The 72,089-nt window shown below is 44.6% G+C and overlaps 1 protein-coding gene across 1 annotated transcript; it reads left to right on the top strand.

The window, feature by feature from the left end:
• Positions 1-22,551: 22,551 nt before the first annotated feature.
• Positions 22,552-58,343, top strand: RUFY4 (RUN and FYVE domain containing 4). Its single transcript, XM_060262443.1, has 11 exons — positions 22,552-22,620; positions 28,320-28,426; positions 28,960-29,088; positions 32,729-32,835; positions 36,178-36,321; positions 44,339-44,354; positions 44,486-46,507; positions 50,090-50,196; positions 51,911-52,057; positions 52,588-52,719; positions 57,202-58,343. Exons 1-11 carry the CDS (start codon positions 22,575-22,577, stop codon positions 57,302-57,304), a joined length of 3,060 nt encoding a protein of 1,019 aa, XP_060118426.1. The 5' UTR covers positions 22,552-22,574; the 3' UTR covers positions 57,305-58,343.
• The last annotated feature ends 13,746 nt before the right edge of the window (positions 58,344-72,089 follow it).

Raw genomic sequence — 72,089 nt, 5'->3', positions numbered from 1 at the left:
ATCAGGCCAATGGCCCCTCCAGTCCAACACTCTGTGTCACAGAAGAACATAAGAGAAGCCATGCTGGATCAGGCCAATGGCCCCTCCAGTCCAACACTCTGTGTCACAGAAGAACATAAGAGAAGCCATGCTGGATCAGGCCAATGGCCCATCCAGTCCGTGTCACAGAAGAACATAAGAGAAGCCATGTTGGATCAGGCCAATGGCCCCTCCAGTCCAACACTCTGTGTCATATAAGAACATAAGAGAAGCCATGCTGGATCAGGCCAATGGCCCATCCAGTCCGGCTCTCTGTGTCACAGAAGAACATAAGAGAAGCCATGTTGGATCAGGCCAATGGCCCCTCCAGTCCAACACTCTGTGTCACAGAAGAACATAAGAGAAGCCATGCTGGATCAGGCCAATGGCCCATCCAGTCCAACACTCTGTGTCACATAAGAACATAAGAGAAGCCATGCTGGATCAGGCCAGTGGCCCATCCAGTCCGGCTCTCTGTGTCACAGAAGAACATAAGAGAAGCCATGTTGGATCAGGCCAATGGCCCCTCCAGTCCAACACTCTGTGTCACAGAAGAACATAAGAGAAGCCATGCTGGATCAGGCCAATGGCCCCTCCAGTCCAACACTCTGTGTCACAGAAGAACATAAGAGAAGCCATGCTGGATCAGGCCAATGGCCCATCCAGTCCAACACTCTGTGTCACAGAAGAACATAAGAGAAGCCATGTTGGATCAGGCCAATGGCCCATCCAGTCCAACACTCTGTGTCACATAAGAACATAAGAGAAGCCATGCTGGATCAGGCCAGTGGCCCATCCAGTCCGGCTCTCTGTGTCACAGAAGAACATAAGAGAAGCCATGTTGGATCAGGCCAATGGCCCCTCCAGTCCAACACTCTGTGTCACAGAAGAACATAAGAGAAGCCATGCCTGATCAGGCCAATGGCCCATCCAGTCCAACACTCTGTGTCACATAAGAACAGAAGAGAAGCCATGTTGGATCAGGCCAGTGGCCCCTCCAGTCTAACACTCTGTGTCACATAAGAACATAAGAGAAGCCATGTTGGATCAGGCCAATGGCCCATGCAGTCCAACACTCTGTGTCACACAGTGGCAAAAAATTTTTTATATACACACACACACACACACACACACACACTGTGGCTAATAGCCACTGATGTACCTCTGCTCCATATTTTTATCTAAACCCCTCTTGAAGGTGGCTGTCCAGAGATGTTTGTGTGGCTGTCCAGAGCTGTCCAGAGATGTTTGTGTCAGGTTCTTGGGAAGGCAGCATTAAAAAAAAATTCTAAACAAAGCAAACAAATAAATAATATAAAAGTGCATACTTTTTTTTACTTAAAAGATTTCCCAATACATAAAAATTAACACCAAAGGAACATAATTCAAGCACTAATCGTGAACTGATATAGGAAGCTGCAAATGTTTCAAACACAGGTTATTTTAACACTTATTAGAACACAGGAAATGGCAAAATATATATGACTCATAATACTAACAATAAAATGAAACCCGTAATGAAGCCAGAGCCCAGACCTGAATGGCCCAAGCTAGGCTGATCTTGTCAGATCTCAGAAGCTAAGTAAAGTTGGCCCTGGCTAGTGTTTGGATGGGAGACTTCCAAGGAATACCAGGGACTGTTTGCAGAGGCAGGCAATGGCAACACACTGCTGAAGCCCCGTGGAGCCACCCAAAGTCAGCTGTGACTTGATGGCACTTTCCACCACCACCACTGAAGCCACAAAGCCAAATAGACAAAAGGCAGTGTTATATTTGTGTTTTCTGTTTTTCCCTATAGCTTTTATAAATGATCCCCCAAAGAGCAATATTTTAAAATATGAAGTAGTGCTCAGAAATTTTACAACTCTGAATGCCTGGACCATTGTGTACTATTTTATCAATTTTCAAAAAGGTTTATTAGTTTCAGGGGGAAAAAGACAGGGATAGAGGATTGGGAAACAGAAACACAATACATTCCGGTATTATTTTGCATAAGAATACCTTCAAAGATCATAATTCTACAATAACTTCTTAATATAAATTGTCCCCTACTATTTTTGTCTCAACTACACCAAATCCATTTCAAGTTTGATAGTATACTCCTTTTGTTAAAATTATCCAATAATTCTGACAGTTCCAATAGGGACAGATTTTGTACGATAAAATACAGAGAAAAAAGGGAAAATAAGTTCACATCAGAGAATCTTAAGAGGCTTGGTTATCTAACCAGGCATAGAATTTAATCCAGTATTTTCTTGCTTCTTCTTTAGATTTCCCAGTCAACAACTGGGATAAGAAGTCCAGTTCTGCTGTTTCCAAAACTTTTCCCACTAAATCCATTTTCATGGGAATTTCCTGAGACTTCCATCTTTGCGCCAAAAGGATCCTAGCTGCTGTGTTAAAGTGCACTAACAAGTGTCTCATCTCTTTGGAACAGTGCTCAGGGAATATGTTCAATAAAAATAGTTCTGGTTTAAAATAAACCTGTGTCTTGGTGATCTTCTGTAGCATTTCATGAACCATTTTTCAATAGTCTTTCACAGTCTCGCATGTCCACCACATATGAAAAAAGGAACCAATTTGTTTGTTAAATTTCCAACACTTGTTGGACATATTAGTATAAATCTTGCACAATTTCTGTGGGGTCACCATCTATAAAACATCTCATATAGATTTTCTTTAAAGGTTACTGACCTAGTTAATTTGACATTACATTTCCACAGTTTCTCCCAGTCTTCTAATGCAATATTATATCCAAAGGTTTTTGCCCATTGCCCCATACAGTCCTTTACAACTTCATCTTGTGTCTTCATTTGAAGTAGATATGCATATAATTTAGAGGTTAACCTGTGGGCCCAACAAAATTTTATCAAATACATGTTGTTCTGTATTAAAACCTATCATCTTGTCCTTGGCATATCTCGATTCAACTTGCATTCTCAACCACCAGTTCATTTTGATATCCACGCCTTCCAATTCTTCTTTGGTTTTCAATTGATTGTCTTTTCCCAACAGGTCATCATACTTATAGTTCTGGTTTGTTTTTAAAAGGTTTGGTTGGGTAAATGCTTTTACTGGCGAGACCCATCTTGGAATTTTTTGATAAGTTCTCGTCTTCAACCATGACCAGGTATGATACAGAGATTTTCTAAACCAATGGTTTTTAAAATAGGAGTGGCCTTCAAGTCTTTGATACCACAAATATGCATGCCATCCCATAGTCAAATCATGTCCTTCTAGTAACAATTGCCTCTTGTCATTCAGGAGTATCCAGTGTCTTACCCATAACACTGCTGATGCTTTATAGTATAACTGCCAATCTGGTAGGCCCAAGGCTGCTCTTAGTTTAGAATCCTGCAATGCTTTGAGTTTAATTCTAGGTTTTTTTGCCTTGCCAGACATATTTAGCAATCATCCTGTTCAATTCTCGAAAAAATCCACTATTTAAAAATATTGGAATAGTTTGAAATAGAAACAATAATCTTGGTAAAATATTCATCTTTATTAAAGCTATTCTTCCCATTAAAGATAAGCTTAAATCATACCATTTTCCCAAGTCTTTTTTAATTTCTTTAAGTAGATTATCATAATTGCCTGCTTTTAAACTGCTGCATTTGTTTGAAATAACGATGCTTAAATATTTAATTTTTTTTTCCATACAAAAATCCTGATTTCTGCTGGAAGGATTGAATTTGTTCCGTCGTCATATTCTTTGTCAAAAAATTTGTTTTGTGGTAGTTAATCTTTAATCCTTCATATTGGCCAAATTGTTTGATCTTATTTATAAGGCAATCAATTGAGTCCATCGGTTGTTTTAATATAAAGACTAGATCATCTGCAAAAGCTCTGAGTCTGTATTGTTCATCTTTTATGACAGCTCCCTTTATATTTGAATCTTTCCTTATTTGGTTATTCAACATCTCTAGAGATAAGATGAAAAGTAAAGGTGACAATGGACAGCCTTGTCTTGTATCTTTTTGAATTTTAATAACGTCTGTTAGTTCGCCATTCACTGTCACCCTTGCATTTTGTGAGGAATATATTGCTTTTGCTACTCTCAGGAAATTTTCACCACACTCTATGCCTTTCAACTGTTGTGACATAAAATACCAACAGACGTTGTCAAAAGCTGTGTATGTGTGATTGCATTCTAAGTGTAGGATGATAGGGGTAGATTGCAGCAGAGTCTTACGTCAAGAGTGCCAGTTAAGGGGTTGGAGAGGAGTTCTTCCTCTCTGATTTACAGGCCTTGGGTACTTATTCCACAGAAGCTGTTATGAAATAGAAAATTAGTCACAAGTACTTTGCCATTTCATCTTGAATATACCCAGAAACAAGCCTTTGTTCCTATCGGTGAATCTTGTCCCACCTATGGAAATCTTTTGTTGTCTTTCTCTTCCTTTTTCTGCCTACATAGGGCTGCCAACTCTAGACTAGGAAATTCCTGGAGATTTGGAGTATGGAGACTGGGGGGGAATGGGGTTTGAAGAGGGGGAGAGAGCTTAGCAGAGATGTAATTCCACATAATGTGTTCTCTGTGTCTGCCATTTTCTTCAAAGAAACTGATACCTGCAGCCTGGGGATCAGTTGTCATTTTGGAAGATCTCCAGACCTCACCTAGAGACTGGCAGCCCAACTACTGAAATCCAAAATAATGCCCCTGCCTGGGCAATGACATTATGTTCTCCCTCACTGCAATTGGGGTGCCGATAAGCTCATACCATGCCCTTGCTTGGAAAACAGTCCCATTCTTCTGCTCAATGTCATGCAGCATTTTTAAAATCTTGACTACTAGCCAGCTGCGTTGGATTGTGGACTCCTAACCCAGAGTGCATTTGTTTCTGGATGGATTGCCCTTTTTTTGGCTTCACAGGTGATCAGCACAGCCAAGCTGCCTTTTACTGCTCAGCCTATATGTACAGAATAGCTGGTGGTAGTGCCTTAAACACTCCTGTCAACCAACCAACAAACAAATGGGCATCCGTGCAAAGTTTCTGTTCTTTTATCTTCCTCCCTCTCTCCCCACTACGCAGCCAACAAGAGGTTACTTGGCAAAGAGTGCCTGTCAGACTGGAAATATTTGCCTGAAAGAGTATCTGCACAAAAAAACTCCGTCTAAGCCTGTCAATTATTAATAAGTGTTCCTGGCCATAGCCAGATTGGGCCGGAAGCATGTGTATCAGGGGTGGACTTGAGCACAGTAGGGGGTACTGGTGGTGTCAGACTCAGTGTTGCCACCTTGGGCACAGTCTAATCACTGCTGTCCTGGCGGACAATTCCCTCCTAAGGGAGGAGTGCTGAATGAAGCCTTTGTCTTGGTGAAATATCTCTGGCTTTGCAGCAACTGGGCATTGTCCCATTTCTGATATTTCCTGGCAGCCTCCACGGTGCGACACGTTTTCACTTGTCAAGCAACAAGGGGCTGTGCTACAAAACCTGAGCCCCCTCCAGGAGGAGAGCAGTGTTTAAGGCACTACCACCCGCTATTCTGTACATATTGGCTGAGCAGTAAAAGGCAGCTTGGCTGCGCTGATCATCTGTGAAGCCAAGAAAAGGGCAATCCATCCAGAAACAAATGCATTCTGGGTTAGGAGTCCACAATACAACACAGCTGGCTAGTAGCCAAGATTTTAAAAAAATGCTGCATGCTAGTTTCATATGGACTCAATGCTGCGTAGCTAATTGATATTTCCAGAAGAGCCCCGTGATTCAATGCCCTGCTCTGCATGAGTCATATAGTAAGGTCCAGATCTCATTGAGCAAATAAGTCTATGCCTCAGCAGGACCCAGAGCCAGTGGAATTAGAATGGCATGTATTTTCACATAGCCTTGTGAGGGGTGTAGATTCCCACTCATATCATTTAATTTTCTGACTCAACTGTCCATGAACCTGAGTAGAATCATCTCACCAAAGTCCCTGCAAGGCAAGGAAATGAAACTGCATCGCCAAAGCTATTGCAGTGACAGAACTGCCTTTGATGTGACCCTGGACATGTGAACAGATTGGAGGTTCAGTTTATGGGCCATGCCTATCAGACATTCTCACTATGAAGTTAGCAGCATCCCTGATGAGAATAGAAGTGGGAGGTGGCATATAGTCTGGTTTGAACTAGTGATGGATGAACTCTCCTCAGCTCTGAGTCCATATTGACAAATATTTACAAAATTGGCAAGTGTTTGGGTTGGGGTGTGGGTGGGGACGTCTCTTACTGAGACGTCTCTCTTGGCCCGCAATGCATGCATGTCAGTGCATCCATGTTGATAGAGCTGTAAACATGTATTATTTTGTTGCTGCCTGAAAATTGTAACTCTCAGCACTAGTCACAAGCCTCTTAGAAGTTCAACTGGGGGAAAGAGCAGGTTTTAACTGGAGTGAGAGTCAATAACCACACAAAGCATCTCTCAAAACAATTGACTCAGAGTCCTGCCCACATTTTTTTGAAGCCCACTTTTGGTCCACCTAATTTATTAGATGAGTGCAGATGCACACATTCAGCCTGAGTTGTGAGAAACAAATAAATACAAAACTTGCTGTTTTGAGTAGGGAACATTTGTGAACATAAAATATAGAAAAGAGAAATACTGAGACTGCAAGGGATAGAGTCAAAAGAAATTTCCCACAGGCTGTCTCCACGCTATGATCATATCAGCCGTGTAGCAGAAAAAGTGGGGGCAGCATTTTCCAACACTGCCAATGCCATCTTAAACAGAGTTGTGTTGGAAGTGAAGGACTGTGCTGTCGCCTAGCCTCAGACTTTAGATGAGGACTGTAAAAAGTCAGAGAGACAGACACGTCATGTCCCTGAACATTCTTCGTTTCTACTGCTGCTGATGCTATCCTTTTAATGTGTAGATTACAACTCCCTGGGAATCTTCTTTTCAACTGACACTTTTCCTCCACATCTCCTTCTTGGCCCCATGAGGGCAAGACGTGCCTCCTGCATCTCTGTCCATCCTAGCTAGCGAGATTAGATTAGAATCCTGTGTCTGTCTTGTCTAGAATGGAGTTTCTTACAATAAAGGACTCATATTCATTTTTGAAAGATGAAGAGGCTCCATGTTAACTTTGTGTCTCAGCAGCGCGCGCGCGCACACACACATACAAGGTAGGTTCTGCTGTGCTGCGTACTTCGAGCACTCTGCTAACCTGATGATTTCTTCAAGTTGCACCTTTCTAAGTCCATTAACTGCAACTGACTTAGAAGAATGTATTGGACTGCTCTGTAACTCTCCAGAGAACAACAGCAAGTGCTAAATTGCTGCCTGTCATGCAGCTGTTCAGTTCTGCATGTGGTCCAACTTCAGTGAGGCTACCTGTAGTGGCTTCATAGACACCCCAAGACCCAGAGCATTGCTTCGTATGTTATATTTTTAAAGGCACAGGGGACGGTGGGGAGGGATGGTGGCTCAGTGGTAGAGCATCTGCTCGGGAAGCAGAAGGTCCCAGGTTCAATCCCCGGCATCTCCAAAAAAAGGGTCCAGGCAAATACGTGTGAGAAACCTCAGCTTGAGACCCTGGAGAGCCGCTGCCAGTCTGAGAAGACAATACTGACTTTGATGGACTGAGGGTCTGATTCAGTATAAGGCAGCTTCATATGTTCACACAATTTAAGATGTTTTAAGTGTTTACAAATTTGTGTCTCTGAGGATGCAAGAGATCCAAGTAATTTTGATCCGGATAATAGCACAGTGGGGAAAGGATTAAACCACCTTCTTTCATTGCCATGGTACTGATCCAATTTGGGGCTGCCTAGGGCTCCTGTTAAATGAAATCAAATATGTCTCAAGATTTGATCAAGATTAAAAAGAGCCCCATGGCGCAGAGTGTTAAAGCTGCAGTACTGCAGACCTAAACTCTGCTCACGACCTGAGTTCGATCCCCAGTGGAAGCTGGGTTTTCAGGTAGCCGGCTCGAGGTTGACTCAGCCTTCCATCCTTCTGAGGTCGGCAAAATGAGTACCCAGCTTCCTGGGGGGAAAGTATAGATGACTGGGGAAGGCAATGGCAAACCACCCCATAAAAAGTCTGCCGTAAAAACATGAAAGCAGCATCACCCCAGAGTCGGAAACGACTGGTGCTTGAACAGGGGACCTTTCCTTTTTCCTTTTTAAGATTTGAACACAGAGAGTTTCATCTAGTTATACCCTTTACAGATATACTTGACAGGGAGTTGGGACTGGTGAAGCACAGGGTAGCATTTGCATAATTCCTGTGCAATGGCCTTTAAGAGGCCAGGGTTGAACCAAGTTGGATTATCCCTTCTCTTTTTCACTGGTTCGACTATGAGCATAGAATCAAAAGTCTCTTTTGGAAAGATATGCTGCTATTCCAATCCATGCCAGCAGATGGTGTGCATGCATCACAAACGTCTCATGGGGGGTGGGAGTGCAAACTCATTTTTACTTCTCTACTTTTCAAATTGCCTTTCCTTGTGTGCGTTGGGGAGGCTAATTTGTCAAATGTAAGGCAATCCAACTTTCTTATATCTCATTTTAACACACCCAGATGTAATGTTATCCTTAGACAAGAAGCTGGTCTGCCCAAAGTTGAATTAAAAAAACTGGCAATGTGCAACACACTACTGGCTAAGAATTCATTCTGAACCGAAGAATTCATTCTGAACCTAATTCCCTTGTTGTTAACTTCCGATCCTTGTCCTATATGGCAGGGGTGTCAAACATCTGGTCGAGGTGCAAAATCAGGCCCTCGGAGGGCTTCTATCAGGCCACCTAAGCAACTGGCTGTCATCTGCTTCCTTCTCCCTCTCTCTTGCTTCCTTCTGCTTTGCAAGGCTTGCTCAATCACACAGGAACTACAGAGCAAAGCCTCTATATTCTCCATTGGCTGAGGCTCCTCCCTTGGGGAGGAAGGGGAAGAGGGAGAGCTTGCTTTGCCAAGCTCTCTCAAGCGCACAGCAGAGCTACTGAGCCAAACCTCTCTTCCTTCTGTTGGCTGAAGCTCCTCCCCCTCCTGGTCCCTGGGAAAGGAAGGAAAGAGCTTCCTTTGCCCAGTTCCCTGGATCTCATGGGAGAGATACAAAGAAAGCATCTTTAAGATCAATGCTAATGTTTAAAACATGTTTTAAGGGGTTTTTTAAAACCTTTTAATTGTGTTTTTCTGTGTCTTTTATAAAGTCTATATCTCTGCTATCTAATCTTAAGTAGGTACACATATGGCCCGGCCTAACATGGCCCAACAAAGTCTCATTTTTGTCAGATCTGGCCCTCATAACAAATGAGTTTGACACCCCTGCCATATGGCCTTCAAAGATAATCAACGCAATTAAACTGATTGGCTTGGGACCAGAAGTCTCGTTTGATATGGGACTGAACAAAGGGAAAGCTCTAATTTCTCAAAGATTAACTGATATAAAGTCCCAAAATGATGAGGCAATACTTCCTTTAAGTTATAGGAGTTAAAAAAAGGACCAAGTTATGTAGTACCCTCATACCTTTCAGATGTCACTTACGCGAGGTATAGATGGGCCTTTTCAAGAGCATACTTTGATGCATTTCCTGCCACAGGTCTATGCAGTAGATTTTCTCATCTGCCTATGCAGCAGCACAGTTGTACTTGTTTGAGTAATGTGGTTGAATCTATTACACTGTGAATATTATCAAGAAGGCAGGCTCCAGATACTTACCCCATTACTCTCCAGATTTAAGCCATTACAATATTATATTGACTTCAACTCTTTTTCTTCGGATATACCTTTTAGAAGACAGTACAAAAATTGTATCTTACGTGGTAGCAACGTTTTGTGTATTAGCTCTCAGAAAGTGAAATTGTCTAAGGAAAATGTTAAATGCTGAAATATGGATTTCCTTTTATCTGTGATCCTACATTTATGTATCAATTTTAAAAAACTTTTTTTTAAAAAAAAAATCTGTTTTTAACCTTGCTGGTCTTTTGACCGCAATAAACCTGATTTGAAGATAATGATTTGTAAGTATTCTGAAGGAAATCAATGGAAAAAGAGGCAAGGTGTATATTAAGAACAGAACCTTTGCAGAAAAGGCATCCTGCTAAATGGAAATATTAGGGAGGTTCTGCAAAAGAAACTGAGGGTTCGAAATGAGGCCTCAAGTACAGCTTAGGGTCTCTTCCAATTTTAAATGATTTTTCCCCCCCATTTGCAAATGCAGCCTCCAAGATTGCTTTATCAAGGCGGAGAATGGTCCCCTCCTCTGTGATTTTCTCACTGGAAAAGGCCCCCACTGCTCTATCTCTTTTTGCTCCCACTGTGGGGAAAAGTAGTATTTTGTTTGATCTATTTATTTCGTATGCCGTCAGAAATGACAGTGAATGGCTACTAGAATGCAAAGATTTGTTCAGAATGACTATAAGACTTGTTTTCCAAAGGATCACAGAAAGCATTAAAGACAGGGTGACTGTTTGCTCACAAGGTGATCTTTAGGGATTGTCTCCAAATTGCAAATTGGAATGCCCCTCCAGGGGTGGGGGGGCGGGGGAGAGGGAGCAAGAAAGCCAAAGGTTTCCAGCTGTCATTTTTCTTAGTATGCTAGAAGATCTGTGATCTGGTATTGCCAGCATTCATAAATAGCAATAGCCAGAGGGGTGGGAGCATCACACTTATTTTCAGTTTGGACAGGCAAAACCACACAGATTGGAAGGTTAAACCGTAGTTCTCTCTGCACTGTGTCTCTTATACGAACTTGGACCCCGTCCAGATGCTGTTTAGGGTTTTTTTTTGAAATGCTAAGAATATCATATGTTCATGGATTCCCCAACATCTCATCTAGTTTGACCATACAGAACTTAAATTTCCACAGCTTTGCAACATACACCGAGCAAACATGAAACTTTAGGCCAGAGTCAATGAACACATGAAGCTGATTCATCTGGAGTTACACTGTGTGTTTATCAAGGAATGCGCTGTTAGTTCTGACACATCTCCCACATGCTGCTTTAAGAACATAAGAGAAGCTATGTTGGATCAGGCCAACGGCCCATCCTGTCCAACACTCTGTGTCACACAATGACAAAAATTTTTATATATACACACACACTGTGGCTAATAGCCACTGATGGACCTCTGCTCCATATTTTTATCTAAACCCCTCTAGAAGGTGGCTATACTTGTGGCCGCCACCACCTCCTGTGGCAGTGAATTCCACATGTCAATCACCCTTTGGGTGAAGAAGTACTTCCTTTTATCCGTTTTAACCTGTCTGCTCAGCAATTTCATCGAATGCCCACGAGTTCTTGTATTGTGAGAAAGGGAGAAAAGTACTACTTCTTTCTCTACTTTCTCCATCCCATGCATAATCTTGTAAACCTCTATCATGTCGCCCAGCAGGCGACGTTTCTCCAAGCTAAAGAGCCCCAAGCATTTTAACCTTTCTTCACAGGGAAAGTGTTCCAACCCTTTAATCATTCTAGTTGCCCTTTTCTGGACTTTCTCCAATGCTATAATATCCTTTTTGAGGTGCGGCGACCAGAACTGCACACAGTATTCCAAATGAGATCGCACCATCGATTTATACAGGGGCATTATGATACTGGCTGATTTGTTTTCAATTCCCTTCCTAATAATTCCCAGCATGGGGTAGAACCTCTTCATGCTTTGAAGAGGTTCTACCCGCTCAGCCATGGCCCTGCCCTGCTAGCGATGAGAATGCAAGCTTATTTTGCAGAGCTCAGCTGAGTACATTTTAGTTCCTTGTTCAAGCTTCCGGTAAAGCTCGGTGTTGCCTAAGGAACCAGAAACCAACTTGTGCCTCATCAAAAACCAAATGTGTCTGAACTCACAGGAAGGGACGAAACGGGGGGAGAGGGGGGGGGCTCCTTGCTACATCCTGCAGAAGACAGGCCCTCACCCCCGAGTGCATTGCTGGCATTTTCTTACACTCTCTTAAGAGAAAGAAGGCTGTCCAGCCCCTCAACCTTATGAGGGAAAATATATTGAGCCAAGCAAGGGGTTTCCCACAGAGATGCTTCCTGCTTTCGGTTTGCAGGAGTCACTCAGGATGCTGCTTGTCGTTCTCCTACCGCCAGGATTGAAAACATGCAGGTGAGTCCGTAAGCAAAGTGAATGCAGCTTTCCCTCTTTACCCCCCTGTGCAGATATCCTTGGTAACTAGGGTGAAAGGGTGTGGTGCTAAATGCTACCATGTTATGTGATTCTTAACCTGCACTTGGCCTGCCTAGAGGAGGCTGGAAGGAAAGTTTTGAGCATGAATTCCCATCTGCCGTGGATCTTTACCATGCCGTTCAGTGAAACGGACAAGAAGCTTCTCCCTGGCTTTGCCTTGAAACTGCTAATCTGTTAGAGTTTTGCAGGCTGAATGATTTCCCCCACCACTCCCCATGCCCCTTTGTTTATTAGCATAAAAACAAAGCACAGCTTTTTATTTAAAAGGAGGGGGGGAGTAGCGGAAGAGAGAAGCAGCTTGGCTGCTTCCTCCTCCCTGCCAGGCTGCCTGGGAACTGGATTTCATGCCATTGCTTAAGAACCATGGCTAACTTTGCCACAGAAAGGTCGCCGTTTGAACTTAGCTTTGATAAGGTGTCCTTAGTTTCTGGCAGAGATGATATCAGGACATTTTAAAAACTGCCATATTCTGGTCACGAAGGTATATGATTTTGGGGGTGGCCTGAAGCTATTTTGGGGTCCTTAGGGGGTGGATTTTCCCATGTGCCTGAACATCATCCTTTGTCTCTTGGAAGCAATGACTCCCAGAGGAAAGAGGAAACAGCTTGTGTGTGCCTCAGTCTCAGCCCAAACTAGAAAACCAGTGGTCCAAGCAGCATAAGGGCCAGCATCTAACAGCCAGCCTCTTGCATCAGGTACGTGCTACAGTTCTAGGTAATATAACAAGACCCCTAAGCAAAACTCGGTGCTGTGGTCTTGTTCAAGGTGCGCAGAGAAACTGAGGAAACAGTGCAAGGGAAATCAGGAGCCCTAAGCGCCCGTAAGACGGAGCTGTTCTGCCGGGCTTTTGGTTGAGGCAGTGGTGACCTATTCCACCAACTATTCCATCAATCAGCCTCCCTTGTTGTGACATCATGCTTTATAGCCTTGTGGCGGTGCTGAATCTGGTTATGAACACCATCGCGTCTTCTTGGGCCAAAAACTGTTGCATTTTGTGAAATGTGCCCTTTCCCCCGTGATACGCCTTATTTTGTTTTATCGTTCTACTGTGTTGGTTTTATTGTATTGTTTTTAAATTTGAATTGTAGGTTTTTATTGTCTGATTTATGTTGTGATCCGCCCGGAGCCCGTTATGGGAAAGGGTGGGATATAAGCCTACTAAATAAAATAAATAAGCCACACGAAAGCAGGTCTTCTTCACCTGAGCCCACCCAAACTGCCCAATGTATGCCAGCAGAACTATGCAACTCTCTTCATGTTGCTTATTCTTGAACATTAAACTTCTCCGTAAGGAAACAGTCCATAAAGTTGCTGTGTGGCATGGATTCTCGCTCTGCATCGTGGAGCTTGCAGACTCATGGAAACCGTGAAGACAGGGAAAAGGAGAACCTGCCTGATATAGGGTTAAGATACATCTCCCATTCATCCAGATCTTGTTTCTTCTCAAAATTGTATTTAAGGGATGTCTTTTAAATTTTCTTTATGTTCTATTTATTATATGCTGGAGCCCAATCTGAGCCCCGCATTAGTAGGGGAGAGTGGGATATAAAATAAACAAGTAATGTGTGTGCGAGAATCAAGAACCTCTTGAACGTACAAGGCGTGGGATGGATAAATTCTACATTTGACTTCTGTACGCAAATCAATGAGAGATCAGGCTCGTTCAATGCTGCACTGATGTTCATGCTAAGTGATTTTGAGAGGATAACTCATCGCTAGGGTTGCCAATCCCCAGGTGGGGCAGGGGATCCCCCCGTTTGGAGGCCCTCCCCCCACTTCAGGGTCATCAGAAAGCGGGGGGAGGGGAGGGAAATGTCTGCTGGAACTCTGTTATTCCCTATGGAGATTTATTCCCATAGAAAATAATGGAGAATTGATCCGCAGGTATCTGGGGCTCTGGGGGGGGGCTGTTTTTTGAGGTAGAGGCACCAAATTTTCAGTACAGCATCTAGTGCCTCTCCCCAAAATATCCTTCAAGTTTCAAAACGATTGGACCAGGGGGTCCAATTCTATGAGCCCCAAAAGAAGGTGCCCCTATCCTTCATTACTTCCTATGGAAGGAAGGCATTGGAAAGGTGTGCCGTCCCTTTAAATGTGATGGCCAGAACTCCCTTTGGAGTTCAATGATGCTTGTCACAGCCTTGATCTTGGCTCCACCCCAATGTCTCCTGGCTCCACCCCCAAAGTCTCCTGGCTCCACCCCCAAAGTCCCCAGATATTTTTTAAATTGGACTTGGAAACCCTACTCATCGCAGTTACTAGCATGGCTATGGAGTCAAAAGCAAAAGTGCAAGTGGGACATAATGCTGGATTGCTGGAGAGGCGGCTGTTCTCTACATTTCTGGGTCACTTCCACACCAGCTATTTGGCCTGCCTCCTACGCTCATGTGTAGCAGGTCCCTTCCCCCCCACACTTCTCCACAGCATTGTGGGACTCTCGTGCAACTTCCACCTTACAGGACTTTTCTATGACCTTTCCTAAACCTTCTTTATGATAATATCTTTGGGGAAATGGCTGCTTTGTGGATGGATCTTTCCCAGTCCCACACAAAATGGCACCCGCTACAGTTCCCCATAGTGATCCTCCCTTTTGCACCACCAAAGGGCTTTTCAGGAGTATTTTTTTAACTGGCAGTTGACAAATTGCTATAGTTTTTAATTTCATTATGATTTTTTTAATTAAAAAAAACACTCTGGTGGCTGGGGGAGATGGCCGCCGTGGAAACCCAGGCCAGAAGATCTGCTGTTCTCTCTATGGTAAGTTAGTGTGAGCTAGCTCAGTTTTTTAGCCTCTGTCTCACACATTTTTGCCTTAGCTCAGGAAAAATAACCCCTGGAGCGAACTAATTTATGCAGTAGCTCTCAACTTTAATGCCAGTAGCTCACAAAGTAGGATTTTTGCTCACAAGACTCCACAGATTAGAGGGAACATTGAACTGACAGCCGTAGAAGGGCTGCTAATCCCCAGTTGGGTATATAAGAGAACACTTCCATGAGAGCTTTAACTAATATATATAGAAAACAATATTTTAAACAATATTTTAAATCACAATATTTCCACATTCATTTGACATTATTTTACAGTCCATTTTACAATATACAATGCTTTTCTTCATTTGCAGGACTTCCTGAAGTCCAATTCACCAAGGCAGTTGTGATTGTAGTTCCCAGACTGGTGTGGCTGCAACTGGACTGCAGCTTCCGCCCACTTTCAGAGAATCCTTCTTCAGGCAGCTCACCAAGGGACACAGTTTCAATTTGGCTCGGCTCTGCTTATCTCCAGAGATCAAGCATGGCTCCACATTTCTCTTTGTCCTTAGCTTCTTTTGAAAGGGCCCTTTCGAAAGAAGCTAAGGTGAGAAATCCGGATGGAAGGAGATACGGAAGGACGCTTGTGCGTTGAGAAACACCGAGCAGAGGAAGATTTGAAAATAAGGCAGAGTGCATGGAAGGGACACCAGGAGTTAAGTAGGCAGCGTTATAGGCATATGACTTGGCTGGGTGGTGGTACAAAGGCTGGCTACAGTAAGGGGCTTCGGCCTACAGCTTTAGAGGGCCAATAATTTGTGAATGAACAGACATGGCAGATAATACTTGGGGTGATTAGGTAATGGAATGATAGTTTGCTCAGAGTCTTGAGATTTTTCTGAGCCAGAGAAATAACTCAGGTTTTCCAGTAATTAAGACCTAAGTCACAGTCTATTGTAAGTAAGACAATATCCTTCCTTCACATATGTACCCCGGAGAGCACTGAGGTCTGGTTCTCAGAACTTATTAACAATCCCTGGGCCAAGAGAAGTTAGGTTGAAGGCCACTAGGGAGCAGGCCTTCTCGGTGATAGCCCCTCGCTGGTGGAACGACCTCCCAGAGATGGTGCGAGCCCTGCGGGACCTGAACCAATTCCGCAGGGCTTGCAAAACATTTCTTTTTCAGTTAGCATTTGAGTCACCATGTGGCAACTAAGACGGAACCTGATTAATGAATGAATAGACACTTAGCCATCTTAAATACATCATTTCAGCACCTATTTTTATATCTTATATGTTTATATGTTTTTATGTATTTTAAATAATTTATTATAATTAATGTTTAAGTTGTTATGTTTTATGAATCACGGGACTCCCATGTCTATTATTGTTTAATGTGAATCATGAGACTCCCGTGTCTGTTAGCCGCCCTGAGCCCGCCTAGCGGGGAGGGCGGGATATAAAAATAAAATATTATTATTATTATTACATGTTGGATGGAATGAATGATGTCTCCTCAGGTTGCCAGCCTCCAGGTGGGGCCTGGAGATCCTCTGCTTTTACAACTGATCTCCAGCTGGCAGAAATCAGCTCCCCTGGAGAAAATGGCTGCTTTGAAGGGCACAAACCACGAACCCCACAAACCTAGTCGACTTGCATACAGACTGAATCAGGTTTGTGAAGTTCATGCTCAAAACTGAGGGGGCAGCCTGCTCCTTTGGCTTGGTTGTTTCACATAGGAGCAAGCTGAGTGCCTCCCCAGCTCAACTGTTAAGACTGGAAACAGGGGAGCCATGAGGGCAGTCAGCTCCCACAGTTCAGCTGTTTAAAGGACTTTCTTGGGCAGCCAACCCAGTCAGTCCCAGGCTTGGAGCCATTTAAACCCCTGCTTTCTGCTCCCTGCAGCTTTTCATGGGGAGCAGAGAGCAGTGCTTTAAATGGCTCCCAGTTTGATCTGAAGAAAACAGAAGAAATCAGGTGGCATGGGAATAAGCCATATTGCTCATAAAATAGCTGTTAAACAGAAGCAGGATAAAGATCTGTTTGTAGGCACCTCCTGGAAAACCCCTGAAGCAGGATAAAGATCTGTTTGTAGGCACCTCCTGGAAAACCCCTGAAGCAGGATAAAGATCTGTTTGTAGGCACCTCCTGGAAAACCCCTGAATGCAATTCTAACACAAATGCACATCACAAACCATCTCTCCGTCAGGGTCTACTCAGACTGGCAGAGGCTCTCCAGGATGGACTTTTTCCATCACTGAGCCAAATAAGAGAATTCCTTCAGAGGCCAGTGAACAAGAAATACAAACATCTCCAAAAAGGGGGGGCGGGAGAGAGAATGAGCGAGCTTGGTAACTTGGGAGTGGCTGAAAGGACGCTTGAGTTTGGCTCTTTGCATTATCGCTTTCGCTTCCTGCAGGAGGATGGATCATGAAGCTTGGAAAAACACAGAATGCATTTGCTTCCCTTCTTCTTTTGGTAGAGTTGATAAATGGGGCTTGTTCATTCATTCCTTCCCATCTCCCTTCCCTTAACCAGGTCGACAGGGTGCACATAGCCCTTCTCATTGCAGCTGCTGAAGGTGGGCATTGTAGCTAGAGGCCACATGCAGAATGTCCGGCTGGTGGAGCTTGGTGTTGCGTGGCAGCACCCAGAACAGGCTGGTCTTGAGGTGCAAAAATGCCTTGTGGGTAAACTTGTTTGCTTGCACTTGAGTATTGGCTATGTTCTGTTTAAGCTCTGTTGTGGCTGGCAGCTGCATGTTCTTTTGCGGCCCTTACCTTTGCTGGCGCTGAGTGCTCCTGGAGCCCACCTCTGTTAATGATCTGCAACCTGGGGTGGATTGCCCCATCATTGGTATGTATGACTGGTGACAGGATCTTTTCCAAAAATGTTTGATGAGGCAGGGCACATTTGGGGTGGGGTGTCATTCTTGTCAGCCCTCCGGTGGCTGCAGGCTTCAAGTTTGTGATGGTTTTTCAATTTGTGAACATTGCTTCACAAAGCATGAACCAGCCAAAATTCATGATGAACTTTAGCTCGTCAGCCAGTTCATGCCCACCCCTGTTAGAAAATTATAGCATTGGGAAAAGTGCAGAAAAGGGCAATTAGAATGATTAGGGGCTTGGAACACTTTCCCTATGAAGAAAGGTTGAAACGCTTGGGGCTCTTTAGCTTGGAGAAACGTCGACTGTGGGGTGACATGATAGAGGTTTACAAGATAATGCATGGGATGGAGAAAGTAGAGAAAGAAGTACTTTTCTCCGTTTCTCACAATACAAGAACTCGTGGGCATTCGATGAAATTGCTGAGCAGTCAGGTTAAAACGGATAAAAGGAAGTACTTCTTCACCCAAAGGGTGATTAACATGTGGAATTCACTGCCACAGGAGGTGGTGGCAGCTACAAGCATAACCAGCTTCAAGAGGGGGTTAGATAAAAATATGGAGCAGAGGTCCATCAGTGGCTATTAGCCACAATGTGTATATATATGTATGTGTATATATAAATATATATATAAAATTTTGGCCACTGTGTGACACAGAGTGTTGGATTGGATGGGCCATTGGCCAGATCCAACATGGCTTCTCTTATGTTCTTAAAAAGCTATATTTGAGTTGGATAACACGGTGAGCCTAGACTGACTGATAAATTTTTTAAACCTAGCCTCAAAGGTCCACTATCATCAATTGGTTCTTAGTAATCAATTTTCAGTTGCAAAATAGCAAATGCTGTAGGTAAACCGGTGCAAAGGCTGTTAATTACTGGGTAGTGTTTTGTTACAACATGGAAAAGAATGCATTTGCATAGAGTTCTGTTCAATGTAAACATTAGATCTTATGGGCCAGGCTAATTCACTGAAAAAAATTAAATAGAAGCAAAATAAAAATGTCCAATTTATTAGGACTAAAAGGCACAGCTAGATTTTGAAATTTATGTTAAGAATTAATTTTCTCAAGGTTTGATCAAAGATCTGCCATTTAAAATTACCTCAAAATGTAATCGCAGGTTTTGGTAATCCCAAAAAGTACAATCTGTTAGAAAATCTTAGTCTTTTTGTGTACAGAGCTTTACCAAGTAGTGCCGAGGCATCAACGCTCTGTGTCAGCTTTTTACTATTAAAGGTATGTAGGGGGTACATACCTAGGTAATCCCCAGGTGGGGGCAGGGGATCCCCTGGTTTGGAGGCCCTCCCCCCGCTTCAAGGTCATCAGAAAGCGGGGGGAGGGGAGGGAAATGTCTGCTAATCTTTTTGAAACTTGGAGGGTGTTTTGGGGAGAGGCATAGAACTCTATACTGCAAATTTGGTGCCTCTATCTCCAAAAGCAGCCCCCCCAGAGCCCCAGATTTCCATGTATCAATTCTCCACTATACCTTATGGGAATCAGTCTCCATAAAGAATAATGGAGTGCCCAGCAGACATTATCCCCCCCACCTCTCTGCTTTCTGATGACCCTGAAATGGGAGGGAGGACCTCCAAACTGGGGGATCCCCTGCCTCCACTTGGGGATTATATATACAAAACAACCAAGGTTATAGCGACCAAATTACTAAGATATCATTCATCAATTGCAATAGAATATAGAATAGAGGGCACAATATCCAATAGCAATTTCAAAAAGAAGTCCCGACGTACATATAGCGGATGGTGCAGAGTTGTTTTCTGTTGCCTCAGAAGGTCGGACCAGAACCAACAGGTTGAAGTTAAATCAGAAGAGTTTTCAACTAAACATTAGAAGGAACTTCATAACAGTTAGAGGTTCCGCAGTAGGAAAGACTTCCTTGGAAGGTGGTGGGCCCTCCTTCTTTGAAGGTTTTTAAACAGAGGCTACATGGCCATATGATAGCAATGCTGGTTCTGTGAACTTAGGAGAAGGTATTTGTGAATTTCCTGCATTGTTCAAGAAGAAGAAGAAGATATTGGATTTATATCCCGCCCTCCACTCTGAAGAGTCTCAGAGCGGCTCACAATCTCCTTTCCCTTCCTCTCCCACAACAGACACCCTGTGAGGTAGATGAAGATATTGGATTTATATCCCGCCCTCCACTCTGAAGAGTCTCAGAGCGGCTCACAATCTCCTTTCCCTTCCTCCCCCACAACAGACACCCTGTGAGGTAGATGAAGATATTGGATTTATATCCCGCCCTCCACTCTGAAGAGTCTCAGAGCGGCTCACAATCTCCTTTCCTTTCCTCCCCCACAACAGACACCCTGTGAGGTAGATGAAGATATTGGATTTATATCCCGCCCTCCACTCTGAAGAGTCTCAGAGCGGCTCACAATCTCCTTTCCCTTCCTCCCCCACAACAGACACCCTGTGAGGTAGATGAAGATATTGGATTTATATCCCGCCCTCCACTCTGAAGAGTCTCAGAGCGGCTCACAATCTCCTTTCCCTTCCTCCTCCACAACAGACACCCCTTGAGGTGGGTGGGGCTGGAGAAGGCTCTCCCAGCAGCTGTCCTTTCAAGGACAACTTCTGCCAGAGCGATGGCTGACCCAAGGCCATGCTAGCAGGTGCAAGTGGGGAGTGGGGAATGAAACCCATTTCTCCCAGATAAGAGTCTGCACACTTAACCACTACACCAAACTGGCTCTCAGGGGGTTGGTCTAGATGATCCTGGGGGATTCTAAGACTGCAGAGATCTGTTTTTGTTGGGGAAATGGCTGTTTTGGAGAGTGTGAAACAACTGACAAAGATGTTGCATATTCTCAAAACTATACCACGACACTGTATATATGCTAATAAATTGTATTGTGTATAACAACGTAGTGAGTGTCTAATTTTTACACAAATAGTACAAAAACCTCAACTACACCTTATATGAGAACTTACTGTCTACAAACTCTACTGACTGTGGAACAAACATCCTAAGCCGCTGCTGGTATTATCAGTACACTGAGTCCCACCCTACACCCACCCAAGCTGTATAAAACAAAGTCACCATACGCGTAGGAAAAAGTCCACAAGGTGCCTCAATTATACCATTGCAGACAAGGTTTCGTGGTGAAAACTTCTCATTGTGTGGTTGTACTTTATCAATGGCAAAATCCAAAATCCATGCATGTAACAGACTTGTCGCACTACATTCGGATGACATCATCAATTGGGTAGTCAAAGGATTTAAAATCCAAAAGCAGACTAATTTTTATAGCTAGAGGACAAAATTTAGAAACCACTCTTCAACTGGCTGCGAAGCCTTCCGATGCAGAGCAGAAATTCACCACTGGCATAATAGAGCACATGGAATTTTGTTCCCCAGTTCCCTTGGCAGTCCTGGCTGCAAGTCATAACCAATCATCCTCAACTACTACTATCCCTCCCCCCATTTTTTCAGAGCAGGGGAAATTCATGCCACATCACTGGGGATAAGGAGGGAGGCATTCTTTAAAGAACTCCATTTTAAAACGGGAGAAAAGGGTTCAGTCACAAGCCAGTCGTGGCTATGGGAAGAAAGAGACGGTTGCCTGTATTCTCCAACTTAACAGAAGTGTGCGTGCAAACGTGAATACGCCATTGTTTGCTGTAGTGAAGGAAACTCTAATTAATTGATTTACATATTTTAATTTAATCTCTTTCATAAAATGACTTGGGCACATGTTAGACCTGTTCTTTATTAACTTGTCTAATCTTCTTTTAAAGCCAATTTAATTGTATTTATTTTATTTTATTCTATTTTTATCCCGCCCTCCCTGCCAAAGCAGGCTCAGGCCGGCTCACAACAATTACAGACATCTGCAGATTTCATTTGCATGCCTGCATGCCAGGACTATACCTGCTAGTCTCACTCCACCACCGTAACCAAGGTATTAACGCTGCAAACTCACACACTGGCGCTTTCTTGTGATTCCGTATCACGTTCCCAAGAGGCTCTCCAAGTACCCCAGCATCGCTGGGTAACTTTGGAGGCACTCGATAGAAGAACAAAAAGGGTGTAGGGGAATTCAGCTGCTTTTAGGGTTGCCAATCCCCAGATGGGGGCAGGGGATCCCCCGGTTTGGAGGCCCTCCCCCCCCTTCAGGGTCGTCAGAAAGCGGGGGGAGGGGAGGGAAATGTTTGCTGGGAACTCTATTATTCCCTATGGAGATTTATTCCCATAGAAAATCATGGAGAATTGATCCGTGGGTTTCTGGGGCTCTGGGGGGGCTGCTTTTTGGGGTAGAGGCAGCAAATTTTCAATATAGCATCTAGTGACTCTCCCCAAAATACCTCCCCAAGTTTCAAAAAGATTGGACCAGGGGGTCCAATTCTATAAGCCCCAAAAGAAGGTGCCCCTATCCTTCATTATTTCCTATGGAAGGAAGGAATTGAAAAGGTGTGCCGTCCCTTTCAATGTGACGGCCAGAACTCCCTTTGGAGTTCAATGATGTTTGTTACAGCCTTGATCTTGGCTCCACCCCTAATGTCTCCTGGCTCCACCCCCAAAGTCCCCAGATATTTCTTGAATTGGACTTGGCAACCCTTGCTGCTTTGCCACTTCGCATGTTATTTTCTGAGGGAAATGTTAGGCGTGATCGGCGCATGTGTGACAAAGCGATTTGCAATCGTGCCAGATAAGCAGGAATTCTACATGGAAGACAAACAAACCCAGGACAAGAATGGACAGAGAACAACGAGGCCAGTATTGTGAGCGATATCATCTCAGTCCTTTAACGAATGTCAATATCCTTTGCAGGCAAAGTGAGGCAGCGCTATGGCAAGCGACAGAGAACTTCTTCCTGTGATCCAGGACTTAAAGAGTAAGTGCACAAAGGACCTCTCTGGCCTTTCTATAGAGTCAGGCAGTATTATTACTATGGGTAGTATTTAAGTTGTGCTTTAAAGGTTGGGCACATTTCTAAATAATCTGCTATGTCCATAATATATTACATTATATAGACCTGTATAGCCTTCCATCCTTCCGAGGTCGGTAAAATGAGTACCCAGCTTGCTGGGGGGGAAGTGTAGATGACTGGGGAAGACAATGGCAAACCACCCCGTAAAAAGTCTGCTGTGAAAACGTTGTGAAAGCACCGTCACCCCAGAGTCAGAAACGACTAGTGCTTGCACAGGGGACCTTTCCTTTCCTTTCATAGCAATTTTCAGCTTTCCTGCCAGGACTTAGAAATTACTGATGATAACAGCAGAGTAAACAATTTCCCTGTCTTTCCTTTACCCATGAGCCCATACTCATTTTAAGCTACAGGAAGTACCTTTTGCTGAATCAGCTCAGAGGTCTGCCTAGCTGAGTACTGTGTATCTGGTTCTTTCCCTGAGTACTCCAGGGTTCAGATCTCCAAGGCTGTAAGCAGTGGTCTTTCCCAACCAAGTTACGGAGATCCTTTCACTAGAGATACCGGGACTAAGCCTGGCACAATTTCCATGGAAAACATTGGGCTGCCATTGAGACATAGTTCCTTTAAAGTGGACTGTACTATTCACAAAATAGGTCTGAGTTCAAACGTCAAGTGGGTTAATCTCATTGAAGCTGAAACTGTTGGGTGACTCATTGATCGGAAAGCCATAGGCAACAAGTTAAACTGCTGTAAATGGGAAGAAATGTCTGGAAGAAAGAGAATTTGTCTAATGACCTTTTGTGCACTTCTTGATTACTTTTGTAGGTATGAATGTTGCCTGTGCAGCTAAATTTCTTTGGTTGTATTAGCAGGAGCTGTCTTCTAAACACTATATTTCTCCATTGTACCAGTCACCACCAAGAACTCTTGCATTGCAGCATATTATAGTAACAAATCTTCGGACAGCTGTAGTAATATAGCCAGGAGATCCTAAGATTGTCTGGCAGCCAAAATTTGTAGCTCTTTTAGCATTATGTGTGCAGGACTTATAGTGTGATCCTCAACAAAATTATATCCTTCTAATTATTATTATTAATTATTATTATTATTTGTTTATTTACATTCCACCCATTCCCCCATTGGGGGCTCAGAGCAAAGTACAGCAAATAAAAATAAAATCACAATAAAATCATAATAAAACCAATTACATCATTCATCAAAGTGCAGTAAGATGATTCAGCAAGGTGACATGACAGCAAGGTGGTATAGCACAAAATAGAACCACAATACACCATCACAGTATAGTAGTGCAGTAGAGGAGCAGAGCAGTAGAGGGGAGGCCAACCGATCGATAAATAGATGCCCACTGCCTCATCCAAAGACCTGGCGGAACAGCTCCATTTTACAGGCCCTACGAAAGGCCAGCAAGCAAGGTAGGGCCCGGATCTCCATAGGGAGCTGATTCCACCAGGTTGGGACCAGGATCGAGAAAGTCCTGGCCCTGGTAGAGGCAAGACAGGCATTCCTTGGGCTGGGGACTAACAGAAGATCTTGGGAGGCCGAACAAAGTGACCTCCGGGGCGTATATGGGAGGAGACGGTCCTGTAGGTATGTTGGTCCCAGGCCACGCAAGGCCTTAAAAGTCAAAACTAACACCTTGAAATGAATCTGGTACTCTATAGGCAGCCAGTGCAGGTTGCAGAGCACCAGCTGTATGCTCACCCGTACAGGTGGTGCAGTCAGCAGACGAGCTGCCGCATTCTGCACCCACTGCAGTTTCTGGATCAGTTTCAAGGGTAAGCCAGCGTAGAGCGAATTACAGTACCAGAACGGCACCGCCCAGGGCTGGGAGCTGGGTGCATGAACCCCCCCCCCTCAACTCAGGTACAGGACCTCCATTTTAGTTGGATTTAACTTCAGTCGACTCTAATGTGTGTGTGTCGACTCTTGGTTTGTGAGCCACCCTGAGCCTGCCTTTGGTGGGGAGGGCGAGATATAAATTAAATACATAAAAGTAGAACTGAGTGTCATCCACATATTGGTGACACCACAGCCCAAACCTCCTGATGACTTCTCTCAGTGGCATTGTGTAGATATTAAATAGCATACAGAATAAGACCACACCCAATCAGAACCCCACAAGTCAACAGTCATGTGGCAGAACAGGAAAACCCTAGCACCATGTTTTGAGCCCAATCCCCACCAGTAAGAATTGAACCACCATAACAAAGTTTCCCTAGTCCCAGTGCTAAGAAGCAGCTCGGGAGAACCTTATAGTTGATATATCAAAGACTGTTGAGAGATCCAGCAGAACTAACAGGGTCACGTTTCCTGTGTCTACTTCTTGTTAGAGGTCACCATCCAAGGCAACTAAAGGAATCTCTGTTCCAAGCCCTGGCCTGAAGCCGGATTGAAATAAGTCCAGGAAATCAGTCTCATTCAAGAGCCCCTGGAGCTGTATGCCTTGTCCGAGAATGGAAGATTGAAGACTGACCCAAAGTTCTCCAATAGAGTAATATAGCCAGGAGATCCTAAGATTGTCTGGCAGCCAAAATTTGTAGCTCTTTTAGCATTATGTACCGCTAGGTACTAGCTAGACTTATTTTTAAGGCAAGAGATGTTTCAGAGGTAGTTTGCCATTGTCTGACTCTGAAACATGCCCCTGGTATTCCTTGGAGGTTGCTCATCCAAATACTAGCCAGTGCTGGCCGTGCTTAGCTTCTGAGAACTGATGAGATCAGGCTAGCCTGGGCTATCCGGGTCAGGGGAAGTGTTTTAAAAACACATTAAGTCACTGCCTCTTTGAGTGCAGGTGGTACAACCTCCATCATCAAGGAAGCATATACCACTCTCCTTACCCAGTCAGCCAGCCTCCTCTTTTATCAGCCAGGGAAGGCAAGGGCCAAGAGTGGTAGGTCTCATCTCTCCAAGGATCTGGGCCTGCAAAGTAAGTAGTAAATTGGTTACAGCTGGCTGCTGTGTGATCAGAATCCAATTCACTGGGGCTACGATAGTCCAGATTATCTTGATCACCTCAGATCTCAGAAGCCAAGCAGGGTCAGCCTGGATGGGAGATCACCAAGGAATACCAGGGTGTTTATGCAGAGGCATGCAATGGCAAACCACCTCTGAATGCCTCTTTCCTTGGAAACCCTATCGGGTCACCACAGGTCGGCTGTGATTTGATGGCAGAAAAAAAGGATGCAGAACCACACAAAATGGCTCAGCTAGATGATTACATGCAGATGCAATGATGGCAGTGAAACATTGCCTTTTCACTGATATCACCACCACAGAATAGGTGCTAATATGGGTTGTATGCCATGTTTGATCAGTCTAGTTCTGAGTTTTCTGCCAGCAGCACTTTTCCCTGGTAAACTGCTTGGCTCTGTCTGTGAGGAGAGGGTACTTAGGGGCAGTGGTGTCAACAGTCTGGGCCATTTCCCTTTTACAGAGTGTGGTCAGGGCCTTGAAGTCACCCAAGTCCATCAGCCTTGGGTTCTCCGCTAGCATGTCCAAGACGAATTCAGTTGCTCAGGAAGAGAATCAGCTGGCACCAGGGTGTACGGTACACCAACAGAATCCTTCCCTTGTCCTGATCACCTACCTTCAGGAACCCACACTCAAAACTGGCACACTGTTGGAGGAGGCATTTCAATAGATGGATGGAATCGTGATAAACCACTGTGATCCCACCCGTCAGACCCAGAGTCAAGGAAAAGACAGTTGAAGTTCAAGATCTTTATTCCAACTTCATGAGCATATACACGCACTGTCGGAACTGACCTCTCTGTCAGTTCCCCCAACTTATAAACCTTTGCCCTGACCGTTATAATTCAAGCCAAAGCGCGCCAAGCAAAAGCGGGGGTTTTGCGCGGAGGTTTTGCTAAGTTCTCATCACCACAGGTGCCCACTATCCGTTCATGGTTCTCATCTCCTCCAGCTCTTTGCCCTTGGTTACCTAGCAACTAGCCAATTCCCAGACATGCCATCCTCCCTCCAGATAAGCAACAAGTTACAGTTATATCAAAGGCATAGCAAGCGCAGCATAGCATTGAAACACAGCATAGCATTGTACAATTGAATAAACATGACAAGAGAAACAAGATGGAGTGACCCTATCCCTCTGGTCTAGCCTATTGCTCTACAGAGGAACCTTGAGGGTACTGTTGGGTCATATTTACACATACACAAGCAAGTTCGTAAAGATATATTATGTTCTGAAGCCAAATTTTAATTGCTATTTTATATACCCTATTTCCTACTGTTATCTAATGCGATATTTGAATATTTTATAAGTATTTTAGCTTTTGTAATTTTTTTCTGATTTGTGCTGGTCGTTGACCGTATTAAAATCAAACGAACGAACATACACAAGCAAACCCGGCTTTCTAATTGCACGTCCCAAAGCTGGAAAAAGGAAAAGAGGAAACCTTTCATACTGCCAAGATGAGATTACAAAAGGGTAGAACATATGAGTGGAGGGAAATGCAATGAAACTATCTGTCAAGCATTGTATCTTCATCCTCTGTTATAGTATTTAATAATAATAAGTTTTTTATATTTATTTAGATTATAGAATTGTTACTAACCATGAACTAAGTTCAGGCACATCAAAGTAGCAACGCCCACCTTTCTTCTTTCGCTTTGACTAACAAATGCAGGAATGTCCTCTTTGAAGATAAGACCTTTTGGGACTTGTTCTCAGGCTCAGCCAGACCTAAACCCAGGATGTGCTAGTCGCAATATAGATAAGGAGCCCAGCGTGTGAATTTCACATGTGAATGTAGAATTGTTTATAGAACCTTTGATGTGCCATTTTAAAGCATGTATTCTAGTGTTACAGAGTATCAGTTCCAATCCCTAGCTCGAATGAGCCACATGGATTATCAATAAACCAAACTTTGTTTCAAGATTCAAGGACTGGTTATTTTGAGATCTCATGCTTGACACTTTCTTGAGTCTACTAATACATAACTGTATTCCAACAATATATACAATAAAGATTACAGTAGTATGAGTGCACTAAATAACTACATACAATATAAATATGCATGAAAATAGTGAACAAAGAATTAAATATATGACAGATAACTAGTTTCTGTTCTTACATAGCGGCACTGTGTACATGTGCCACCACTTCCTATCCCATCTTCTAAATCTAAGGAAATTCCTCTCATCCCTATTACATAATGAAGACCAAGATGTTTATCAGCCATGTCGGGGTGATTAGGATGGAATTCTCCTCACACCTGATCAGTTAAGCAAACAAGTAGTGAGGCCTGCAATGGCATTATACCCTGCCGAGGTCCTTCCCCTCTCCAAACTCTGCTCTCTCAGGTTCTAACCCGTGTTCCCTCTAAGCTGACTTAGCATGAGCTAGCTCACAGATTTTTAGCTTCCAGCTCACACATTTTGTCTTAGCTCAGGAAAAATGGCCCCCGAACACAATAATGTATGCAGTAGCTCACAACTTTAATGCCAGTAGCTTACAATGTTAATATCAGTAGCTCACAAAGTAGAATTTTTGCTCACAAGACTGCAGCTTAGAGGGAACATTGGTTCCAACCCCAAAACTCCTGGAATTTCCCAACTTGGAGTGGGAAATCCTACATTCTACATTCCATGCCCTTGCAACTAATGATATCCCTTTCTTTATCTAGGTGCAGTGACTGATTTAAACCAAAATTACCAAGAGCAGGGGCTGCCAGTGACAGATGGTAGTTGGGAGCTATATCAGTTCTGTGCCCAGCTGGAGTTCCTGCTACAGGTAGAGTATTCGGTTGACTGATCCAAGTCCTTGGCTGCCAGTATGATCCATAAGGGATGTATCTGCCTGTCATGGTACATCACAAATGCCGCAGCTTGAGGGTGTGCTTGCTTATCCTCCTCTCCTTTGGGGCTGAGAAGGCCAACCTGCATTCTTTGACAAAGCAGGCTGCTACTCAGGCGCAAGTCTTTTGACCTTTGTTATAAGTGATTCAAACCCTGAAGTCAGGGCATCAGAGTCTCATCATTAGACAGAATGGTGCAGGAAGTAGTTGAAATTCCTCCATAGGGAAAGGTGTTCGGTGCTCCCTCAAAGGCTCTGTTGTTTTTTAATAACTCACTAAATATTTCAGGATTTGAGCCTGGCACTGAAAATAGATTCCAAGGCTGTGAGCCCTGACTTAAATTAATCTGTGAATTAGCATCTGCCTCCCTGACTGACACTGACTGCTGCTGCTTTTTCTCCTTTTGTAAACCCAGGTTACTTTTAATTCCTTTCCCTGCATATTTTTTTTTTTCTTCCATGTGATTTAGTATGATATGAAAGAGAAGAAAAGCCTCTTTGGACAGAGGAAAGATTATTGGGACTTTCTATGCTGGGTCCTGACAAAGCTGCACAGTGGTGCACATGCAGGGGTGGAATATATCGCCTCTCTTGACAAGGTAAGGTAGATTTGTACAACTAAGCGCAATATGAAAGGAGGAGGGTGGTGCTGTACGGTTGCTAAGGCTATGTTAATATCAACAAGACAGTTAGCTCTTAGGCATCGTTTAAAAGGAGAGCCAGTTTGGGGTAGTGGTTAAGTGTGCGGACTCTTATCTGGGAGAACCGGGTTTGATTCCCCACTCCTCCACTTGCACCTGCTGGAATGGCCTTGGGTCAGCCATAGCCCTGGCAGAGGTTGTCCTTGAAAGGGCAGCTGCTGTGAGAGCCCTCTCAGCCCCACCCACCTCACAGGGTGTCTGTTGTGGGGGAGGAAGAGAGCCAGTTTGGTGTAGTGGTTAAGTGTGCGGACTCTTATCTGGGAGAACCGGGTTTGTTTCCCCACTCCTCCACTTGCACCTGCTGGAATGGCCTTGAGTCAGCCATAGCTCTGGCAGAGGTTGTCCTTGAAAGGGCAGCTGCTGTGAGAGCCCTCTCCAGCCCCACCCACCTCACAGGGTGTCTGTTGTGGGGGAGGAAGGTAAAGGAGATTGTGAGCCGCTCTGAGCCTCTGTCCTTGAAAGGGCAGCTGCTGTGAGAGCCCTCTCCAGCCCCACCCACCTCACAGGGTGTCTGTTGTGGGGGAGGAAGGGAAAGGAGATTGTAGGCCGCTCTGAGCCTCTGTCCTTGAAAGGGCAGCTGCTGTGAGAGCCCTCTCAGCCCCACCCACCTCACAGGGTGTCTGTTGTGGGGGAGGAAGGGAAAGGAGATTGTAGGCCGCTCTGAGCCTCTGTCCTTGAAAGGGCAGCTGCTGTGAGAGCCCTCTCCAGCCCCACCCACCTCACAGGGTGTCTGTTGTGGGGGAGGAAGGGAAAGGAGATTGTAGGCCGCTCTGAGCCTCTGTCCTTGAAAGGGCAGCTGCAGTGAGAGCCCTCTCCAGCCCCACCCACCTCACAGGGTGTCTGTTGTGAGGGAGGAAGGGAAAGGAGATTGTAGGCCGCTCTGAGCCTCTGTCCTTGAAAGGGCAGCTGCAGTGAGAGCCCTCTCCAGCCCCACCCACCTCACAGGGTGTCTGTTGTGGGGGAGGAAGGTAAAGGAGATTGTGAGCCGCTCTGAGACTCTTCGGAGTGGAGGGCGGGATATAAATCCAATATCTTCTTCTTCTTCTTCTAAAAGCACAAGGCCTACTTTTTTTTCTTCACACATACTTTTTATATTGGAGTTCATATATACTTTCCTCCAACAACCTTTATGTGAGAATAATGTAACAATGCCGAGCGTATTAAAAAATTACACTCAATTTCAAAAATCGGTAGATTTGATACAGGCTGTTTTGCCTTGAATCACGGGTGTAAATCTCTGCAGGGTGATGTGGCAGTTTGTGTTATACGGCAGATATAGTTTCCTACATAACTGAGCGACTTCCCGCAGGGTTATCTGGATGAACCACAGGCACGCGGACTCTTAGTGACAGAACTCATATCCTTCGCTGATTGCTTCATCTTATATCTTTGTGAGATGTTTTTCCATCGTTTAATCTCACCTTGTCAAACAAAACTTGCAACCTCCTCCCCCAAATTCCCACCACTGTCTCCACCAGTCTTAACTGTACATGCATTTGATGAAGTAGAAGCTTGCCTATGAAAGCTCACACTTCTACGAAGGGGTTATCGTTTGAAGTGCATCTTCGAAGTGCAGGTCTTTATTTCTAAACTGCTGTTGATGCTGCAACATCCTTCTTCTTCAAGCTCCAACTTGAAACAAAGCCAGGGTTAGGGCTCCTAAAGACTCTATAAGTGTGCTTGCAGAGTATCAGAAGCTCAATACATGTTACATAGCTACACGTTAGGTTTACACTTTGCATCCTGCCAAGCACACAGTCTCTGTTGAAACTTGATTCTCGGGTTTGTGGGAGACCCAATTCAGATCAGAACCATTGCGCATGAAGAAAGGAAACCCAAGCCTGTCCCTTGCAAATGGTCACAAGATGCTATTACTTGCCCCAATAGGAAAACTTTATATAAGCTACACATAAGTTTTCTCAGTGGCACTGATAGCACTCCCTGAAGCCATTTCAAGTTGGGAAAACAGTGCAGACGGAGTGAAGCCTCCTTTTCCCACGCTCTGCAGTTCTGGTTTGACTTGGGCTCCATATACTGGAGGATTTCGGTTTCAACAGGGAACTCACAGTGCAAGCCTTCTGTCTGTCAGTACCTAGGGCAGACTTGTAAATAGTATAATACATAGTTAGGCCTAGTCCAGTTTCTTAAATACTGGATCTCTCCTCCATTATGTGAGGTTCATCCAGAGCTGCTGCTGACTCTCCAGCTCCCATCAAACACTTTCTTCACTGAAACATTTATTTGTGGGTATCCTTGCAAATTGTTGTTCAACCTTTATCCCTTCGCCATCGAGGGTCAGCCTTTTTGTTAGGCAGAGTGGGGCAGACTGCTTTGAGCAACGGATTGGAGGAGGTAGGGTTGCCAATCCCCAGGTGGGAGCAGGGGATCCCCCGGTTTGGAGGCCCTCCCCCCGCTTCAGGGTCGTTAGAAAGCGGGGGGAGGGGAGGGAAATGTCTGCTGGGAACTCTTTTATTCCCTCTGGAGATTTATTCCCATAGAAAATAATAGAGAATTGATCTGCAGGTATCTGGGGCTCTGGGGGGCCTGTTTTTTGGGATAGATGCACCAAATTTTCAGTATAGCATCTAGTGCCTCTCCCCAAAATACCCCCCAAGTTTCAAAAAGATTGGACCAGGGGGTCCAATTCTATGAGAACAAAAGAAGGTGCCCCTATCCTTCATTATTTCCTATGGAAGGAAGGCATTGAAAAGGTGTGCCGTCCCTTTAAATGTGATGGCCAGAACTCCCTTTGGAGTTCGATTATGCTTGTCACAGCCTTGAGCTTGGCTCCACCCCTAATGTCTCCTGGCTCCACCCCCAAAGTCTCCTGACTCCACCCCCAAAGTCCCCAGATATTTCTTAAATTGGACTTGGCAACCCTAGGAGGAGGGGAGGCATTAAACAACAGAAAATTGGCTATTTTTTTTTTTTTAACTATGGCAAGGATCACTGTTTAAATGTTCTACCTCAGGCACCAAAATGTTGTGAGTTGACTCTGGCATAGTCAAGCACTCCTTTTTCCCAGGCCTTCCCCTCTGATGCCTCTTGGCTTCACTGTGGAAGAAAAGTTAATCATTATGCAGTTCCTGTAAGAAGCAGCTGGCAATTTTCAGCACAGGACTCCAATGCCTTTACCTGCTATATATAAGAGTACAGTTTCTCCTGGGAGAATGCAGCAGGAAACAACTGCATTTCTTCCTTCTGTATGGCTAAATAAATAAAAATATGTCCTGCGAGTTAGGTTATCACGGCCCCACGAGAAGGCAGCACCATGACTAAGGGAAACTGCCAGACATGATCTTAGTTGAAAACTATGAGAAACAGAGGTTTGGATTGGCTTGTAAAAGCGGTAAGACACAGCTAATGATGAATACTTCCATTGGTGGCAAGTTGGAGCTGAAGCAAAGGAAGCTTAACTGAAATTTCCTGCTACGCCAGGTGAATTGAGAATGGAGGTAACTAAGGAGTTTTGTAGCTCAAAAAGCAATTTTAGATGCCTTTTTGCCTTTCAAACTGTGAATCTTTTTTATCTTGGTAGCTGAAAACAGCCATGGGGAAAGGTCGTGCATTCATTCGCTATTGTCTGGTTCATCATCAGCTGGCTGAGACATTGCAGCTTTGCTTCTTGGAGCCAAAAGTCACCAGGTAAAAGGTGCTTTAAGTAGAGGGGTGTCATGATCTGTGCTGTGCTGTGAGACAGAGGCCTAGTGGGCCTAGGGAGCGTGTAAAGTCTGTGTCTCAGTAGAAAGAGACAGCCTACAATCCCCAGAGTGCTTGCTGCTGGTTTCAGTCAGTCAGCGTCCAAGTAGGCTCTGAGGAGAATTGTTTAAAAGCTCTTTCAGGAGACAGACACTATTCTTTCTTCCTGAGAGGTTGAGCAGGCAGGACAGCTGCTGTTAGGAGGAAGACCCTCACTCAAAGGGAGAGAGTGAGCAGGCTGAGGCGTGGGGCCTAACAGACAAGGGAGAGTTAAGTTCAATCGTGTTAGGGACTTTATAGCTGCAAACAGACCGGCACTTTGGGCCGACCCAGGGATGCCTCAGGAGGCGACCCAAAAAACCCTCCACATACAAATATCTGGTGGGTGTCCCGATCCCATACTCACCGTGTCCTCTGGACCGCTCCACCCGCCTCAAAAAGGCACCACGTCAAAAGTGCCACCTTTTCGCTGGGGCACCTCCGAGGTGGCTTCCATCCATCTGGAAGGCTCGGAAGCACCTGAAGAGCACCCGGGGAGCCACGAACGGGATGCATGAGCGTTCCAGATGCTCCCCTGGTGCCCACGACCCGCCCCTTTCTGAACATAAGAGAAGCCATGTTGGATCAGGCCAATGGCCCATCCAGTCCAACACTCTGTGTCACACAGTGACCACTAATTTATATATACATATATACACACACTGTGGCTAATAGCCACTGATGGACCTCTGCTCCATATTTTTATCTAACACCCTCTTGAAGCTGTCTATGCTTGTAGCCGCCACCACCTCCAGTGGCAGTGAATTCCACATGTTCATCACCCTTTGGGTGAAGAAGTACTTCCTTTTAGCCGTTTTAACCTGACTGCTCAGCAATTTCATTGAATGCCCACGAGTTCTTGTATTGTGAGAAAGGGAGAAAAGGACTTCTTTCTCTACTTTCTCCATCCCATGCATAATCTTGTAAACCTCTATCATGTCACCCCTCAGTCCCTGCAAGTGTCATCCAGAAGCTCTGGGGAACTCTATTTCTGGCCAGCTGTATTTGGGGCGGCTTCAAGCCGCCCCAAAGCAGCTGTCTGCTATCAGCCCATGTTTATTTTCCTTCACCCACATTAAAGCACCTGATCTGTTCACTTCTCCTTTATTGATTTGCCTGTTTAAAATAAACCTTTTTCTTGTTCTTGAGTCTGTGGGCCAAAATGGATGTGACAGTGTCCTCGTGTTTATTATGTGGATGCCGCTCCTATGTTAAAGTGATTTTAAAATGCTGTGAGGGCCCAAACTCAATTGGCCCCACAACACAGTGAGCTGAGATGCTCTTTTCCTCCTCCCATGCCTTTTCATGAGCTGACACTTGGAAACGGAGGGAGGGGCACAAGAGCCCCTCAGCCCCCTGTGCTGGAAGTCCTTATGGCATTTTAAAATCACTTTGAAATGGCAGTGATGTCCCTGTGGTAGACACAAGGACACTGTCTTGTCTAGTCTGGCCAGGAGCTAGGAGGTGTTAAGCCATTTCCTTGCGCAGTGCCAAGAGCTAGGTTGTGTCAGACAACTATTCTGGGAACCCATACAAACCCCACAAATTCTGAAGTCTCCCAGCCTAGTGCTGTCAACTCACCCTTCCTCCCTGTCTCTGTAGCCTTTCAACAGGGTAGTTACCTTTCCTACAATGGCCAGTCCCCAAGTGGGGCAGGAAAGAGGCTCAAAAAAACCTCCCTGAAAACCAGCCTCCAAAAGCAATAATAAACCAACTACTTCAATAAAGATCAAAGGAGTTTGTTTCAATACAGATTCAAAACATAATATATAAAGAGAACCCGCAAGCCCACACCCAAAGTCACTCAAAAGCAAATTAACGTCCAAAAATTCTTAGCAAGAGGGTGCGGGCAGTAGTTCCGTTGGTAAAGTTGTCCACGGAGAACAGAGCTCCACAGATTTCTTCCGTACAGCAAGGCACATTAAAGAGAATGCGACGCGGTAGTACTCGATCCCATGTTTTGCAAAGGCTTCTACGAGCTGTACATAAATATAAATAATAAACCATAGATGAAATATTTAGCCTAACACCCTAGGGAAATACTGTAAGCAGAATGGAACCATACCTTACAAAAAGTCTTATACAGTTTACATGCTGATGCTAACAATCGCTTCTGCCCAATATGCTTGTAGTCGTTTCTATCTAGCATGGTCAATTTCCTAGCCTGCTTCAAAGAACTCTCGTTTATAAAACCCACAGGTGAATGCAATCTCAAAGTTCCTTAAAGTTACATCATAGTAATTGTAATACAGTGTCTCCTCCCTGACTTTAATTTGTAAGTTGAACAGCAAAACAATCCTATGAACAAAACCTATAGAAAACAGGAGGGATCCCGGGCATGATTTAGATCTTTCGGTGTTAAGGTGCGTGATACAAATATCCAAAAATCTGTGGAGCTCTGTTCTCTGCGGACAACTCTACCAATGGAACTACTGCCTGCACCCTCCTGCTAAGAATTTTTGGACATTAATTTGCTTTTGAGTGACTTTGGGTGTGGGTTTGCGGGTTCTCTTTATATATTATGTTTTGAATCTGTATTGAAACAAACTCCTTTGATATTTATTGAAGAAATTGGTTTATTATTGCTTTTGGAGGCTGGTTTTCGCGGAGGTTTTTTTGACCCTCTTTCCTGCTCCATTATCCGCCTAGGTCTTTGTCGCTTACCCAATCCCCAGGTGGAGGCAGGGGATCCCCAGTTTGGAAGCCCTCCACCCACTTCAGGGTCCAATTCTATGAGCTCTACAAGAAGGTGCCCCTATACTTCATTATTTCCTATGGAAGGAAGGCATTTAAAAGGTGTGCAGTCCCTTTAAATGTGATGGCCAGAACTCCCTTTGGAGTTCAGTTATGCTTGTCACTCCTGGCTCCACCCCAATGTCTCCTGGTGCCACCCCCAATGTCTCCTGGCGCCACCCCCAAAGTCCCCAGATATTTCTTGAACTCTAACCTTTCTGGGAGCGGGGGGAGGAAGTTCCTTGCCTTGCCTGGAGCTAACTACCTAACATATAAGGGTTGTTGTGGTACTGCTGCCCTTATAATCTGCAAAGTCTAGCTAGGGCAGTGTTTCCACTGCAAGGAGAAGTACAGAGCTGCATAGTGAATTAGCGCGTCAACATCCCTGTAGCTTCAATTTGCCCAGCAAGGCAGGTGGGCGCTTGTCAGCAACATCTGTATGGATCTAAGCCAATGGCATGTACGGAGGTGAATTTTACAGAGGGCTTAGAATCACCTGCATTTTGCTTGTTGCAGCGAGTGGTACTATGCGCGCAGCCCCTTCCTGAACCAAGAGCTGTGGCTGGACGTCTTGGGTTCTCTCTATGAGCTGGATGGCATTGCCTTCCATCTGGCACTTTGCAGAGCAGACCTGGATGCCGCATGGCCAATGGCCTTAAGGTAAGCACCAGGAGTCAAAATTTCCCCCAAATCTGGGGAAGGGCAGTTTAAATTACCACTTCTTCATACGGACATTTTTTAAGAACAAGGTAGTACAAGGGCTGCCACCAATTTCACACGTTGTCTCTGTGGAAGGTGTTCTCCCTGCATCGTAGGGCTACCACTGAAAATACTTTCTCTATACTGAAACGGACCGCTGGTGTATCAAGGTCAGTATCGTCTAACCTGACGGGCAGTGACAGAAGGGTTTTGGAGATGGGGAAATGGGGGGGGGGGCATGACGTTGCCAGTGGCACTATGTCACTTCTGGGAACCTTCTGCGTGCAAAACAGAACTGAAACATGGACCCCCCCCCCCTTTGTAAATCAGTGATACTGGAAACTTGTAATATAAGCAGGGCTCTTTAGCTGTTTTGTGACCTTAAGACACAGTAAGCCTCCATTCTTAGTGGAGATGTACTTACACAGTAGCTCACCTCTCTTTCTTTCCTTCCCATAGTCACTGCTGTTTCTTCATTATGGCCTACTATCAATGCAAAGCCATCCAGTTAGATAGAATAGTTTAGTCACTCTCTCCACTATGCTTATATGTTATGTTTCTTTAAATAAATCCACCGGTATTGGTTTCTTAACTTAAAGCATTAACTTTCAGCATATTGGCTGATCTGTGCACCATCTCCACAAGCACTCTCTCCAAGCCTTTGTGTCTGTCATGCTATATTTCTAGCCCTCTCTTTCCCTTTATGCCTCTCATTTATGGCCCCCCCAATTAGTGGGGTTTTCTTGCCCCTCTTATTTCTCTCAGAGGTTACGGCCTGGTATCTGCATCTCTTTCCACACAAAGTGAATGCAAATGCATTGTCCTGAGAGATAGTTTACGCATAGGAAGCTCATAAAATAAAATGGGAGGGCAGGTGTCACTGGCATCTCTTGCAGATTTATAACTTTAGTTTCTTTTTAGAATTTTGCCTCAGTATCCCAAGAAAACTGCTGCACACAGCCAGGTGGAGAAGGCACACTCCCAGGTAAATAATCCTCACTTCTTGGCTCACCCCCAACCTCTGCGCAGGAAGATACTGTCCCCTTGCAAGCAATGGCTTGAGACTACCAGTGTACCCTGAGGTTTCCTTGTTGGAAGAACAGACGATGTCTCTTGCTCAGTCCTCCAAGTCTACAAACACCATAGAGCAAGCTAGATAGCTAGGACAGTATCAGTCTCCTTCCTGCCTGCTCTGCTTTCACTCACCCTCTCTAACCTATAGAATATAATCTGATGGAACTTCCTTTCTCTTTGTTCTCCTCTTCCTTCTTCCCTGCACGCATCAGGAAGAACAGCATGGTGCCTCTCCTCCTGATCTGAACTAAGCAGATGGCCTACTATCAATGCAAAGCCATCCAGTTAGATAGAATAGTTTAGTCACTCTCTCCACTATGCTTATATGTTATGTTTCTTTAAATAAATCCACCGGTATTGGTTTCTGAACTTAAAGCAAAGGCTCTCTGTGCAATTTGTGAGATAATGTGATAACCATTCGACTAAGCCACACTGCTGTGCTGAAGCTCAGAAAGAGCACTGCTAAGTGAAGGTAAGGACAGCTGCCTGATCAGTCCAGCTATCCTAAATGAGACCCAAAATTCCTTTCCCATTCCTCTAGAGCAGGGGTCCTCAACCTTTTTAAATAGGGGGCCAGTTCACTGTCCCTCAGACTGTTGGAGGGCCGGACTGCCGTTACTGTACAAGGCCGCGGGCCGTCAGTTCTCCGTCTTCTGCATCTCTCTCCCTTCCCCACACCACACACCCTGGCCTGGGAACTCACCTCACCTTGGTATCACCTCACACTCTGTCTCCGCCGCCTCAGCCCAGTGCCGGAAGTGTGCGTTGCTAACGCAAGTTTAGGTCGAACGTCACTTCCGGTCTGATTTTGCCATAACCCGGCGGGCCGCATAAACGTCCTCAGCAGGCCACATCTGGCCCGCGGGCCGTAGGTTGAGGACCCCTGCTCTAGAGCCTAAGTCGCTTTGCACAACCACCCCAGAACAGGAAGGCTGTGGTTCTACAGTCTTCACTTCTGTGGACCCCATCCTGAAATGGTTGCTGCCTCTCTCAATCCACACCAGTAATTAAATGATCCCCAGTTCCCATGAGATGAGTCGAGAAGAACAGAATAGATAGTAGCCTCTGACTTGACGCATTACTCCAAGCCTACAGCATGGAGGGCCTATTCCATGGCATAGCGAAGGTTACCATGCCTTATTTGGGCCGTTCATTGTTTGTTTGTTTCCTGGAAAAAGAAGTGCCACAACTCTCAAGAGGGAAATGAGGGGGAAACACATGGGTGCCCCTCGTGAACTGTTAAATTACCGTATTTTTCGGTCCATTAGACGCTCCGGACCATTAGACGCAGGTGCCTGGCTGGGAGACAAGTGGCGAGATCGCTCCCTCCGCCCCCACCGCAAACCCAGCACTTCGCAGGGAGCGATCTCGCTGCTTGTCGCCCAGCCAGGCACGCAGGCGCGGGGGAAGCACGCCGCCCCCTCCACAGCCGGCGCTCGCAAAGCGCTGGGTTTGCAGAGGGGGCGGGTGCTTCCTCCGTGCCTGTCTGCCTGGCTTCAGCTCTGATGCTTAAAGCAAGCGCCGGGATCGGAGGGCGGAGGGAGCGATCCTGGCGCTTGCTGTAAGCGTCAGAGCTGGAGCCAGGCAGGCAGGCGCGGGGGAAGTGCCGGGATCAGAGGTGGAGGCAGCGGATCGCGCCCCCCCCCCCGGAGGAAGGTACGTACCTTTGCTCCATAAGACGCACACACTTCCCCCCCACTTTTTGGGGGGGAGGGGAAGTGCGTCTTATGGTGCGAAAAATACGGTATTTTGAGAATTTTGTTTCCATGAAGAGGTTCCAGAACTCCATTCTGCCATGTCCCCCCCCCAAAAAAGCCCTAGAGCCATTGCAACATGTCTCATTATTGAATACATAGAAATCATTCGCCACAAACCATGACCAAATTAACAAAAACAATTCATATGAAGCTTCAAACAATATTCAATAATTCATATCCAAATACTTCTACCAATACAAAATTCATATAGATATTCCAATGTTATCAAAACATACAACATTCATACAAAGTTCCCAGACTCATTCACAAATCACAAATGCAGATGAGTAACTGTCCAATGAGTTGCAAAAAGTTTAACTTCATTCAAACTGGAAGCTGGCTTCTATCATTAGAGTATTTACAATTATTTTTCTTGGAATTAATATTTCTCTGGAATAAAGCTGGAACAGACTTCTAGGACTGATCTGGTTAACCACACAATATCCTTACCGCTGATATAGAACGTTAATAGTCTACTTGTAAGGGATATGAGAGGTGGCTTGTTTCAAGGTTGGTCCAAAGCTCCAAGAAAGAAACGTCTTTGCTCTTGTATGAAAGAGAGTGAACTTTTTGCAACTTATTGGACAGTTGTTGTTGTTCAGTCGCACAGTGGAGTCCGACTCTTTGCGACCCCATGGACAAAGTCACGCCAAGCCCTCCTGCCTTCCACCATCCTCCAAAGTCTGCTCAAATTCGTGTTTGTTACATCAATAACGCTGTCCAGCCATATCATCTTTTGCCATCCCCTTCTTCTTTTGCCTTTTGTCTTTCCCAGCATCAGGATCTTCTCCAGTGAGTGCTCGCTTCTCATTTGGTGGCCAAAGTATTTGAGCTTCAGCTTCAGCATCTGACCTTCCAGGGAACAGACTGGGTTGATTTCCCTTAGGACTGACTGATTTGATCTTCTTGCAATCCAAGAAGAAGAAAATATCGACACTTTGGGCCCCATTTGGACATTATCACTTAGGGGTGTACTCACTTTTGTTGCCAGCAGTTTAGACATTAATGGCTGTGCGTTGCATCATTCTGAGGGATCAACACATTTACACTGTTATACAAGATGTAGACTCACTACTTTACATTGTAGCCAAGTGTCATTTCTTCAGTGTTGTCACATGAAATGATATACTTAAATATTTACAAAATGTGAGGGGGTGTACTCACTTCTGTGACATACTGTAAATTAAATAAGCAGGGTGACAATATACATCCTTGTCGAACTCCTTTTCCTATTCTAAATCAATCAGTTGCTCCAAATCCTGTTCCGACAGTTGCTTTTTGACCCTTATACAGGTTTCTCAGGAGACATATGAGGTGGTCTGGTACTCCCATCTCTTTAAGGACTTGCCACAGTTTGTTGTGATCCACACAATCAAAGGCTTTAGTCAATGAAACAGAAACAGACTTTTTTTCTGATACTCCCGTGCTTTCTCCATAATCCAGCGAATGTTGGCAACTTGATCTCTAGTTCCTCTACCTCTCCAAAACCCAGCTTGAACTTCTGGTAGTTCCCGATCTACATACTGCTGAAGCCCAGCTTGTAGCATCTTTAACATGACCTTGCTGGCATGTGAAATGAGTGCAATGATACGATAGTTTGAACATTCCTTGGTATTACACTTCTTTGGGATTGGAATATAAACTGACCTTTTCCAATCCTGTGACCACTGTTGCGTTTTCCAAATTTGTTGACATAATGTGTGCATCACTTTAACAGCATCATCTTTTAGGACTTTGAATAGCTCAACTGGGATACCATCATCTCTGCTTGCTTTGTTGTTAGTAATGCTTTCTAAGGCCCATTTGACTTCACGCTCCAGAATGTCTGGCTCAAGATCATCGATTTCACTGTCATGGTTGTCAAAGGACATTGAGATCCTTCTTGTATAATTCTTCTGTGTATTCTTGCCACCTCTTCCTGATCTCTTCTGCTTCTGTTAGGTCCCTACCGTTTTTGTCTGTTAGGTCCCTACCGTTTTTGTCCATGGCCATCTTTGCATGAAACGTTCCCTTGATGTCTCCAATTTTCTTGAAAAGATCTCTTGTCCTTCCCGTTCTGTTATTTTCCTCTATTGCTTTGCATTGTTCCTTCAGGAAGGCCTCATCTCTCCTTGCTGTTCTCTGAAAATCTGCATTGTTGGGTGAATTTTTCCTTTTCACCTTTGTCTTTCGCTTTCCTTCTTTCCTCAGCTATTTGTAAAGTCTCATCAGACATCCACTTTGCTTTCTTGCATTTCTTTTTCTTTGAGATGGTGCTGATTGCTGCCTTCTGTACAATGTCACGAACCTCCGCCCATAGTTCTTCCGGCACTCTGTCTACAACTCTAGTTCTTTAAACCTATTCTTCACCTCCACTGTATATTCATAAGGGATGTGATCAAGGTCAAACCTGAATGGCCTAATGGCTTCCCCAGTTTTCTTCAGTTTAAGCCTGAATTTTGCAATGAGTAGCTCATGATCTGAGCCACAGTCAGCTCCAGGTCTTGTTTTTACTGATTGTAAGGATCTTCTCCATCTTTGACTGCAAAGTATATAATCAATCTGATTTCTGTGTTGCCCATCAGGTGATGTCCATGTGTAGAGTCACCTTTTAGTTTGTTGGAAGAGGGTGTTCACTATGACCAGCTTGTTCTCTTGACAAAACTCTTAGCCTTTGCCCGGCTTCATTTTGTTCTCCAAGGTCAAACTTGTCAGTTGTTTCGGTTACCTTTTGACTTCCCACTTTGGCATTCCAGTCCCCTATGATGAGGAGGACATCTTTTTTTGGTGTTAGTTCTAGAAGGTGTTGTAGATCTTCATAGAACTGGTCCACTTCAGCGTCTTCTGCATCAGTGGTTGGGACATAGACTTGGATTACTGTGATATTGAATGGTTTACCTTGGATACGGACCAAGACCATTCTGTCATTTTTGAGATTGTATCCCATTACTGCCTTCCTCACTCTCTTGTTAACTATAAAGGCCACACCATTTCTTCTACAAGACTCTTGCCCACAATAATAGATGTAGTGATCCTCTGAGTTAAATTCACCCATTCCCGTCCATTTTAGTTCACTGATTCCCAAGATGTCGATGTTCAATCTTGCTATCTCTTGTTTGACTACATCCAGCTTACCTTGATTCATAGATCTTACATTCCACGTTCCAATGCAGTATTGTTCTTTGCAGCATTGGACTGTTCTTACACCATCAGACACATCCACAGCTGAGCGTCCTTTCGGCTTTGGCCCAGCCGCTTCACTCTTTCTGTGGTTACTTGGACTTGCCCTCCGCTCTTCCCCAGTAGCATATTGGGCACCTTCTAACCTGAGGGGCTCATCTTCCAGTGCCATATCTTTTAGCCTTTTGTTACTGTCCATGGGGTTTTCTTGGCAAGGATACTGGAGTGGTTTGCCATTTCCTTCTCCAGTGGATCGCATTTTGTCTCGGTTCTCAGCTGTGGCCTGTCCATCTTGGGTGGTCCTGCATGGCATAGCCCACAGCTTGGACAGTTACTCTTCTATATTTGTGATTTGTGAATGAATCTGGGAACTTTGTATAAATTTTGTAAACTGTGATAACTTTAAAACATGTTTGGAATATCTATATGAATTTTGCATTGGTTTAAGTATTTTGATATGAATTGTTGAATATTGTTCGAAGATTCATATAAATTGTTTTCATTAATGTGATCATTCTGTTTCCATTATTTTTTTCTGTTATTGGATGCAGGCAGAAATTTCATCATAAACTGTTCCCAGATCCGCTTTGGATTATAGTGAAGCCAGTGCCTTTTCTAGGAAGATATTAAATGCATCAAATGGTCAAAGTTGACTCGGAGAGCTGTCCCCAGTTCAAGGTGCTAACTGGATCTGTGACTTGGCTAGAAAAATTGACAAACTTATAATTTTTGACCTAAAGAAACACATCCTTTAACTTGGGAAGCTGGGAAAGGGGAGTCAGTGGCAGCTTAGCTCCATGGAAAATGAACAGTGGTACAAATCTATGTAGGGATCCATAATTAACATAGTATTTTTTTGCTCCATAAGACGCACTTTCCCCCCCAAAAAAAGTGTGTGTGGGGGGGAAGTATGTGCATCTTAAGGAGCGAATACTGCAAAAAATTCACACAAACGCCTCTACATTCACACAAACGCCTCAAAAAACTAGGTGCGTCTTATGGAACGAAAAATACGGTAATCAGTGCAGTTTGCATATTCTAGCACAGGGGGAAAGCATACATAAAATCGAAAGATACAGGGTCTTCACTTGTTGTGCTAGCCCAGCCAGCTTCAGAATTCTATGTATACCAGCAAGTTAAAGGTTTGCTTAGCTGTTATAGTGAAGCTATAAAGCAGTGCCTTCATTCATCTTTCATGTGATCTTAAGAAGGGCAAACATTTGGAAACAATTGTAAAATTGCTCTGAGGATAGGGGAGCACTGTTTTGGTTACACCTCAGGTTCCAGGCAATTGGCTCCCTCCAAAGCAAGCTTCTTCTCCAGTTCAGGGTTTGGGGACCAGTTTTTGGAGTTTGCTGCATGAGGAGAAAAGACACGTCTGAAGGGGCCATTTTGTAGAAAAAGAGGTGCCGGAGCTCGTTAGCACAACTCATTTGCATATGCCACATACCCGACATAATTTGAAGGTGTACTAAATTATATCAGCTCAGGATCTACCTTAAAATGCTTCTTGAATTATAATTGTCATCATAAAACCTTACTCCCATCATACTTTTTCAATTACTTTATCCTATGTGGCCACAGTAGCATGAGGAAGATTTCCATCTGTCTGCTTTATATGCTTTGGTTATTTTCCCATTTTTTGGTGGGGGGAAATATTAGAAAGTTTGTCAAATCTTACAGTTCAGCAAAATTCTCACAGGGAGTTTGAACAATGGAGCCCAGAAACAGGTATTTTTTAGGGGGGTGGGGTAAGAAAGAAAGAGCAAAATAAAATTTGAAGGTTCCGGAGCTCTGCTCCTATGAGCTCCTGCCCAAAATGAGGCCTGTATATTTGTGATGGGGGTGCTTTCAAATATCCCATGAATTGCTCTACAAATCTATGACAGTTCTCAGTGACCTGTGGAATTATATTTATTATCTCGTGATCAGGAAAATATTAGGTGGTTTATCGGTATCACATTAATGTTTCCATTTGTATCTGGCAGTGATGTGCTTTCCAAGGTTAGTTTTTGTGCATTAACATGTGCCCACTTACAAGTAGTTGTTACTGTAAATATCAACTGTTCCTCTCATTTTTGGAGATTCTACATGGTTAAAATGCACTATACCAAGCGCTTGTTTCTTGACCATAGGTTGGGAACTCAAATAGGGATTGCAAGAACTATCAAGGAGCCAATGAAGATCACAGGACTCCGCCAGGAATAAAGGACCACGGTGTCATTCAGTCCACTGCTGATAGCCTATTCAGGCAAGGGTTGGAAAATTCAATGGAAAAATGGATTGGGGTCTGGAGAAGCAGAAAGAACAGTCTGCTGCAGATGAGTTCTCTCCTAAAACTGAGTCCTTTCATGGAAAGAGATGCCCAGTGTTCAGCTTCTATTAAAAAGAAGCTGGTAGAAGCCCAAAGGGCAAATAGTGACTTGCAGGCACAAGTGGAAAAGGAGGTGCCAAACGATGTATTCCCCATTCAGGAACTAGGTTCCCTGCTACCAGAACTCTGCCTTTGTAAAAAGCCTGAGAGATCATGTCAGGGGACCACTGAAGGGGTCAACCAGTGGAAACAACAGGACTTGGGAATATTGATGTGGGAGCTTGGGGCTCTGCAACAGAAGATGTCCCAGCAGCAAAAGGAAAACACAAACATAAGACAAGCCCTTTCTGAGGAAAACAGGGCTCTGAAAGAAGAGATGGAAAAACTTAAAAGACAACATGAAGAAGAGATGGAAGGGGAGGAAAAACAGCAGCAGGAGCTCACCAAGGCCATAAGAGCCCTCAGAGAGGCAGAACGGAAGATTACTAATCTGTCCAGTGAATGCCAGGAGGCTTGGGACAAGAAAGTTGCTGCTGAGAAGTCTCTAGAGGAGGCACATCAGAGGCTGAGTTCTCAGGAGGTAGAGAGGAGAAAGTGCCTGGCAGACATTGAAGCCCAAGAATTGAGGCGACAGCAACTGACATCTCGATGTCAAGGACTGCAGGAGAAACTGAAGGTGTGTGAAGAGAGTCTGAAGAAATGGGAAGCTCAGGCAGTCGCCCTGCAAAGCCAACATGGCCGTCTGGAAACAACTGGGAAACAACCAAAAGAGCTGACTTGCAGACTAGCAGAAAGGGAAGAACATTCAGCTATGTTGGAGAAGGGACTCTTAAGGGAGAAATTAGGGAGAAGTCTTGATGAGATAGAGGCCCTTGAGAGGGAGAAGGAGACTCTTATTGAAACTCTGGTCTCTCAAGAACAGAGTTTGGTGTTTTCAAAACTAGAAATTCAGGATCTTCGGAAGGAGCTATCAGCATCTCAAAAGCTTGTTGTCACCCTTCAGAATTCTTCGATTGAGCAGGAGAAGGCCTTGAGGAATAGGGAAGAAGTAGCTCAGAGCTTGCAGGGGGACTTAAATGACCAATTAGCTGAGCTACAGAAGGCACTGGAGAAAAACACAGCAATGAAAGAGGAGTTGGAGGAAATGGCCAGCAAGAACTGTCAGCTCGAAGGACAAGTTATCGAAAAACAAGTCAGATGGGAGAAAAAATTGCAGGAACTGAGGAGCCAATTTGGAACTTTAGAAAAGGAGGCAAACAGACTGGAAGAGGAGAAACAGATTCTCCAGGCCACACTACAACAAACCCTTGAAGCAAAAGAGGCCTTGGAGAAGCAAGTTCAAAGCACTACCGCCATCATGGAGACACGGACCTGTGAGGCCACAAAGCTTAGAAATGAATTGGAGAATTTGACAGCCACCAGCCAAACACTACAGAAAGCCTTGCAAGAGAAAAATGAAATTGTGGTCTCAGACCTTAAACAGGAGTGTCTGAAGTTGAGAAACCAAGTTGAGCAACTGGAGCTTGACAAAATGCGAACCACTAACATAGCAGAGATGCTAAGTACAGAGCTGGAACAATGTTGGGACTTGCCAAGAGAAGACATTGCTCCACAGAAGGAACTGGCTTCTTCTATCACTATGGTGGATCTAACATCTGAAACCAGAGGTGAGGAAGTCAAGGCTCTTGCCAACGAGAGGAGCATTACAGAAAGAATCGATCATAGAGTGGCAAAGTCACAGCAGGCAGAAAAAGCAGTTCTTCAGATGGATGTGCTGAAAAACAGGGAAAGCGCCATCAAGATGGATACCAGTACAAAGTCCAGAATGGAAATCCATGGGAAGGTAGGAGCCCATTATTCCACAGGCGATACGTCAGAGGTAGCCAATAGCTGGGAAATAAGATGCAGTTGATTCTGAATACATCTGCAGGCTGGCATTCCTTTTCTCTATTGGGAAGGGAACTAGAGCAAGCTTATACCACAAGCCAAAACCAGAAGGGATTCAGATCCTGTCCCTAGGAGCCCTGGTCACCCTAGAGATAATGCAGATAATTTGGTAAGTCCTCAGACAATGGCCAAAATTCTCTTGGTAGATCCTGGAGATGGCAAGAGAAGGGTAATTTAAATCTCTCCACCAGGGAAAAGAGAGTATTAGCAGAAAGAAATAATAACAATACTTAGCATTTGTATAGCGCTTCCTGTGACCAAGGTAATTCAGACATGATCTTGCCGTAATCCTTATGAAAGGCCAGTAACAGAGATCAGCAGTTTCTCCTGTTTTGCCAATAAGGAGCTCAGGTTGAATGTGGGTTACTGATAACTAAATGGTGAGTGTAAGGCAAAGGTGAGATTTGAACCAGATAGCTCATTCATTTGACCCTCACCGTAGCTCCCAAAATAGGCCCACGCCTCTGTGAAAGAAGTTCTTAGAGTCAAGCCTCTGATCCACTCTTCGTTAACATTGAGATTAGAGGCAAGATTCAATTTAAGGTCAATTTCCCATATTTTAATTGGATTGCAAAAAATGTGAAAATTTGAGTTTCAAATTCTAGATTGTGAACTCTGAATTTAGGAGGACTCCGTTTTTTTTCCCTGTTGATCACAAATTTTGGTCAAGGGGGTTCTAATATTTATTTATTTATTTTTTATTTATTTGGGATTTATATCCCGCCCTTCCCACGAATGGCTCAAAGTTTAGTGACAACGCTTGAGCTTCAATGCCAAAAATTTGGCATTTGAACAGGTAGGGCTTTTTGTCCAGCAAGGCTTCTGAATGGCTATTGGAGATTTTATTGGCTGTTCAGTTTTCTGCAAAATGTGGCCATTAAGTCTCAGTGACCTCATGGGGACCCCAGCCTTAAACAAGGTGAGACTCACCACTGCCGCTGCAAGCTAACAGCCCTGGCTTTGTGCAATGTTGGCAGGCATCTCAGCCAGTGGCCCTGGCGCTGCACGAGCCAGCAGTCCCACCGTCATGCAAGGTGGGCTAGAGCTGTTGTAAGCCAGGGGCCCTCACTTGCCACCTATTCTTTCTGCCTTCTCATGTTTGGAGGCTGCCATTTTGCCCCCTCTGTCCAGCACTGGCTGTGAGGACCGAGAACTGCAGCTCCTGGAAAAGTGGAGGAGGAGCAGGAGGAGGCAATTGGGCCTGTGAAGAGGAGGAGGCGGTGGCCAGGGTGGCCAAAGTAGGCATTAATTGAGGCATGAGACCTTTTGTGAGCCCCTAGCACACAGCCTAGCAGGGCACCCTTCCCCTCTGCAAAAGCCATGCCAGAGTCCTCGCCCCAGTCCTACCCAGGTCAGTGACTTTACCTCCTGCCCTAGTCTTGGATAAGTCATGGGTCTCATCCTTCACCTTCCTGGGTTCTTTCCCCTCTGCCAAGGTTTTATCCTCCTGGCATGACTCCTCCCCAATTCTTTTTTCCCCATCCATCCACCTTTCCCAGTCTGTGTGGGTTGTCCTATTGCTCTCCTCCTTGCCACTGAGCTGAGAAGGGAAAATGGAAATGGCAGCTGTGGACAGGTATTCTTTTTTTATTCCCACACCCTTTTTACACTACTAATACATGCTTAGTTGCCATTTTCCTTATCCACCACAACCCCAACATTTCTTTCCTGGTATGTTCACACCACTAGTTCAAACTTTATATATGTATGTATGTGAAGTCTGGCAGGGCTGGCCAAAGGTTTTTTGGCACTGCTCTCCATTCAATAGGGAGAAACAAAGGGATAGTTTTCCAGCTCCACAGCTAGACTGTCTGGGCAAGAGTGAAGGATACATGGTCCTCACAGCCAGTGCTGGACAGAGGGGCTCTTTAGCTTGGAGAAAGGCTCTCACAGCAGCTGCCCTTTCAAGGACAACCTCTGCCAGAGCTATGGCTGACCTAAGGCCATTCCAGCAGGTGCGAGTGGAGGAGTGGGGAATCAAACCCGGTTCTCCCAGATAAGAGTCCGCACACTTAACCACTACACCAGACTGGCTCTCCAAATGCAGTATGCAGTCTAGTTGCTTGAAAAGGCATAAAACAGATTAAAGGAGAATATATGTGTCCATGGTTGTTAACTAGAGCAGATATGTCAAATTTGTTTGTTATGAGAGCTGGATCTGACATAAATGAGACCTTGTCAGGCTGGGCCATGTGGCAAATTTAGATTAGGCAGCAGAGATATAAACTTTATAAAGGACGCAGACAAAAACAATTAAAGATTTTAAAAAAAAACCCCAAATTAAAATAAACCATGTTGAAAACATTCACACCGGTTGGTCTTAAAGGTACTTTCTTTGTATCTCTCCCATGGGATCCAGAAAACTGGGAAAAGGAAATTCTGGCTCTTTCCTTCCTTCCCCAGGTGGACCAGGATGGGGAGGAGCCTCAGCCAAGAGAAGGAAGAGCAATTGCGAGAGCCTGGCAAAGCAAGCTATCTCTCCTCCCCAAGGGAGGAGCCTCAGCCAATGGAGAAAATAGAGGCTTTCCCCTGTAGCTCCTGTGCAATTGAGCAAGCCTTGCAAAGCAAGCTGTGATGCAGAAGGAAGCAAGAGAGAGGGAAAAGGAAGCAGATGACAGCCAGCTGCTCGGAGGCCTGATAGGTGGAGCCTTCCAGGGGCCTGATTCAGCCCCCCAGGCCGCATGTTTGATGCCCCTGAACTAGAGCTTCCAAGCCCCCCTGTTGCCATTGACCACCACTGAGCTGCAACAGGAGAAAAAAATAAAAATCTGCAATGCCAGCTGTGGCGTTATGTCATTTCTTGTAAAAAACCAAAATTGACAAGAGTTAGGTCTAGGAATTTCTGGGAAAGCTATGGTTTTGCCATAGAGTTTCTAGCAATTCCTGGACCTACCGCACATCACTTCCATTTTTGCCAGAAGTGGCGTTGATGCTGCAGCTAGTGTTGCAGCTTCCCCCATATCCCCGCATACAGGCCTCTGCCTGGCAACCCTGTTACTAGCCATGACACTCAAATGGAACCTCCAGGTTCAGAGCCAATATTCTTCTGAATACCAGTCGCTGGGGGAAAAGAAAAAAAAGCAGGGTGAGGATTCTGTTTCCTGGCATTCCACTCTGGGAAACAGGGTATTGGATTAGATGGACCTTGGTCTGATCAGCCAGGTTCTTACATTATTTTGCTGAGCAGGGTCTGAAATATTGCTGAAGGCGAAAGAGTAAGACTGGGAGGTGTTGGTAAGGAAAAGACAATTTGTGCTGAGCAATGGGCAGCTACAGGCTGTGAAGCCTGAAAAATCCAATGGCATATTCTGAAGTTATTTTAATCTTTAAATTTTTGCACATCTGAAACAGCCGCATACTCCTAGCCCTTGGTGATTTCTCCCCATTTGCTCCTGATTAGGGGGAGAGTGTCTGGTCTCTCTCTCTAACTGTAAACCTCTGGTCTGCTGTGCCTTTCCCCTTCCCTGACTTCCTTCAGTGTCTGACTAGTCATTTGGACAAAATGATGGATGGCGTTCAGAAGGCTAAGCAAATGCTCGTGGCCAAGGAGAAAGAGATGAAGTACCTCAAACAGCAGTTGAGCTGGTAAGTTCAGTAGCTTCCTTACTTATATTCACCAAGGGAATTTGAATTAACAGCAGCTCTATTGCCTACTCTGCGCTCCTGTTTATATTCTTTTCTAAAGCACTATGGTAAAGGATCACATTAGTATTAATTATGTCAACCATCACCAGTGGTCTGACCTAGCCTCAGATCGCAAAGCATGGAGACACACCATCCACCAGGCTGTCTCTTCCTTTGAGAACGCACGCATAGCTGGTCTTGAGGACAAAAGGAGATTGAGGAAGAATCGCACTGCTACAGCACCAACCCCAAATCAGACTTTTCCCTGCAGCCACTGTGGCTGGACCTGCCTGTCCCGCATTGGTCTTGTCAGCCACCAGCGAGCCTGCAGCAGACATGGACTACTGCACCCTTCTTAAATCTTCGTTCGTGAAGTCAAGCCAAGAGAGTATTAATTATAGCGTAATTATTTTATGCTATGCTATAGCATAATATAATATAGCATAATTATCCTATTGTTTCCTTAATGGCAGCATACATTGGCTCCTCTCCCCTTTTACCTTCATAACAACTCTGTGAGGTACTGTTATGAATTGTGAGCTATCATCCTAAGTGTCAGTTTGCCCTGACCTAGACAACCCAGGCTAGCCCAATCTCACCAGATCTCAGAAGCTAAGCTGGGTTGGCCCTGGTCAGTATTTGGTTGAGTAACCATCAAGGAATACCAGAGTCACTACATAGAACCAGGCAATAGCAAACTGTCTCTGAACATCTCATGCCTTGAAAATCCTAAAGGGTCAACCTAAGTTGGCTACAACTAGGCAGCAATTTAAAAAAAAAATTGTGTCAGTGAATATTGGTGAAAGGAAGGGCACTGGCTAGTTGATTTCTTCTTACTGTTTTATATACTTTTTCTTCTTACTGTTTTTACAACCTAAGCTGTAAACAGCAAACCCTCATGCCATGAGAGGAGAACTTAAAAGTTTGTTACCATGTAACTTAACAACAAGACTTGACTTAACAAGAGCCCCGTGGCGCAAAGTGGTAAAGCTGCAGTACTGCAGTCCTAAACTCTGCTCACGACCTGAGTTCGATCCCGGCAGAAGCTGGGTTCAGGTAGCCGGCTCCAGGTTGACTCAGCCTTCCATCCTTCCGAGGTCGGTAAAATGAGTACCCAGCTTGGCGGGGAAGTGTAGATGACTGGGGAAGGCAATGGCAAACCACCTCGTAAAAAGCCTGCCGTGAAAACATTGTGAGAGCAACGTCATCCCAGAGTCGGAAATGACTGGTGCTTGCACAGGGGGACTACCTTTACCTTTAACTTAACAGCAGTAACAACAGCTGCCAGAAATTTCGCCACACAGAGTGATCTTTGTGCCTATATAGTTGATTAGCTGTAATTGGGCAAATTGTGACACCCATACAGAGACCATCATGGTGAACAACAGTAGTCACACAGGTTTAAGAGAAATTCCAGAGGTCAAAGGTGTCCCACAGTATAAACTTAATACAGGGGAAGGTGGATCACCAAATGAATGAATGAATGAATGAAAATGATTACATGGTTACTAAGCAACTTACTCAAGTATTTTGGAAAGTGTAATGGTACAGGGTGTATTTCCTAACAGAGAATTATTAGCTACAGTTTCTGAGAATCTTTAAAGGAAGCCCTGATAGTTAAAATATAAACTAGGACAACCTCTGTACTTCAAAAATTCCTCTTTCTACTGCATAGGTCTCAACAGGACAAGCAAAAGGAGCAACAGTTGCTGAAGGAAATCCAACAAGAATTGCAGGAAAAGGAAAAGAAATACCAAGAGAAGCTGTCAGAACAGGGGGAATTAATCTGCAGCTTGAAGGGGAGGCTGGTGGAGCTACTGAGGTGAATAAAGGGAGTCTGAGGGGAGCTGGGGGAAAGAAGAGCAGCATACTTCTATGAGGGTAACTTTAAAAATGTGGCACTTATAACACAAAAACCAAAGCATGCTAAATAAGACAGAGTCCATCAAGAATCACGTATTCCTAGTTGGGCCCCCTCAGTTGCAACCCATATTTCTCTGCTATTCCTGCCACGGGCTTCTTAGATGTATCTGAAGTTATTAATAGAATGCAGTTGCGGAGCTATTCCAATGCCATTAGCTATATGTCTGAACAACTTTCTGACTAGCCATTGAGAAAATGAAACTATGTCAGGAATGATTTAAATTTGCTTTTCATAAAGATTTTTAATAAAGGGATTTAAACCCCAGCAAGTCCTGAATCAGTGCAAAAAAATGTGGCTACCCTGGGATGCCTTTCACATCTCTGGGATATCAAGAAGGAGGAGGAGGCCTAGCTTTGTTTCAGGCTAGTCGACAAAGAAAGAAAATAGTGATAGATGACTTCCTCTCTGTTTCCCCTTGTCTTCCTCAGGGAGAAGGATGCCCTGTGGCAGAAGACGGAAGGCATCACGTCCCCAGCTGCATGCTCAGCTCCTCAGACCTCGGGGATGTGTGCTCACTGCAAAAAGGATTTCAGGATCACATCACGCCGATACCAGTGCAGGTGATGAGGCCAGTTCGATAGTTGGTGGGAAAAACTGAAAGGGTTAGATACCTTTGGGGAAACTAGCACGGAAGGTGTGTCTGAACAACCTGCTGACCCATGATAGACATTCCGTTCGGCTTTCTGAGGCATCTAGGCTCCTGGAGACTTTTCCAAGTCTGCTCAGTGACATGCCTTTCTCCTGGCTCACCTGACTCTCACTTCTCTCTTTCTCACTTCTCCTTCAGTACACTGCCACCAACTGGTTCATTTAGGAATTACCTGTCAAGAGGCCTCTTTCTCTCGGCTTCCTGTCTCATGTTTCTGTTCTAGCGCTCCTCCTAATGCCTGCATCTCCCGCTACACAGCAGCTGGTTAGCGTGGGGATGGCTTACTGCACTTACTCATGGGGAAATTTAGTAACTGGCTGTCTCCCTTCCCCTGATACCCATTTTAAATAGCTTGTTTGAATGGTGGAGTTCTACGTGGTACAGAGAACAACTACCAGCATTCAAATTAGTAAAGAATTTGTTAAAAGTAAAAGTCCACATGTACTCTCTGCACAGCAATGGATGCAGAAAGAAATGTAAAAGAAAAGTGCAAACACACAATTCCTGTCCTTTGAACATATGAAGCTGCCTTATACTGAATCAGACACTTGGTCCATCAAAGTCAGTATTGTCTTCTCAGACTGGCAGCGGCTCTTCGGGGTCTCAAGCTGAGGTTTTTCACACCTATTTGCCTGGACCCTTTTTTGGAGATGCCGGGGATTGAACCTGGGACCTTCTGCTTCCCAAGCAGATGCTCTACCACTGAGCCACCGTCCCTCCCCTTTACTCTATACACACCCCCGGCTGATCATAATCTAAGGCAAGCTCTTTAATTTAAAAATTACAGTTTCCTGAGAGCTTCATATTACCTTGGACTCTTTGTCCAGGAATCCAGCCCCTTGTCTGCTCCACATGGCATTGGTTTCTATCAATACAGAGCTCAGGTGTGAGAATTCTCTCCTCCGGATATACTTAGCCAGAACAAAAGTGACCCCTTCCCCCCATGCCAATCTCCCATCCCTTGTGGATCAAATAATCCTTTTCTTGGGCAAACAGGAGAATCATTTGCCACTGATGAGCAGGTCTGTCCACATTCTGCCAACAGTGGAGCCAGGTGCCTTGGATTCTAGCAAAGAGATAGATCTAGCAAGGCAAAGAGCAGTCCCTATGGCTGGATTTGTCAAGGGAGCCGGGGAACTGTCCAGCCAGAGCAAGAAGCAAGATTGCTGAAGCAGTGGGGGAGCTATCCAGTTAGGGCTGAAATATAAAACAGGGATCTGTTCTGAAGGAATCTGCAGCAGCAAAAATCAGGCAACTTTATAGCTAGCCCTGCGGCTTCTTCTTCCTAGTGTGTTAGTGAAGCTGATTCTGGTCCTGGGTGTGGGATTCTTCCTCATGCATTCTCCTTTCTGAAATGGCTTAAGCCTAAGCTTTTTGCCTTTTTTGTTCTGGGAGCATTGATGGTGATTATGGGAGATCCTGAAGTGGGGAGTTATCCCTTATGTCTGGGCATACTTCAGACTCCAAAATTTCAGCAAGGTCCACTGATACATTTCTTGGACAAGCTTCTCAGACACCTGTTCAGAGTATAGTAAGTCCTCCCCCTGAGGTACTGAGGCTTATAGGGCACCCTCAGTGGGACCTCTGGACTCTACATTGTTTACAAAGGATAACCCATCAGAGTCTGAGAACTCTGACAACTTTGCTTTCTTGCTCTGCTTTTAGCCAGACTAGATTGAGATCTGAAGGCACATCAGCATCAAATCCCTGCAGATTGTTCTAGTTATGACGTTTTGCACATGAATTCCTCTGCGTCGAGTTCAAACATGGTGCTTTCAGCAATATTAGAACTGTACATTATTCAAAGGCCTAATAAGGTGTAGTGGGTTAGAATGTTGACCTAGGATCTGGGAGACCAAGGTTCAGATCCCCACAGAAGCTTGCTGGGCGCCCTTGGACCAGTCACAATCTTTCAGCCTATCCTATCTCACAGGGTTGCTATGAAGATAAAGTGGAGAAAAGGAGAACGATGTAAGTTGCTTTAGGTCCCCACTTGGGAGAAAGGCAGGGTACACATGAAGTTAATTGATTTAAAGTTTAAATTTAGAGAACCTTGGCTTAAGATCATGAACCAGAAATTGTGGTCTATTGGTTTTACCACAGACTCAGCCAAGGAATTGGGGCTCTCTGAATCAGTAATTATAATTTTAAAACAGATTAGGCAGATTGATTGTAATAGTTCTATTCTTTGGGCTCAACGAGTTTGCTCTTCACCAGGGCTTTTTCTTTGTAGAAAAAGCCCAGCAGGAACTCATTTGCATATTAGGCCACACACCCTGACACCAAGCCAGCTGGAACTGCAGTCTTATGTGTTCCTGCTAAAAAAAAAAGCCCTGCTCTTCATTAAATACTTCCCTCTGTTTCTTTTCCTGGTATGTTTACCATCTGAATTTGCCTAGTCGTCTTAGGACTTTTCTCTTTTTTCACTCTTGCAAGAACGAATGCCCATTCAACAGAAGTTACAAGAGGCCACTCTTTGCAACTTCCTTTCTCTTCCAGAATTTGCTCTTGCTCCCTTGGTAAAACAGACACAAGTTCTCATATTTTATCGGAATATCTCTGTAGTCTAACTTGTTGCTTCATTCTGCCGTGGTTAGTGAATGTCTACTATTCTAATCCAGGCAGAGGTGGTCCCCTTCCAACTCTTGGATCAAAATCCTAATGTAGCTTTGGATGTTGCAAAAAAAATTTTTTTTTGTTTGTTTTCATTTGGGGTAATAAATAGAGACTATAAAGGAAATTTCAGAATGTTATACTGCTCAAGACATGAAGCCATAGAGGTTTTATGGGACAATGGAAAGGAAAAAGAGACATGTAGGAATTAATTAGCATCCTAGAAATGTACATGGATTAGCAAAGAGCATCTGTATATTGTTTTTTTTAGATTTCTTTCTCACCCTGTCCTAGCAGATGAATGTATCAGTTCTCATTTTCCTCATAACATTTACTTGTAGGTTAGCCTAATAAGGATTTGATAGTAAATTCTCAAGCTCATCCAGTGAGAATCAGTGAGAATCACAGTGAAGGAAGGATTTTAACCTAGATGTCACCTGGCACTCTTATTGATGCAACACAGCCGAGATCTAACACCACCGCCCCCCTTGGTAAACAACAGCTGCAGAAAAGGGAAGTCTATACCCAAAATAAGAAAATGCTCTGGTTTTCACAAACTGTAAGAGTGGTAAGAGCTGTTAGTAGTGGCATTAAGGTGGGAAACATCTCACAAAATACAAACTGAGCACCTTTTGTTTTTAGTAGCTATAGTTGCTTTACTTCATATTTTTGGCCAGAAAAGGGATAGAAGGAAGCTTGTAGAGATGTATAAGGTGGAAGGAACTGAGACTGAGCTCTTAGCTTGCGGAAGACTCATTCCTTCATTGATGAGAGCCTAGTTTATACAATCAAATGCATTCCAGGTGTGTGGGTGGGTGCGCACACACACAATGTGAATCAGAAAATGCACAGAATTCGGCTTCCTGAGAAACTCTATTTTCATTTAAAAAAAAAACCTATTCTTGTTCATATAGCTACGAGGATAAGCTTGAAAGTGTGTGGTCAAAACCAACTGAAATCTCAGTATTCAGAGATGAGGCTAACAGAGCAATCCTGAGGAGGAGGGGGAATCAGAATAGGAAGCCAACTGACCCCTACCTAACTCAGATATATGCTGGTGCAAGGGGTGTTTACACCAGTATGGGGCGCAAGCAGTACTGCACCGTGCATTCCACTGGCATAGCACCACTGCAGCCACATGCTGGCAGAGTGACAGTGCAAACCCCCATGCCAGCAAATATGCCTGCCTCGCCCTACAAATGGCTCCGGGAGGTTGCCCTACAATTCCACAATTGGGGGAGAGACGGTGGCTCAGTGGTAGAGCATCTGCTTGGGAAGCAGAAGGTCCCAGGTTCAATCCCCGGCATCTCCAAAAAAGGGTCCAGGCAAATAGGCGTGAAAAACCTCAGCTTGAGACCTTGGAGAGCAGGGGAGGGATGGTGGTTCACTGGTAGAGCATCTGCTTGGTAAGCAGAAAGTCCCAGGTTCAATCCCCGGCATCTCCAAAAAAGGGTCCAGGCAAATAGATGTGAAAAATCTCAGCTTGAGACCCGGACCAACGTGAGTGCGGAATCACCCCAACTGTTCTTTTTCTTCTCTTTCTTCCTTCTGTTTCCCCAAACTCCGCCCTCCACAGGCACTGCCCCCAAATCTCCAGGAATTTCCAAAGCCAGAGCTGACAACCCTGTTTTCAAGGAGATGCACAAATGACCTTAAAATGATTTCTTAACGGCATCCATGTCTGCAGGATTTTTGCTCATACACGATGAGGGATGATTCTGTCATTTGTTTCAGATCAGATGGCTAAATAAGTAACAGTGTGTTATCTCTGTCTTTGCAGGTTATGCCACAGCACCGTGTGTCATGCTTGCTCTGTGAGCTGTGGACACAGGGAGCGCTGCTGCTTTCTGTGCTACCAGAAGAGAAACAGCCAAGGCACCTGACGATAGGCTTCAACAAGCTGCCATGTCCCCCCCCCCACCTATGAGTCATCCAGTAAAGAGCCCCCTCCCCGAATATCTTCTGGGAATGGACTTGGCTTCATTTGGGGCAGGCAAAGTTGCAGATGAATCAATAAGGTCACATGGTAGCAATCAGGATGCTTTAGCCTAATGCTCTGATGGAGCAACCAGTTGGTTAGGAGGAGGGCACATTTCCTGCCCAGTGTAAATTGCAGAAAACGATTGGTCGACTTTCTAACCTGTGGTAGCTACTATAGATGCTTGGAGAGGCGAGTGTATATATGCATACCACTGATTTCTTCCTGCGTGTGAGCAGCACGTGCATAAGGTGGCAATGACTGAATGTGAAAAGTAGCAACTTCGTAAGAACGCTCTCCCCGCTGTTATCTTCCATGTATGCTTATCTGCGGCAGCCATAGCAAAAAGGAAGAGGAGCTGTGCCAGTCAAAATGTACCTAGAACCACTTCCGAAGCCAGACCATGGAAGGAATTTTGTTTCACCCTAAAAACCTAGCACAAAGCTGGTGTGAACCTCTAGATAGACCATTTAGAATATTGTGGGGGTGGGGAATGATGGAAGGAAAGAAGAGAAAAGATTGGATTTATACCCTGCCCTTGACTACCTGAAGGAGTCTCAAAGCGGCTTACAATCTCCTTTCTCTTCCCTCCCCTCAACAGACATCCTGTGAGGTAGGTGGGGCTGAGAGAGCTCTCTTAAGAACTGCTCTTGAGCAGAACAACTCTGAGAGAGTTATGACTGACCCAAGGTCACTTCATAAGTTGCATGTGGATGAGTGGGGAATCACTCCCAGTCCCAGATAAGAGTCCACTCACTAAACTACCACATCAAATTGGCTACTGTTATCCTTCCATTTCCATGGACTTTGTAGTCAAGGGCTGGAGAGAGAACTGTTGTAAACTGGGAGTCATAATTTAATCACATAATTGCTGTGATAAATGACAATAGTGTTATTTATTGGAAAGTTAGTTATGAAAATAAATGTGTGGGTACGTACGAAAATAATTTGTTTGGCTTTTGTTTGGTTCTTTCCCTGTCTTTTTCATAAAATAAAACCTTTTTAAAAGCCTGTTTTGTTTTTCCGACTAGTACATTAGCCAAGAAATCCACAGTAGTATTTTATTTTTTAGCTGCATTTTGGCTGCTGCAAATGATGTTATTAAAATGCAATTTAACTAATCTGGAGAAAGGATGATGGCTCACAATAACTGTTGAATATGTAATGCAGCGTACAGGCCAAGGTTTACTGTTCTGACTTAATATTCAAGGAGATACAGAATTAGTGCTTTTATGAGGATACAAAGGCAGGATGTAATGGGGAGGGGGGGAGATAGACGCAAGCGGGAAAACTCAAACATAAAGTTAACCAGATCTTCACTGTGCTCAACCAATTAAATTAAAACACTTTAAGGGGTATGGTATACTTAGACGGAGGTAAAAGTCTTCCTCCTGGTGCCATAGACTTTGGACTAGAAAAATACAGCATTGTAGAGCAGCCAGAGTATCAAATTAGCATCTGGGAGACCCAGGTTCAAACCCCCAGTCTGCAATGGAGCACACAAGGTAATGTTGGGCAGTCTCTCTCTCTCTCTTGGCTTAACCAGCTTACACAGGGTTGTGAAGGTCTTGTGAAAATACAATGTGAACATACAATGGAGACATTGTACGCTGTTGTACATTTGCACCATTTAGAATATTGTGGGGATGGGGAATGATGGAAGGAAAGAAGAGAAAAGATTGGATTTATACCCTGCCCTTGACTACCTGAAGGAGTCCCAAAGCGGCTTACAATCTCCTTTCTCTTCCCTCCCCTCAACAGACATCCTGTGAGGTAGGTGGGGCTGAAAGAAGGGAAGGCAGGGTTAAAATGTGCTAAATGAATAAACTATCTCAAGGCCACCATCACATTAAATTCCAGTATCTTTGTTATCCGGCCTTATTGTATATATGATGGCTGGTCAGTGATATACCAGAATGCCCTGATATACGAGGGGTGCCCTCCCAAGCTGCCCATTTAAAGTCTTCACAATGTATCTATGATTTACATTGAAGTTCTTCACTTAAAAATGTATGTCCATCTTCAGGCTCAGAGCTTTTTTTGAGCAGGAATACAGTTCCAGAATGCTTAGTGTCAGGGGTGTGTGGCTTAATATGCAAATGAGTTCCTGCTGGACATTTTTTTAAAAAAAGCCCTTTGCCAAACAATGGTGACATCAGGGGGTGTGGCCTAATATACAAATAAGTTCCCGCTGGGCTTTGTCTACCAAAAAAGCCCCATTCAGGCTTATCTGAAATACTTGAGAGTGTGTCTGTGCTTAAAATACCTGTTATTCTCAACTGATCTGCTAGTTTCATAAGGTAATTCACCTTGGCCTGACTAATAGAACACATTTCAGAAAGTAAGTTCCATTGAAACCAATATACAGGTACATATGAACATATGAAGCTGCCTTCTACTGAATCAGACCCTTGGTCCATCAAAGTCAGTATTGTCTACTCAGACTTGCAGCGGCTCTCCAGGGTCTCAAGGTACTCTAACCTTGTTGGTTCTCCTACCTCAAACAAATGTTATTTTTCTTGCTTATACTATGGCCAGTTTAGTTTCATTTGTCACTACAGTGTGGATTAAAAAGCAGAGGGGTGCACAGTAGCACAGTTCTCTTCAGTGATTTAAAACTTCGATACAGGGTAAGGATCTAGACAGGTAGTTGGTGGCTCATAGGCCAGGTCTGGCCTATGAAATTCACCCGCAATTAATATGTGCTGTTCTAAAAGAACAAGAAAAATATTCTCTGTGTAAAGAAACAATGTCAAAATATAATTACAATGATTCCACCAATATATTATAGTAACAGCAATATAAATTTCCAGTGACAAAAAGACCATCCGAAGCACTTAACTACTGTCCATGCAATGATGCAACATTCCCTAAATATAGTCCAATGATGATGCAAAATCGGTCCGTTCTCATTTCGGATCCATATGATCCTTCCACTGGGACCGTCTTATTTTATTTTGGGGTGCAGTAGTCTGATGGTGCCTTATTTCGTTACAATTCACTGTTTTCTGTGAACAAATTATACATTACAATTATAAACACGGACTGAGCTACTCTAAACCTCTCACGAGGTTTTTTTTTTTAGTTATTTTATTTAATTGCCAACTTACCCAGGCTTTCTCTAATTAATTTCCTTATTCAGAACGCTGCTGCCATTTTCCATCTATCAGCATTTATGGCTCAGACACTTTATTCCTATTCTCTCACTGTGGACTATGGAGTGCAGAAACCACAACAACAATCGTTAGACGCCTTTATATCGATCTAGAATACTGCCTGTTTCATTCAGACACAGAATTCATCAAATGTGCATGAAGATCAGTTAGTGACACGCGTGGATGGCACATCCATAAGCCAGACCGTAAAATGGTATGTTGATCACAGAGGTACTATTTGCATAACTTACTGTATTGAGACAGTGTAGCGTTTACAGCCTTAGATTGCTCCATGGGTGCTCTGGGTGATGCTATTTCCCACACACATAGTTCCACCCAAACACACCAAGCTCCGTCTCAACTGCCATTCCGGGGATAGGAGATCTTTGTCTTCCCCTTCCTTGCATTGAATAAAGATTGTGCTGTCAGTCATTACTAATCATTCTACTGCCAATGAAAGACCCCAAAGGACAATGGCTGCCTTCTTCCTGGGTAATGGGACAGAAAAGCAGAGGCACTCACATTTGCCAAAGATGGCAGCAGACAGGCCACTTAGAACCCCCAATGGCAGGGTTCCCATAGTCCCTTTGCATTCATTAACTCCCAGTTCTCATGCCACAACATCTCAATTGATGCTATTTTAAACAAGAGTCTGGGGTTAATCAGTCATTTGCAAGGTCCGGGAATGCAGTCCCAATGCCCCCCATTCCAGAAAGCAAGTTCCATTGAAACCAGTGAGGGTTAATTCTGAATAAATATGCTCAGGAAATAAGAAATTTGCCAGTCTGACTGGAGAATAAACGAGCCGCCCTCCAGCCAAAGCGGAACAGTTCGGGTTCCCTTTGATTGTCAGATGCTGACATCCTCCTTTTAAAAAGACCTAAAAATGTTTCCGTATGTCTGGATGATGCCCCATCAAACTTTCTCCAACTCTTTTGCGAGAAGGGAAGTTTAAAAAGCATCACTGCCAGAGTATGTCCAAAAAGGCAAACTAATCAGCTGTCCCCTATTTGAACAAGAGGACACTCCGGACTCCCTCTGACACTACAGGTATCCTAAGCACAACATGCAGTGGTCACTCGGAAGCTTACTTGTTTACTGTAAAACTACTTTGCTCTCAGCTCACTGTAAGCTGATCCAAACATAGCCTGCTCCTATGCCTTTTCTCTATGTCTTTTCTCTATGGAGAGCCAGTTTGGTGTAGTGGTGAAGTGTGCAGACTCTTATCTGGGAAAACCGGGTTTGATTCCCCACTCCTCCACTTGCACCTGCTAGCATGGCCTTGGGTCAGCCATAGCTCTGGCAGAGGTTGTCCTTGAAAGGGCAGCTGCTGTGAGAGCCCTCTCCAGCCCCACCCACCTCACAGGGTGTCTGTTGTGGGGGAGGAAGGGAAAGGAGATTGTGAGACACTCTGAGCCTCTGTCCTTGAAAGGGCAGCTGCTGTGAGAGCCCTCTCCAGCCCCACCCACCTCACAGGGTGTCTGTTGTGGGGGAGGAAGGGAAAGGAGATTGTGAGACACTCTGAGCCTCTGTCCTTGAAAGGGCAGCTGCTGTGAGAGCCCTCTCCAGCCCCACCCACCTCACAGGGTGTCTGTTGTGGGGGAGGAAGGGAAAGGAGATTGTGAGACACTCTGAGCCTCTGTCCTTGAAAGGGCAGCTGCTGTGAGAGCCCTCTCCAGCCCCACCCACCTCACAGGGTGTCTGTTGTGGGGGAGGAAGGTAAAGGAGATTGTGAGCTGCTCTGAGCCTCTGTCCTTGAAAGGGCAGCTGCTGTGAGAGCCCTCTCCAGCCCCACCCACCTCACAGGTGTCTGTTGTGGGGGAGGAAGGAAAAGGAGATTGTGAGCCTCTCTGAGCCTCTGTCCTTGAAAGGGCAGCTGCTGTGAGAGCCCTCTCCAGCCCCACCCACCTCACAGGGTGTCTGTTGTGGGGGAGGAAGGTAAAGGAGATTGTGAGCCGCTCTGAGCCTCTGTCCTTGAAAGGGCAGCTGCTGTGAGAGCCCTCTCCAGCCCCACCCACCTCACAGGGTGTCTGTCGTGGGGGAGGAAGGGAAAGGAGATTGTGAGACACTCTGAGCCTCTGTCCTTGAAAGGGCAGCTGCTGTGAGAGCCCTCTCCAGCCCCACCCACCTCACAGGGTGTCTGTTGTGGGGGAGGAAGGGAAAGGAGATTGTGAGACACTCTGAGCCTCTGTCCTTGAAAGGGCAGCTGCTGTGAGAGCCCTCTCCAGCCCCACCCACCTCACAGGGTGTCTGTTGTGGGGGAGGAAGGTAAAGGAGATTGTGAGCTGCTCTGAGCCTCTGTCCTTGAAAGGGCAGCTGCTGTGAGAGCCCTCTCCAGCCCCACCCACCTCACAGGTGTCTGTTGTGGGGGAGGAAGGAAAAGGAGATTGTGAGCCTCTCTGAGCCTCTGTCCTTGAAAGGGCAGCTGCTGTGAGAGCCCTCTCCAGCCCCACCCACCTCACAGGGTGTCTGTTGTGGGGGAGGAAGGTAAAGGAGATTGTGAGCCGCTCTGAGACTCTTCGGAGTGGAGGGCGGGCTATAAATCCAATATCTTCTTCTTCTTCTTCTTCTTCTTCTTCTTTTCCATAGCATTGTCCACAGAGTCATCAAAAGATGATGAGATTCCCAGATGGCACAAAGTTATCATCTGTTAATGTATGTATACCAAAGGCATAGCAAGAGAGGCTTGTATGGAGCACTCTGTGCCCCACCCTGTGACTGTAACCCAGGGTGATTCCACATTAGCCTTTTCTCCGGCCTCGGTGCTTTGTTTCCCCTGGGGCAGATGTTGGTTTCCACATCCCTTGACTCGGAGTGGCAGTTTGACCCACCTCTAAAGCGGTGTCACCCAGCATCTAGGAGATCGTCATTTTGCGAGAAGTTTATTTTTAATGCGGTTTCGGGGCTCGAAATTTATGCGAGGAACTCACGCCAATGCGCTGTCAAACTTCTCGCGTCAGTAGAACACACCCACATAACTCCACGCCCATGATTCCGCCCAGTTATTTCGTCATACTTCCTTAATTTTACTCCCTTTGAAAATTATCCAATATTTTCCTGAAATAAAGTAATTTTTTTAAACAAATCACGTTTCTCATTACAACGCAAAAATATATATAACGATGTAACGCGATTTTCTTTTACTGAATACATCCCTTGCTTCCACCCGCCCCATTCTTTATGGTATTCCACGTGATTTTGAAAATGTGTCATTGCATTGTGATTACTTTCTTCCCCCCTCTGATTAAAATCACTCCTATTATAATTTTTTTTTTCAAATAAGATCGTTACAACGCAACTAAATAAATAGCGATGTTACATGAACTACTTTAGAGATGCACGATTGCCACCTTTATCGATCCCTCCCCCCCCATATGGCCTCATATGAGAACGGGAATTTGGTTATGTTTATAGGTTTATATTTTTGATAGGTTGGGGAAACTTTCTCCCTCAACCCCTCTGCATAAATCTCCTCCCCCCCCCACACACACATACCTTCGTGCATCTGTTTGTAATTTGTTATAGCTTTTAATGAGAAACCGTGGGCTTAACATTCAGTGTGTGTGGATAAAAATGGTGGATCGCCGACTCGGATTTCCCGGGGCTTAGATAACCTGCCAATGGCAGAGCTAAAGGAAAACACATGACTTTGCCAGTATTATGCCTCTGGCATTACATTGTAATGCAAAGAAGATCGCGTTGTAACGTGAACATGTTAAAAAATAAAAAAGGGAAATGTATGAGGGAGGGGGAAATTGCTACGATTGTGGGGGAAACTTCGGGAGCAGCAGTAATGTGGAATCAGAACACACGGAACAGATTGGGAATTGAATCCGGGAGAAATCCTCTAGTGCGGATTCGGGAAATCACACCAGCATGGAACAACTCCGGAGCGAAAGGGAGGCAAACACCAAATGTGGAATCAGTCCAAGTCAGCCATGGACTGGCAATCCTAGCTCAAAGAAGCTGCCTCACAGTAGTAAGACTTGGACAGCTAGCTGTATGTTGAACCTATTCTTTCTCCACACTGTTTTTTCCCCCTTATCTGACTGTGTGCAGTTAGGCAACTGGGTGCAATACTGGGCAAGCAAGTTGCCTCAATTAGCCAACCTTTTGTTCCTCTGTACAGGTTTCCTGGTGCTGTTGCAGAAGTCTGTTACAATCAAGTTTCTTAAGCAAGAGGACTCCCAGAGGTAATTGCAAAGAAAATGCTGAGTGCCTGGACCAAAAAAGCAAGAGAAAAGTTTTGTGTGGATGGGGGAGGATCTTGCCCAACCAAAGAAATCATAATCAGTTAATAATTTTCTGAGTTAATACAGTTGCATCTATGGTACATCTTTGTACAGTAGCTTGGTCAGAGTGTCAGAATATAGTTTAGGAGACCTGGGTTCAAATTCTCACTCTGGCCTGAAACTCTCTCTGCTTAACCTGTTATGGGAATAAAACGGAGGAGAAGAAAATTATGTATGCCACACTGGAATGACTTGGAGAAAAGTCAGGCTAAAAATGCCCTAAATAAATAAAAATGCATATGAATAAAGCCACAGTTTTTAATTGAAAAGTATTCAAAAAGAGTAGAGATTCAGACCTGGATTTCCTCCCCACACACACACACACTGATCCTAATCTAACCACTACATATGCTAGTTATAAAGTATTTCAAGTGCCTGAAACAGACATTCAAAAACTGCAATGGGAGCAGCATAGGTACAAACCAGACAGCATGTCTGCCATGAGTCCCGTTGGAGTGGCCCAACCTGACTTGCAGACAGATGTTATGTCAGGAAAAAACTAACGTTCCCAAACACACTGGGGTCCAATTTGGCTCAGGAGTGTGCTGCAGAGAGAGGGCTTCAGCTTCCATTCCCACACGGTTTTCAGGAGCTGAAACGAATGTGTGAAATGACCATTCCCCCACTATGGAGCTCTGACTTATGGGACATGTATCACCTAGTCGGACCTTAAAGCTGACAGCTTAAAAACTGGTCCCTCCAGCTGCCCCTGCAATGTTTGATCAGCAGCACTCGTGGTATTACTTGCCCCAGTGCCAAGGAAAGCTTCAGCTGCCCATTCCCATACTTTAAGAAGAAGAAGAAGATATTGGATTTATATCCCGCCCTCCACTCCAAAGAGTCTCAGAGCGGCTCACAATCTCCTTTCCCTTCCTCCCCCACAAGAGACACCCTGTGAGGTGGGTGGGGCTGGAGAGGGCTCTCACAGCAGCTGCCCTTTCAAGGACAGAGGCTCAGAGTGGCCTACAATCTCCTTTCCCTTCCTCCCCCACAACAGACACCCTGTGAGGTGGGTGGGGCTGAGAGGGCTCTCGCAGCAGCTGCCCTTTCAAGGACAACCTCTGCCAGAGCTATGGCTGACCCAAGGCCATGCCAGCAGGTGCAAGTGGAGGAGTGGGGAATCAAACCCGGTTCTCCCAGATGAGTCCTCACACTTAAGTCTCTATTAAAGGGACAGAACAATTTTCTCCTGGCTAGTCGACAACCATGCAGCAGCTTCATACCTTCCCCAGAGCACTGAACAAGGCAATAGCGTAATCCTGGATGGAATTAGATGGTATAAACTCTTACCCAATACAAGAGCAGATGCTGTTAGCTATACAACACGCAGAAATTCAGCGGATGCAGCTTTCACTGACAGTGCATCTTTGTGCTGGCAAAAAGTCCATTCCTTAACTTCAGCTAGTGTGCTTTCTCCAGCGATCTTCTGGAGGAAGCATGCCAGGCAGACCAGTCATATGTGTCCCTGGATCCTCAGAAGAATTGCCAGTTCTTTCCTCATCCTCTGCTCCTGTGTTTTAGCGGCTCCTAAGTCAGCAGGGATTGGCAGGTGACGATGTTACTTCCGTGCTGGGCATAACATCCTTGATGATTTTACTGCTCATTAAACTGATGTTAATAATGCAGCTAAAAGTGCAGACAAAACAAACCCCATCTCCAAGCATAGGCTAATGGGGTCTGAACTTGCTGAGACTGAGAGGGGGAAAGATCTTGGGGTCATAGGAGAGAAGATGGGAGAGAAGAGGAGGGTGCCAGCCATAATCAAGCCTCTTGCTGTCCCCAACCAAAAGCTTGGCAGAACATCTCCGCCTTGCAGGCCCTGCAGAATTGCATTACGACTGGAATTCTGTACAGAACTGAAATACTGTACAGTTCTGGTCACTGTATGTCAAAAAGAACATTGCAGAGCTGGAAGAAACACAGAACAGGGCAACCAAGATTATAAATAAGTTGGTGCACCTCTGCTGTGAGGAAAAGGCTGAAGAGTCTGGAACTTTTCCATTTAGAAAAGAGGCAACTAAGGAAGGACAAAACAGAGGTTTATAAAATTATGCACGGGGGGGGGGGGGGGAGAGGGAGAGTTGACAAAGAGAAATTTTTCTCCCTCTCCCAAAAGACTAGAACTTGAGGGCATCCACTGAATCTCATGGGCAGTAGGCTCAGAATAGACAAAAGGAAATACTTATTTTCACAGAGAGTGTCTAAACCATGGAATTCACTGCCAGAGGATAAAGTGACGGCTACAGGAATAGACAGTTTTAAAAGGAGATTTAATATATTCATGGAGGATAAATCTATTGGTGACTACTCGCATGGTGACCAATGTCCCGTCTTGTGAGCAAAAATTCTACTTCGTGAGCTACTGGTATTAAAGTTTTGAGCTACTGGCATTAAAGCGGTGAGCTACTGCATAAGTTATTGTGCTCTGGGGTCATTCTTCTTGAGCTAAGACAAAAATGTTTGAGTTGGAGGCTAAAAATCTGTGAGCTAGCTCACGCTAACTCAGCTTAGAGGGAACACTGATGGTGACTGAGGCAGTTGCCCTCTGCATCTCAGTGCTAGGAGGCAACATTAGCGGAAGGCCTCGGTCTCTATGCTCTGTTGTTGGCCCTCCAGAGGAACTGATTGGCCACTCTGTGAGATAGGATGCTGGACTAGATGGACCACTTGTCCGATCCAACAGGGCTCTTCTTATGCAAAAGGCAAGCTGGGCTTTCCTTTACTTAGTCAGTTCACTCAGGGTCATATAACATCCATAAACCCATGGAAATAAATACATATCTGGCTGCGCATTTGAATGAGAAAACCCAGGAGCACTCTGTAACTGTGCTATTTTGAGGTTTCCACAGTGACACTTGACATCATCATATTGTGTTTTCCTCTCTCAGCTCTGCCGTAAAGATGATGTCAGCAGGTTACAGGACATGGGGAGATGTACAGGATGTAGGGGCTTTTGCGAAAACCAGTTGGGTAACAACTGGTGTGGCATCCTGAAAATGTCAAGTGTCTGCAATGTCACGTTCCATTCAGTCTTCACAGAATGCTCGGAAATTCCTTTTCACGGATTGCAGCTGTCTCTGGGACAGAGCTGCAACATAGATGGGGCAGAGAAAACTTAGGTTTAAAAAAACCCCTTATTTTGCCCAAATCCCTTACCCAGCAATCTCTATAGTTTTAACTGAGGAGTAGTCATTGGCCAGCTGGGCAGAGCCAGCTCAATCATTAGGCAAACCTTGGTGATTGCCTAGGGCACCCAAATTTTGAGGGACACCAAATGGGTGAGAGGAGCCTCCTGTGCTTGGCATCAGCTGGCTTCTAGAATCTCTAAATTCTGGTCTTCTATATGATGCAGGAGGGAGGGTTTTTGAAAAGCTTATCTATTTTTACTTTGTTCATTTTCCCTTATTATCATATAGTTTTTGCCCGTAAGGTCTCATTGGATTTTTTTTTCTTAATAGTTTCTTGTGCACTGTGGCTAATAGCCACTGATGGACCTCTGCTCCATATTTTTATCTAAACCCCTCTTGAAGGTGACTATGCTTGTGGCCGCCACCACCTCCTGTGGCAGTGAATTCCACATGTTAATCACCCTTTGGGTGAAGAAGTACTTTTCCTTTTATATATATATAAAAGGAAAAGTACTTTTTCACCTCCTGTGGCAGTGAATTCCACATGTTAATCACCCTTTGGTGATTATAAAAGGAAAAGTACTTTTTCACCCAAAGGGTGATTAACATGTGGAATTCACTGCCACAGGAGGTGGTGGCGGCCACAAGCATAGTCACCTTCAAGAGGGGTTTAGATAAAAATATGGAGCAGAGGTCCATCAGTGGCTATTAGCCACAGTGCACAAGAAACTATTAAGGAAAAAAATCAAATGAGACCTTATGGGCAAAAACTATATGATAATAAGGGAAAATGAACAAAGTAAAAATAGATAAGCTTTTCAAAAACCCTCCCTCCTGCATCATATAGAAGATCAGAATTTAGAGATTTATATATATATATATATATATATATATATATATATATATATATATATATATATATATATAAATTTTGCCACTGTGTGACACAAAGTGTTGGACTGGATAGGTCATTGGCCTGATCTAACATGGCTTCTCTTATGTTCTTATGTACCTTAACCCCATTTTCTTCTATCCAATCTCTAAGTGTTCCTTCTAAAAGCTTATTGTTTATCTCTTCTGAGATCCCTGCAAATATAAGGTTGGCTCTCCTATTCCGGTCTGATAGCACTATAAGCTGGCTAGATAGCTGTTCTATTTTTTGTTTATTTTTAGCAGCCAGCTCATTAGCTGTGGTAGCCATCTGCATTGTTTCTTTAAGTTCAGCTGCTAAGTCTGTAACAGCTTCCTTCACTGTATGGTAGATAACTCACTGAAAATGTCAAGACAGTGTGTGATTGCAATAAAGAAGGCCAACGCCATGCTGGGAATTATTAGGAAGGGAATTGATAACAAATCAGCCAGTATCATAATGCCCCTGTATAAATCAATGGTGCGGTCTCATTTGGAGTACTGTGTGCAGTTCTGGTCGCTGCACCTCAAAAAGGATATTATAGCATTGGAGAAAGTCCAGAAAAGGGCAATGATTAAAGGGCTGGAACACTTTCCCTATGAAGAAAGGCTGAAACGCTTGGGGCTCTTTAGCTTGGAGAAACATCGCCTGCGGGGTGACATGATAGAGGTTTACAAGATAATGCATGGGATGGAGAAAGTAGAGAAAGAAGTACTTTTCTCCCTTTCTCACAATACAAGAAGTTGTGGGCATTCGATGAAATTGCTGAGTAGTCAGGTTAAAACGGATAAAAGGAAGTACTTCTTCACCAAAGGGTGATTAACATGTGGAATTCACTGCCACAGGAGGTGGTGGCGGCTACAAGCATAGCCAGCTTCAAGAGGGGATTGGATAAAAATATGGAGCAGAGGTCCATCAGTGGCTATTAGTCACAGTGTGTGTGTGTGTGTGTGTGTGTGTATACAGAGTGTTGGACTGGATGGGCTATTGGCCTGATCCAACATGGCTTCTCTTATGTTCTAATTTTCACTCTTATCTGTTCCTGAGAAGTTGTTACAATATTTTGAAATACAGACAGTTGTTCGGAAAGCTCTTTTATTGTCTTTGCCATTTCTCCCGCTATCTTCCGGTGAGTTTAATGAGAGCTTTGTGTTCGCCCTGGGCGTTACCGCCTTAGAAGGGTAATAAATAATTGCTTTCTTACCCTCTGAGCGCTCGAATAGAAATTCCTTTGTTCTCCAGAAACTCCTACACCAATTTCCTCTTTTAATTGTCCTTGAGGATGGACTAATCACATTCTTTTTGAGCTTTTAAGATAATAGTTCTAAGGAGGGGTCGAGCAAGCTGCCGGCTTCTCTCAGCGCATGTGTACTATTCATTTTGTCCATTTTGAAAGAGCAGTAAACAGGACTTTTTTTATAGCAGGAACTCCTTTTCATATTAGGCCACACACCCCTGATGTAGCCATTCCTACAAGAGCTTACAGGGCCTACTGTAAGCTCCAGGAGGATTGGCTACATCAACGAGGAGTTGCCTAATATGCAAAGGAGTTCCTGCTACAAAAAAAAAGCCATGGCAGTAAATAAAATATTCATTCTCACTTTTGTCTCTATTGAACTAGGAGGAGGGGACACAGTCTAGTTTGCCTAGGGTGCCAAAAAACACTTGGGCTGACACTTTTTGGTTTGGCAAAAAGCTACTAAGATCCTCGTGCATAAATAATCAGTATTTTTCTTGGATAACACATCACACGTCATGAAATCTGTCTCAAACTTGATCTTTGGGGACTGATTTGACTTGCAAAAATAAGGCAGTGATAAGATTAAGTGGTAGTCAGACACTAGAATGTCTGAGAACCATCCCTTCAGCTCTGGGCAGACTTCAAGACAGGTAGAACGATATATTCGGCCTTTGAATGTAGTGGCTAAATGATGGAACCGTTAATGTTCTGTTTTCTGACCAGCCAATTTTGCTAGAGAGATTTGTATGGATAACACAAACCTAATAGAAACTGGGCTACTCAATGACTCTGTAATGGTTTCAAAAACAACCAGTGTTACCTATATAAGGTTATACTGCTTACGTGAAATTGCTGCTTTTGCCTTGGGCTGCCAGCCTCCTGGTGGTGGCTGGTGATCTCATGTTATTACAACTGATCTCCAGGTTACAGAGATTAGCTCGCTTGGAGAAAATGGCTGCTTTGGAAGGTGTATTCTATGGGACTGAAGTCCCTTCCCTCTCCAAACTCTTCCCTCCTCAGGCTCCATCCCTGAAATCTCCAGATATTTCCCATCCAGGAGCTGACAACCCTACTATTGCCCGATTCTATACTCACAGTCATTAACAGGAAATGGGGACTAGTGCCCTCAGTTCACCCACAAACACATCTAGAAAAAGCAGGGGGAAATTCTTTACATCTCTAAACCACTTTGCTAATTAGTGTGAAAAGGTTGATGGAGCGTGTTGTACATTCTAAGTATATTCTAAGGACTATTGACGTCATGAACACATGAAACTGCCTTATATTGAAATCAGATCATCATCCCAGGGCTTTTTTGAGCAGGAACGCACAGAAACGGAGTTCCGGCAGGCTTGGCATCAGGGGCGTGGCCTAATATGCAAATGAGCCCCTGCTGGGCTTTGTCTACCAAAAAAGCCTTATGTGAAACAATGGCGATGTCTGGAGGTGTAGCCTGATATGCAAATGAGTTCCTGCTGGGCCTTTTCTACCAAAAAACCCCTGGTCCTCCCAAAGGCCAATGGGATCAGAAGGGTATAACTGTATTTAGGGTTGCACTGTTAAAGTTTCATTAGTGTGCATAGTGCTTTTGCAGCTTTTGAAACGGAATTGGGGCCGGCCTGCTCGGGAAATAAATTCCCTTGTGTTTGACATATGACTGTCTCATTCAAAGTAAAGTTAGGGGAATTGAGGCACTATGTGTTATAACTATGTGTAATGGTGGTTTGACCCTGAAACTATTATGTTTTAAAATGAGTAAATTTCAGGTTGTGAAGAGTGGTGTTTCAGACCATGAGCAGCAATTTGTGTCACACGACCAGTCGTTTGTGCTGCTTTTCCTGAGCACTGTCAAAATCCAATGTTTGGACAATTTGAGCATCTTTTCAAGCTGACATGTATGAACGAAAACACTAGTTCGTCTAGCTAAACATGCCTTGGGAAAAAATGACGGTATTAATTTCCCCA

This window comes from Heteronotia binoei, chromosome 21 (assembly GCF_032191835.1).
Source record: "Heteronotia binoei isolate CCM8104 ecotype False Entrance Well chromosome 21, APGP_CSIRO_Hbin_v1, whole genome shotgun sequence".
Taxonomy (NCBI): domain Eukaryota; kingdom Metazoa; phylum Chordata; class Lepidosauria; order Squamata; family Gekkonidae; genus Heteronotia; species Heteronotia binoei.
This window is presented reverse-complemented; position numbering and strand designations above follow the sequence as displayed.

Coding starts and splice junctions, on each gene's coding strand:
- RUFY4 (XM_060262443.1), top strand. CDS start 22,575: ATGGCAAGCGACAGAGAACTTCTTCCTGTGATCCAGGACTTAAAGA. Junction 22,621..28,319: donor TGTGATCCAGGACTTAAAGA/GTAAGTGCACAA, acceptor TTCTTTATCTAG/GTGCAGTGACTGATTTAAAC. Junction 50,197..51,910: donor CTCAAACAGCAGTTGAGCTG/GTAAGTTCAGTA, acceptor TCTACTGCATAG/GTCTCAACAGGACAAGCAAA.